We start from the raw sequence: 72,089 nt of genomic DNA, 5'->3' as shown, positions 1-72,089 counted from the left end.
AGACAAAAGTCATTGTTGTACATGAAGCTCCTGCTATTAGCTGCTGTGGGTTGGTAATCTGTGTATATATTGAACCTAATTAGAAGCAGCACACTGTTTCTCTGTAATTTAATCAGCTATTCTGTTGTTGGAAGACAGCAAAGAACCTGTGATTATGGAAAAGAGTTGTGATGAGCCTAGTTAGGCTAAAATCCATGGTCAGGTTGTACTCCTTGACTAGTAGTAGCTGGTGACTGGCAATGTCTCATGCTGCTGATAATATAACAAATACCACTCCTGTCACCTTACAGGCTTCAAACCCACCTTCTATAAACTGTGTGAGATTTAGTAACTGTCCAGTACAGCCTTTGCCAGGTTGAAATCCAGATTGACAAAATGTAAGTAAGGGGTCAACTACAGCTGACAGTCAATTTAAAATCAGTATTTCCACAAATTTGTGAAGGTGACACAGTACTGTGACTGGTCTAAAATTCTTTGGATTATTTGTTTCTTTTCCATGTTTCAGCAAATCTCTTCCACCATATCTTTGGGATTTGGCTTCTGCTGAAAAGATTAAATTTCTTTGTTGTTAAGCCAACATGTTTAATTTGCTCAATTTGAATACACCCAAGCAGCTGATTTTCCATATTTGGTCTGTCTGATAGCCTTCTCTAGTTCTTCCTTGCAGAATGATGTTGTGAGGTCACTACTCTCCTCTTGCTTTTCTTTTTGCAGTTTTTGTTTGTGTTCAATTGTGGGTTGTCTTCACATTCAATGGTAAATGATGTGCTGTTTAATTGGCAGTGATACTATGATGTGCAGTAGTCCTGTTATATCATTGCTTAGGTGTCTTAGAAGTATCCAAGCTTTATTCCTGCCTCTTTTCAAATCCAAGTTTTCTGTTGTTTTTATCTACTTCTCCATTTTTGTCTTCCTTATAGGGGAAATGAGCTTGTTTCTTGCTTTCAAAGTTGCTTCACTGAGGATTATTGTAAAAGAAATTACTGTATTCAGTGAGTAGGGTGGTTTGATCTGATGTGAGCTCGGAATATAAGATGTTCGATAGCCGTGAGGGAAGGAAGCAGTAACAGCAGAATGGGTCGGTCAGGAGAGCTAAGTGACTTTGAACGTGCACTAATCATTGGACGTCACCTAAGTAACAACCACCAGGAACATTTCAATCCTTTTACAGCTACCTAAGTTGACTGTTGGTGACAACACTGGGCTGTGGAAACGTGACGAAACAACCACAGCTAAACCAAGACTAGGTAGATCTCACAGACAAGGTCCATTGAGCTTTGTGGAGGGTGGTTGTAAAAATTGCATGATATCAGTTGAACCAGCACAATGAATGTACATAGGGAGTTAAGAGCAATGGGGTACAATGGCCAAGCAGCTCCTTGGAAGCTACACATTTCTTCATCTTATGCTAAGTGATGCAAAGAGCAATGTCACTAGACAGTGGATGACAGGAAGTGAGTGCTTTGAAGTGATTAATCATGCTGTCATGCTGTATCCAGTGGAAATCTGATGGAAGGGTTTGGATTTGTCAAATTCCTAGATATCATTTACTGCTCTCATGTGCAGTACCAACATAAAGTATGGAAGAGGTGGTGTTGTAATATAGGGGAGTTTTTCTTGGTTAGGATGTCATTTCCTTATTGAATTTTAGAAAACAATGAATGCAGGAGGATATGTGCACATTTTACAGCACTGTGTGCTGTGTATTGCAGAGGAACATTCAAAGATGATGACTTTTTCAATATGATAATGCACCCTCTCATAAAGCAGCATCAGGGAGGCAATGGTTTGTGGAGAATAACATTCCTGGCATTGGCTGGTCTGCCCGTAATCCTGACTAGAACACAATGAAAAACCTTTAGGATGAGGTAGAATGTCTACTTTGCTCCAGACCCCAGGGTCCATCATCATTGCCTTCAGTATTTGAAGAAAAATGTGCTGCCATTCCCCTACAGATATTCAGAAACACCATTGAAAGTGCCCCCAGCAGAGTTCAGTCAGTCATAATGGTGAAGGATGAACACACTCCATAGTAATGTCCACTAACAGATGTCTGAATATTATTGATCAGATAGTGTGTCATGGAGGTTTTGTTCCAGAAAGAAACAGAGGCATGTTGTTACATCAGTGAAATGTTATATGTGGATCTCAGCATGTTAAAATTATTTAGGATAGTATTATAAGCTTATATCTGTAACTGTTTCCCACATAGAACCTAAAAAACTCCTAAAAAGCTCCATGCTATTGCTTTTTGTGTATTACAATATTCAAAATTACCATAACTATTTGAGAAATTGGTGATGTTGAGACGTAACATTTAGGACCTTTCCCCCTTTTTTTTAACTTTGTTACCAGCACTTCCACACTCACATTAATTGATAGAAAAGCTACTATCACACCAACAGCAATCCTAACCATAGCCAAATATGGACAATATTAGTAATACTGTACTTTGGGAACTGTAATCATGAAATAAAGTTGTACAATGTTTTCCTTATGTCTCAAGTAGACACTGTAATTGGTAGGAATGTTTAAAACCATTCTGTTTGCTTAAAATTTATGTATTTCTACAACCATCTTTGGTGATAACATATTTAAAACAAAAGTAATTTTAAAGTAATAAAAATAAAAATGTCCGCCTTAATCAGTACTGGCGATATATAGTTTAAAACAAATGTAATTAAAAAAAACAATTAATGCAATCCAGTTAAAATACAAGTGTAACTATGAAATTAAAAAAACATATACTGTCTGCCAGACTGAGTGAAGATCATTTTAATAATATGAAATAAATTTTTGTTAAAGTTGGAATAACCAACTAAAACGTAATGTGTATTGTTAAAATTATGTACCTAGCTATTTTTATTCTTAATGAGAGTGCTTTATAATGAATTTCATATGTTATGCAAAGTAATGTTATTTTATGATTTATTCAGTGTTATTTAATTTACTATTATCTGCCAAATTCATTGTAATTCTTTAAATTTCTGTTTTTAACAATTACATCATTGTAGCAAAAACTACATAAGGCCATTAAGGAGCCACTGTTGTACACCTAGTTTTGCTTGAACTATTGGTGTGGCACCTGTGCTGATCAGTTATGTGTAATTGATTCTAAATGGCACACACCATGCCAACTTTGTGCAGCTGTACTCTGAAACAGACAAAACTGGAGCTCAAAACAAAGTGTGGCGTGAGGTAATCTGGGCATTAGAACTCGTTTGGTCAGTATTTGTATCTCCAGGACAATGATGAAATTATTGGTTGCTATAGCTACTGCAAGAAGATAAACTCTTCAAAGCTGACAACACAGGTTAAGTATTTGATGCTAGCTAAGAACAGCTCTCTTTTTATTTGGAAACTTCTCAATGTTCACAAAAAAATCTGTACTGTTTGAAGCTAACAACATCGAAGCTTTTTATTTACCCAAGAGACAGTTATCAAGCTACATAAAACATTTTTTGCAGTTACAGAGAAATAACACTTCAGATGTTTAAATACAGTTTATATTGGTTAGTACGCAAGTGCATGGTTTCATGTTAATACAGGGAAATGTACTTGTAAATTAACACCCAACATTTCAGCTCAGTTTACACTTATGCTATCTACAGATTTTATGTATACATTCTTACAAATTATACAGAGAGTAGCTATTTGTTTATTATTTAATTAAAAGGCTGTATGCATTACTATTTAAATATTCGTCAAAGTTTAGTCTTGAGCCAGGATCCTTTTACCTCTTGGAACCTTTTGATTTTCAGTTGCAACACATCATCTGGTAATTTGTTTATAAAAGGTATGCAGAAAGTTTCTCCTGTATTGCTTGCAAGCTACTCCAGGGATTATTCAAATAATTTTTGGTTTTGGTTCTATAGAGTGGACACTCAAACCTGTTTCATGTTCATCTCACTTGATCTCAGTGTCTAGAGTCTAATGAATGTATAGATTAGATTAGATTAGATTAGATTAATACAAGTTCCATGGATCATGAATACGATATTTCGTAATGATGTGGAACGAGTCGAATTTTCCAATACATGACATAATTAGGTTAATTTAACAACATACTTAAGTTAATATAACAACTTTATTTTTTGTGTTTTTTTGTTTTTCTTTATTTTTTTATTTTTATTTTTATTTTTTTAATATTTTTTTTCTTAATTTATATCTAAAAATTCCTCTATGGAGTAGAAGGAGTTGTCATTCAGAAATTCTTTTAATTTCTTCTTAAATACTTGTTGGTTATCTGTCAGACTTTTGATACTATTTGGTAAGTGACCAAAGACTTTAGTGCCAGTATAATTCACCCCTTTCTGTGCCAAAGTTAGATTTAATCTTGAATAGTGAAGATCATCCTTTCTCCTAGTATTGTAGTTATGCACACTGCTATTACTTTTGTATTGGGTTTGGTTGTTAATAACAAATTTCATAAGAGAGTATATATACTGAGAAGCTACTGTGAATATCCCTAGATCCTTAAATAAATGTCTGCAGGATGATCTTGGGTGGACTCCAGCTATTATTCTGATTACACGCTTTTGTGCAATAAATACTTTATTCCTCAGTGATGAATTACCCCAAAATATGATGCCATATGAAAGCAATGAGTGAAAATAGGCGTAGTAAGCTAATTTACTAAGATGTTTATCACCAAAATTTGCAATGACCCTTATTGCATAAGTAGCTGAACTCAAACGTTTCAGCAGATCATCAATGTGTTTATTCCAATTTAATCTCTCATCAATGGACACACCTAAAAATTTGGAATATTCTACCTTAGCTATATGCTTCTGATTAAGGTCTATATTTATTAATGGCGTCATACCATTCACTGTAAGGAACTGTATGTACTGTGTCTTATCAAAATTCAGTGAGAGTCCGTTTACAAGGAACCACTTAGTAATTTTCTGAAAGACAGTATTGACAATTTCATCAGTTAATTCTTGTTTGTCAGGTGTGATTACTATACTTGTATCATCAGCAAAGAGAACTAACTTTGCCTCTTCATGAATATAGAATGGCAAGTCATTAATATATAATAAGAACAACAAAGGACCCAAGACTGACCCTTGTGGAACCCCATTCTTGATAGTTCCCCAGTTTGAGGAATGTGCTGATCTTTGCATGTTATGAGAACTACTTATTTCAACTTTCTGCACTCTTCCAGTTAGGTACGAATTAAACCATTTGTGCACTGTCCCACTCATGCCACAATACTTGAGCTTGTCTAGCAGAATTTCATGATTTACACAATCAAAAGCCTTTGAGAGATCACAAAAAATCCCAATGGGTGGTGTTCGGTTATTCATATCATTCAAAATTTGACTGGTGAAAGCATATATGGCATTTTCTGTTGAAAAACCTTTCTGGAAACCAAACTGACATTTTGTTAGTACTTCATTTTTACAGATATGTGAAGCTACTCTTGAATACATTACTTTCTCAAAAATTTTGGATAAAGCTGTTAGAAGGGAGATTGGACGGTAATTGTTGACATCAGATCTATCCCCCCTTTTTATGCAAAGGTATAACAATAGCATATTTCAGTTTATCAGGGAAAATGCCCTGTTCCAGAGAGCTATTACACAGGTGGCTGAGAATCTTACTTATCTGTTGAGAACAAGTTTTAGTATTATGCTGGAAATGCCATCAATTCCATGTGAGTTTTTGCTTTTAAGCAAGTTTATTACTTTCCTAATTTCAGAGGGAGAAGTGGGTGAGATTTCAATTGTATCAAATTGCATAGGTATGGCCTCTTCCATTAACAGCCTAGCATCTTCTAATGAACACGTGGATCCTACTATATCCACAACATTTAGAAAATGATTATTAAAAATATTTTCAACTTCTGACTTTTTGTTTGTAAAGTTTTCATTCAATTTGATGGTAATACTGTCTTCCTCTGCTCTTGGTTGACCTGTTTCTCGTTTAATAATATTCCAGATTGTTTTAATTTTATTATCAGAGTTGCTGATTTCAGACATGATACACATACTCCTGGATTTTTTGATAACTTTTCTTAATATAACACAGTAGTTTTTATAATGTTTGATAGTTTCTGGGTCACTACTCTTTCTTGCTGTCAGATACATTTCCCTTTTGCGGTTACAAGATATTTTTATACCCTTAGTAAGCCATGGTTTGTTACAAAGTTTCTTACGAGTATATTTAACTATTTTCTTGGGGAAGCAGTTTTCAAATGCATTTACAAAAATGTCATGAAATAAATTATATTTTAAATTGGCATCAGGTTCACAGTACACCTCATCCCAGTCTAACTGCTGTAGGCTTTCCCTAAAATTTGCAATTGTTAAATCGTTGACTGAACGTACTACTTTGGAGGACTGTTTAGTATTGCTGAATGGAGCTATGTCATATATTGTAACTAGCTGTGCACCATGATCAGAAAGACCATTCTCAACAGGCTGAGCATTTATCTGGTTAAACTTATCTTGGTCTATAAAGAAGTTATCTATCAGTGAGCTGCTATCCTTTACCACCCGAGTAGGAAAATCAATAACGGGTGTCAAATTGAAAGAACCAAGTAATTCTTCAAGGTCATTTTTCCTACCAAGAGGGGGGGGGGGGGAGGGAGGGAGAAGAGTTAAAAGGGGGATATCACACTGGGAGGTGAAGTTGACAAACACTGCAAGGGCTGTGTCTTGTGGAGGAGCAGCATCAGTTGTAGTTGGTGAAGCTGTGGGAACAGACAGCTATACATCACCTGTTAATGACCGAGCTGGCTTTACCATATTTAATGGGACTGTTTGTCATTTGCTGTTCAGTAGAACATCCAGTATGTTCTGTCCCCAGCCGAGGACTTTGTGAGGGCATGCGTATTGGGGCTGGAGGGATGCATGGATGGAGTTTTTGCAAAACATAATATAATCACAGGATATGAGATGCTTTTGAAATAAGACTCATGGTAGGGAATACAGTTTTGGCAGAGGAGTATGGATGTATGAAATATGTTCACATACTTGATGACTAGAGCAGAAATTTGTCCTCATTTGGGAGGTTGGAGTTATACGAACTTGGCCAGGTTTGCTGCAGAGAATGTTGGCAATTGATGCGTGTAAGTCTTCTTTGTTGGTGGTTCATTTTCCGAGGAGGATCTATGGTAGTGCTTCTGACCTGGAACTGCGGTGAAACATTAGTGCCACCTTAAGGGCACAGTGCCATTGCTCTGTGGGTGATAGGCATGGTGTGGAACTTTTCAACACCACACAGTTCACAAAGTTTTGAGAGCAATGTGGTTTCACATTGGTGGCTCTGATCAGTCGTTTCAGATGAAGGGCAACCAAAATGAGAAATCCAGGAGTTGATGAAGGTATGGGCAACCAAATCAGCCGTAATATTGGATAAAGGAATGGCCTCAGTCCATCTCATGAATGATTGACAGTATATATCAGAAGTTCTGGAAGGGAGGGAGGGGGCCAATGATGTCAATGTGTGTACGATGAAGTCATTCTTTGGGGATGCTAGACTGTTCTAGAAGTAGCTGTGCATGTGATCCAACTTTACTTCTCCGGAAAGTTACACAGGCCCACACCTAATCATGACAGTCATTCTTAACCCTCAGCCAGATAAATCTTTCAGTAACCAGTTAGTAGTAGCCTTAATGCCTGGATGAGTGAGAGAGTATAAGGAGCTGAAAACTGCTCATTGGAGATGGGATTGTACCACTGGTTGGAGAGTACCTATCAAAGTGTTGCACACAATGGGCCAGGTAATTGGTGTGGCTCAATAGTCACTGCACATTTTGTGTCCTTTAGCATGTCTGCCAATTCAATGTCACTGGTTTGCAGGAGGGCCTGTAATGTCTCTTGCAGCGGTCTCTCCGCAATATTTTCATAAATTTTATAAATTATATAACTCAGTACATATCTCGAAATATCTCTTCTTATCTTACCGATTCCTAAACTTTAATATACGATGATTATCAATGCAAAGTAGTTTCAAGCCCTATTATTCCTTGGAGCGTCCATTTACTCCATGGAATAGCTTCTCTGCTATCTATGTTTTTCTCTTATGAAAAGAATGAAGGATCTTGCCGATTAGCCGTGAAAGAAGGAGGATGTATATGTATGTATTGTTGAGCTAGTCGCCATCCTGATGAGATTCTGTATGAGAAGGAATTTAATACATGAACTAAACTAAAGTAAGTGTGTTCACATATTATTTAACTCATTATTATTGACAGTGTCTGCTTACTACGCTGTGTTGCAGGGGATCAGTGGGGAATGTCTGATTTAAACTGGATGAACCTGCCGTTTTGTGTGCTCAAGATATCCAGTTACTTCAAATAAATAGGCTAACACAGTCTTACCAGTAGATCTCTGGTCTTTCCCATGTGATCACTGAAAGTTAATAATTATTACAAATGTTTTCAGGAGATCGACTGACAATTTTCGTCGCACCGAGACTTCGAAATTGCTTCACTGCCTTACGGAATTTAAGTTAAGTTCAGTTTAATCAGGATAGAACAGTATTGAACTGTGTGAATGTGATAAGCCTGCTTTGTGAATGAAAATTCCCTTAACATACGCATGTTTTTACTATCCTGATCAGTGAAGCTAAATCACGGCGGTGTGAGAGAGGTTTTTAAAATTTTTGAATACAAAAAAAAAAAAAAAAAAAAGTAAAAAAGTAAAAAAAATATTAAAGGCCTGCTCATTCAGTGGGGAACACGATAATGTTAATCCAGGACAGGTAATCAGTGACAACGTTGTCAGAACTGCATATATATATATATATATATATATATATATATATATATATATATATATATATATATATAGCCTACATCTGTTGAATACTGGCTGATAGGTCTATGTGCTGCAGGTGTCAAGGAGGCACATCTTTTCTCAGATTGTGGATGCCGTCTGCGAATGACCAATGGACACTGTCTTTAGTGAACTCACAACCTTTCATGTAATCACGAAAATTCTGATTGCCTCATAGACCACGAGGAGTTCACAGTTTAACATAGACCACTTTCATTGAGCAGAAGAGATTTTTTTTTTTTTTTTTTTTTTTTTTTTTTTTTGAGAAAAATTATTGATGTTCAGTAGTATGGCCAATATGCTGTTGAAAAACTTTGCCTATTGATGTATTATTCACACCAGCAGTGGTGATGATGCAGGCCTCAGGTACAAAGTGTGCCAGTGTGATGATGGCATTGGTGAGAGCAGACTTGAGGGACTTAAATACTTGGATAATGTCATCAGTCCATTGAACATTCCTCATGCTCAAGGTACTTTTACCGATAAGGGCCTTGGTAAGTGGTGGCTACATGGAGCCAGTGTAAAGGAGGTGATGTTGGTAGAAGTTTATAATGCTTAGGAATCTTCACAATTCATGATAGTCTTTTAGTAGAGAGAGGTTCCAGATAAATTTAATATGTGTTGGATGTTGGACAGGTGCCCTTAGTCAATACCATACAGCCAAGAAATGTACATGGTCATGAGATAAATGAGACTTATCATTGTTAATTTCAACAATATTGTTCTGGAGTGTGTCCTGGCAATGTGCCAAATGCTGTTTGTGTTCCTCAGGGAGTGGGAAAAAATCTAGAGATATCCAAACAGGCATATGCGAATGGGAGGTTGAAAGGTTGAACAATAAGGAATCAAACTGTAGCAAAGTCTGGGCAGCATTTTTGAGATCATATGGCATGAAACTGTACTGAATTAGTCCAAAAGGGGTAATTACAGTAGTTTTGGGGATGTTGTCCAGGAAGATGGGAATTTGGTGGTAAATTTCACGGCAATCAAGTATACTGAATACATGCACACCACTGAGCAGTTGGGCAAAGTACTGAATACATAGGATCAAATAATTATCAGTAATAATGAAAGTGTTCAGAAACCTGTAGTCCCCATAGAGATGAAATGAACCACCTTTTTTCTGGATTAGGTGCATGAAGGAAGACCAATTGCTATCTGATAGCCATATAATACCTGTGTCAAGTAGTTCACCAATAGCTGATTTAGCATGGCAGTTTTTTGGGATTGAAGTGTATAATACAATAAAAATATATAATAATAAAAAATAAAGTGTGTGGCCTTTTAGACGTATTGTATTAATGAGATTATTTTTTTGGCACTCAGACAAGCACCATAAGCTGGGCTATGCCTTTAATGGGTAAATAATCCTTTTATACTAGTTTCACATAAATGAAATAGTCTTTCTCTTGTGGTATATTTATGCTTACCAATTAATAATATTATAATACCTTTAACATTCAGACCCTAATTCAACCTGGAAAATTACACAACTTAGTAACAGAGCTAGACCAACAAAAAATTAAGATCTTAGCATTACAAGAAACTAGATTCACGGATGAAAATACAATAGACTATGGAAACTATCGCATCTTCAAGAGCAAGACTGACAAACGAATTGCCAATGGTACGCCACTCCTGGGCATGGCATTTGCGGTGCACAGAAATATATTAGGCTCAATTAGAGAGGTCTCTTCCATAAATAATCGCCTCATGACCATGCGTATCCAGTGCGCCAACAAGAAATACACATTGATAAATGTTCATGCACCCACAAACATAGACAACAAAAAACGCCAACTACAAACTGAAAAATTCTGGACTAAACTTGAAGATGTCATGGCCACAATTCCCCGGGATGATATCAAAATCTTAATGGGAGATTTCAATGCACAAATTGGCAGAGAGAAAGAACACCAAAAAACTGTAGGAAAATATCCAGCACACAGATTCACCAACAGAAACGGACTGAGATTTATTGAACTATGCCAACAAAATAATCTAAAAATAATGTCTACATCTTTGAGAAAAAAACCTAGAAAACAAAAGACCTGGAGGTCCCCCATACAAGAGATCGGCGAATATCAGATTGACCACATTGCCATCTCCTATTTCGTACAGAAAGAGATCCATGATGTCCAAGTCCGCAGAGGGGCGAACATTGACTCAGACCACTACTTAACACGCATTAAAGTGAAATTCACCCCAAAAAAATTCTATCCGAAGAAAACACACATGATGAAATTTGACACACGAACAATCAAAGAAACCAATCTGAAGGAGGAGTGGGAAAAGGAACCAGCTGACTCTTGGGAAAAATTTCGAACAAAAATTACAAAGAAGGCAAAAGAACTGATCCCATTGAAAAAGAACACAAAACACCCCTGGTGGGACTCTGGATGTGAAAAAGCACTGGAAGAAAGAAAGAAAGCCTTTCTGAAGTATAACAGTAAAAAATCCCCAGAAAATCTAGATCACTTCCACAACACCAGAAGACAAGTGGCAAAAACAATCAGACAAGTCAAGAGGAAGTACCTCAAGGAACAGTGTGAGTCTATTGAAGAAAATTTCCATAACTATAATGTACGAGACTTCTATAAGACCTTTGCTGGGAGAATCAATGGATACGGCTCACGAAATCTATGTTTCAGAAAACCAGATGGAAAACTAGCGCTCACAAATCGGGAAAATTGTGAGTAGCTGGCGAGATACTTTTCCGGACTCCTCAATTGCCCTGAACCTTCTTCAAGATTCCCTCAAGAAACTGCTGTCTACACAAATCCAGAATCCCCACCACCTACACTAGAGGAGATCCAAAGACATATTCATAGACTGAAAAACAACAAGGCATCCGGAGAAGATAATATCACGGCAGAACTACTCAACAATCTTGGACCAAATTCCCTCAAAGAACTCACTCAAATCATCACAGACATTTGGCAGACAGAAAAACTACCAGAAGATTGGAAATGCGCCCTAATTCATCCACTGCATAAAAAGGGAGACATGGCAGATATAAACAACTATCGAGGAATCTCCCTTCTCCAAGTCACTTATAAAATCCTCTCAGCTTGTCTTCTTCAACGAACACAAGAACAACTCGAACACAGTATTGGTGAATACCAAGCTGGCTTTTGCCCTCACCGATCCTGTGCAGAACAAATTTTCAATTTGAAGACAACACTAAAATACAAAGCAGTCAGAAACAGTCCGATCATTTGTTCCTTTGTTGATTTCGCAAAGGCTTATGATTCAATCGATAGGCAATCTCTCTTTATTATCCTTGAGGAGCTAGGACTCGATCTGAAAACCCTAAACCTTATCAAAGAAACGCTCACAAACACAACTTCTAAGATAAAATTCCTGGGTGAAATATCAGAGCCCTTCCTGATCAAAACCGGCGTCAGACAAGGTGACGGCTTGTCTCCACTCCTCTTCAACCTTGTCTTAGACAAAGTCATCCGAGAATGGGAAAAAGAACTGAAGAATCAAAATTACTGGAAGCCTATACAACTAGGAAGATTGAAAGATGGTATTAAAATTTCATGCTTGGCATTTGCAGATGACGTGGCCATTCTAGCAGAAAACGAGACCACAGCAATTAAACAGATAGACATTCTCAAAGAATGCGCCGAAAAAGTTGGGCTACAAATTTCCTTCCAAAAAACCAAATTCATCTGCTCAAAATTTGAAACTCAAAAACTGACTACAAAATATGGACAAATTGAGAGATTTCCATTCTTTAAATACTTAGGCGAGGTCCTAGAACCCACAGGGGGAGAGAAAACTGCACAAAAAGTTCAACTGCAAAAACTGAAAAGAGCATACTGGAAAACCCACAACATCTACAATAAAAAGTGTCTCTCCATTCACTCAAAAATACGACACTACAATACAGTAATCAAGCCCGAAGCACTATATGCCAGCGAAACACTCACACTCCATAGAAAAGGCGACCTGGAAGGCATCCTGAAAGAGGAACGCAAAATTATCAGAAAGATTCTTGGCCCAAAAAGAACTGAAGATGGATACAGGTTACAGTCTCGGAAAACTACAGAAAAATTATCTAACCTCGCTGCAGACATCCAGAAAAGAAGACTAAAATTTTACGGTCATATCCACAGACTCCGAACACCCAGACTCTCCCACAAAATTTTAATATACATTGAAAAATTGAAAACCATACCCTGGATAAAAGAAACCAAAACAGATCTAGCAAATGCACAAATAAATTCTTCAGAAGTTATAAACAGAAATGTATACAGGCAAAAAATCAATAGTTGGAAAGTACAACCCGAGAATGAAGTTTGCAAGAGACAGGGGACAAAATGGACAGAGGAAAGAAAGAGAATTCATGGGGAAAGAATGAGAGAAGTTTGGAGAATTAAAAAATTGAATCGGAAAAGCTTTGCGTGATCCGTATGGGTCCAATCACACATAATAATAATAATAATAATATGTCTGATAGCCGTGTCCATCTACAAAATCTTGACCATGTCCATGTTGCATTAATCGAATCTTCGTAAATTTTCCAAAGTACACAGCTGGGCTTCAGTTCTTCTTATTACATTACTACTTGATATAATAACTCATACAATCTTTCAGTTAATAAAATAATACTATATTCTTCTGTTCAATGCACATAGAAAATACATACTTATTCACACCACCCTAAATGTCTACCTCCATTCAGTAGCAGAGTGCAAGTCCTTCCTCCTACTGAGGGACAGGAAAAACATCTTATGTTTTTTAACATTTGACAATCAAAAATACATGACGATAGGCACAGGCCCTATGCTGGGCTACCATTTCACCTTTTCTCTTTACCTTTAAAGAAAATGAAAACATAAAAGTAAGAAATGCAAAAGGTTCATCATAAGTGACAAGCCTTGTATTATATGGGGGATCTTTCCATAGTATTGATTCTGTGAGGAGTACCATTAGTAACTGCAGCTATGCATGCATCACATGAACCTTTGGAAGTAATGTCACTGTTAGTCTGAGGGGGGAGGGCGCACTGGGAGGAACCACCGGGCAGCAAAGTGTCACTGACCTTGGAGTACTGTGCAGGGTTGGTGATGGAGGAGGCATGGACATAGGTGCCAAAGTGTTGTTGGGGTGTGTTGAATGCTAATGGAGAGCTGATGTAGTGTCTGATGAGCTCATGCCAGTTGCACAGATGCTGTGTCAATCAGCTAGTGAAGCATGGCATTGTTCCCATAGAGTGTCAGAAGCAGAGTGTGTGCAAGTTGCATTTGCGTGAGTGTGTGTGTGCGTGTGTGTATGTGTGTCTACTGCTGACAAAGGCTTAATGGCCAAAAGCTATGAGTGTTTGAATCTTTTTATTGTAAATGTCACAACTCAGCATCTCCGCTACATGGTGAATAGCGACTTTCCTTCTGTGGTACTGTACAATGTAACATAGTTAAGTAACAGCTCCAGAATTTCATGTTTCATTGCATCATTTAAAACTATAATTACTGCATCAACACACATAATGCTTACCCATGACTCCTTAAAGTTTCAACAGGAAGTTGTTCAATGTTCTTTATTCTTATACACAATGGATTTAACTCTTGCTTCTGAATGGTGCTTAGCAAACTCTTAACAGAAATTGTTGCACATGCATAAGGGATGTCTGGAAGACCATTTTTGATGTAACATGACGACTCGCGTAGTCCTGAAAATTCCAAAGAAGACAAAGTTCATGTGTGTAGTAGATACACCATATGAGACATTTATAGCTCTTTATATGTAGATAATCCTGTCCAGTTTTTACCTGATTTGTTAGGTCCAAGGAAATCCTTAAAACAGGGCTTTGTAATGTGAGCCAGGGATTTAAATGGAAGATATGGATGCATCAGTATATGTAACAAGGCCCACATTTGGAAAGAGCATCTGCAGTGAGAACACTGCAGTATTGAGGGCCATTCATGTGAATTTCCATTGCAGGCAAATGTAAGGTAGGCAGGTAGTGGCCTAGCTGTTAATTTGATACTGTCCAGCTATGCTTCTGCAAATGAACTATGGCAGTGGCTCCCATTTACCTCAGCAGATTCAGACTTGTGTTGCATAGTGCTCTGACTGACAGGTAAGTGTTTGCCAACACCCTAAAGGTTAAGATAAATTTTCTTAATACTGTACTTGCGATATGCTTACTTAATGAGATAGTAGTTCCTGGATTTACATCATTTTCAGTCAGGAACTGTTGCATATTTACTCCCTGGACCTAAGATTTATCTTAATTTCCATCAAGAACTATAAGCTTTTTGTGTTCATTGAATGTCGTTCATTCAAAAATGAGGGTTACAATTCTGGTGACAAGGAACTTCCAGCTTTGGTTCTCCAAGCACTACCATGGATGCAAAATTTGTTGAACAATTTCCAATCCTGAAATCATCCCAGCCTCATCCTAGAGTAATCTGAGGTCCCCACACCTCCCATCTGACTGTTTCCGCCGACTTTTTCCTTTCATCTCCTCACAATCCATCTTTTATTCTACATATTTGAAAGTTTTACAGTGTGTCGATACATCCTTTAGGAACAATATTTTCATTTCTCCATGTAATTACCATCCCTCTCAACTGCCTTACGCCATCTTGGAACCAGAGCCTGTATACCTGCACGGTAAAATTCTGGAGCAACCTGTTGGAGCCACTGTTTGGCAGCATGCACAAGGGAGTCATCATCTTCAAACCTTGTTCCATGAAGAGAGTCTTTCAGTTTCCCAAAGACATGATAGTCACATGGAGCCAGGTCAGGACTGTAAGGCGGGTGTTTCAGTGTTGTTCATCCGAGTTTTGTGATCGCCTCCATGGTTTTTTGACTGATATGTGGCCGTGCATTGTTGTGCAACAGCAAAACATCCTGCTTTTGCCAATGTGGTCAAACATGACTCAGTTGAGCTTGAAGTTTCTTCAGTGTCGTCACATATGCATTACAATTTATGATGATTCTACTTGGCATGATGTACGCAAGCAAGAGTCCTTCGGAATCAAAAAACACTGTAGCCATAACTTTTCCAGCAGAAGGTGTGGTTGTAATTTTTTTTTCTTGGGTTAATTTGCATGATGCTACTCCATTGATTGCCTCTTCATCTCTGGTGAAAAATGATGGAGCCATGTTTCATCACCTGTCACAATTCTTCCAAGAAATTCATTTCCACCATTCTCGTACTTTCCAAAAGTTCACTGCATACCATTTTTCTTGTTTCTTTGTGAGCCACTGTCAACATCGTGGGAACCCACCTGGCACAAACCTTTTTCAACACCAACGCTTTCAGTATTCTGCAAACACTTCCTTCCCCTATCCCAACATAGTGTGACAATTCGTTCACTGTGATATGTCTGTCAGCAGTCAGCAATTCGTTAACACTCTGCACGTTGTCTGGAGTGTGTGCAGTAGGAGGCATGCCGCTGTGAGGAATATCCTCAGTATTGCCGTGCCTGCTTTCATCACGTAACCTGCTTGCCCACCGACTAACTGTACTGCGATCGACAGCAGCATCTCCATACACCTTTTTCAACCTATTGTCGTTGTTTCCCACTGTCTCATTTTCACAGCACAGGAATTCTATGACAGCATGTTGCTTCTGATGAACGTCAAGTGTAGCAGCCATCATGAAGACATGCTGCGATGGCACCACTCATGGGAACAGGTTGAACTAAGTTTGAGGAAGGATGTATCTACACACTGTAAAACTTTCACACATGCAGAATAAAAACTGCATTTTTACAATAATAGTGTGCATTTCTTTTGGAGTGACCCTCGTACTTGCCCCCTAAAAGGCAAAGGTCCTGAGTCTGAGTCTCAGTCTAGCATACAGTTTTAATCTGCCAGGAAGTTTCATATCACCACACACACACACACTGCTGTAGAATAAAAATTTCATTCTGTAGAATAAAAATTTCATTCTGGAGAAAGAGGATCTGATTACTTTATTATGTAAACACATAAATGTCTTGTCAACGAGACTAAGAATTATTAAATATTTTCTTTGAACTTTAAAGATTAAACCTCGCAGCCCACTCTCCATAAGACCATACTCTCTCTACACCAGTATATACAAAGCCATTGCTACAATAGGAAATTAATAGAGTGTTATAATGAAGTACAATACAACAATTGGTGAACCAGCAAGCCATATGGCAAACACAATGAATACCATCCCTGGAAAACATGGGGATTTTTTACCACTAAGTACACTAGCTCAAATAGTGAGGTAAGTGGTCAAGCAAGAAATGATTCCCTTGCTGTCCATAATTTTAAATTACTCTATCAAAATGTCAGTCACTCCCAAATAAACTAAATGAAATAGAAATAATATTAAATGATGTAAATGATATTTCTGTACTATGCTTTACAGAACACTGGCTCGAACAAGATATGTTAGAGCAAACATACCTTCCTCAGTTCAAACTAGCAAGCATTTTTTGTAGGAAAATATTAGTCATGGGGGTACTTGTATATATGTTAAAGAAAATATTGAATTCAACAGTGTAACTAAATGCCATAAACTGTCCTGTGAAAAAGATATAGAACTCTCTATTGCTGAACTACCAAGGCAAAATACAGTTATTATTTCTGTACACAGGTCACCAGACAAAAACGTGTTTTACAATCACATGAAGGAACTCTAGGAAGAAATTCACTCCCCCAAGAAAAATATAATTATATGTGGTGACTTTAATATTGATAAATTCAGAGATGACATTATAACTTTACTACAATCGTTCAACATCAGTCCAACGGTAACTGAACCAACTTGAGAAACACCTACCTCTGCATCTATTATTGATCAGATCTTGATAAATATGTGCAAATATGCCTATAACACGCTACTTGTAAACATGGGTTTTAGTTATCACTATGCTCAAATTCTTGCAATGAATGTTTCAGGACACCAAATTCCCAGATGAATACAACACACTGTAAGGAATTTCAGTATAAAAAATGTGTAATATCTTTGTTCTCTCCTAGAAGGTGAAAGTTGGAAAGATGTATATGACTGTAATGAGACCAATGAGAAATATGATAAGTTTATGGCTACATTCAAACATTTTTTGAAATGGCTTTTCCCAAGAAAACAACTATGTTGAACTCTACTCAAAAAACAAACAAGTGGATTACAAAACGGGTAATGATATCATGTCAAAATAAAAGGAGATTGTATGAGTACTCCAAGCATAATACCAGTCCTGGCTTTATTGCATATTTCAAAAGATACAAAAGAATACTAACACGAGTTGTTTCAAATGGGGAAAAAAAAATAGAAAATGACAAAATATTGTGTGATTCCAAGAATAAAACTACAGCAATCTGGCAAATTATAAGAAAAGAAATGGATACCAGGCCAGTTAATCACAGTAATATAGGCCTGTTTATGAATAAAAATAAACTAAATGACCCTGAACATGTTTCTAGCACTTTCAACAATTATTTCTCAAATATAGCACAGCAGTTAATAAATACACACCAAGACAAACAGCCAACCAGTCACTCAGATCAAAACATTCATTCAAACACATTATCCCTGCATCCAGCAACACATGAGGAACTGTCAAGAATCCTAAAAGAATTAGCTAATAAATATTCAGTGGGTACTGATGAGAAACCAGATGCTATTATCAAAGCTAGTGCAACATTTATTGTGGAACCACTAACTGACATAGTGGTTTATTTCCAAATGATCTAAAAACTGCAAAAGTAACACCTTTGCATAAGATGGGTGCAAAAAGTGATATTGCTAATTATAGACCAGTTTCAGTTTTGTCAGGCTTCAGCAAAATTATGGAAAAAGTGTTCTTAGAAGATTAACAGTTTTCTTAAATGAAGAGAGGCTGATAAGTGACTCCCAACATAGGTTCAAAGCTGGAAAGTCAACTCAGTAAGCAATTTTTGCCTTTTTAAATGAAGTATTAAGAGCAGTGGATGATAAACAACATGTATCTGGGATATCTCTGGATCTAAGTACAGACTTTGATGTAATTGATCATGGCATTTTGTTGTGTAAATTAAGTAATTATGGAATAAGAGGCCAGTCTGAAAAGTGGATCCAGTCATACCTCAATAATCGTCTGCAGATTACAGAAATAAAATACAAAGATAGTGAAAGAAAAAAAATTTCTAGTTTTTACAGTGATGAGCAGAAAATCAAGTGTGGAGTCCCACAAGGGTCAGTTCTAGGACCTGTCCTATTTCTGCTGTATGCAAATGACTTTGCTAGTAAAATACATGATGGAACCACTGTACTGTTTGCAGATGACACTAATACTCTAATTAAATCACAAAATGAGGAAAATCTGCAGGAGGCTCTAGTATCAATTATGTGTACCTTAACACACTGGTTCAAGACCAATAGGCTCATCATAAAGTCTGAAAAAACTATGTCACTTAACTTTCATACCACACAAAACGTCCATCCTGCAAACCCTGTTTTCACTATCAAAGGAAAAAATGTGTAGGTCAGTCATACAAAATTTCTAGGTGTACATGTTCAGGCAGATCTGAAGTGGGAGGTACACCTAAACAATTTAATTGAGAGACTGAATTCACTAGCATATGCTGTTAGGAACCTCACTCAAAATACAAGCTGCTCATCAGTGCTGACAATTTATCATTGCAGTATGGAGTCACTACTTATGTACGAAATAATTTTTGGGAGAATTCCACAAATACTACAAAAACATTTAAAATACTGAGAAAGATTATCTAGGTGATAAAAAAGCTAAATGTAAGGATTCCTGCAGACCCCTTTTTATAACTCTGAAAATATTGCCACTGCTTTGCTTGTATATATATGAAATACTAATTTTCACAAAAGGGAGCATCTTAAAAAAGGAAAATCTCTTCAGACACAACTATGATATACACACGTATGAAACTAGACAGAAAATGAACCTACACAGGAACACAGTAAATACAAACTTATGCAAAAGAGGAGTGTACCATTCTGGAGCTATGTTATATAACTATATGCCTTCAAAAAATGGTTCAAATGGGTCTGAGCACTATGGGACTCAACTGCTGAGGTCATTAGTCCCCTAGAACTTAGAACTAGTTAAACCTAACTAACCTAAAGACATCACAAACATCCATGCCCGAGGCAGGATTCGAACCTGCGACCGTAGCGGTCTTGCAGTTCCAGACTGCAGCGCCTTTAACCGCACGGCCACTTCGGCCGGCAACTATATGCCTTCTTACCTAAAATGCATACCAATATTAAATGCATTTTAAATAAAGTTAAAACAGTTCTTGCTTGACCACTGCTTCTAGCCTTTGTCTGAGTTTATGGAACAACATAACAAGTAAACCTCATTTACCAAATTTCACTAATTGTCAATTCATAATATAGTTTACATTGTGCTTATCATGTCATCTCACTTAATAACTGCTATTATCACATGTAGAAGCAATGTAGTACACCAACCTACATCATTATGCATTTTTATTATGTCAACAATGTAGTCAAAATGATTACTGTATTGTAAACTCACTAGTTTTACCATTGTCCTATATCACATGTACAAACAATGTACGAAACTGATTCTTGAGCCAATAAATAAAGACATGTGATAGTTGTTACAACAGTCTTTAGCAGTTGTTAAAAAAACAGATGGAACTATGCAATTGATATTGGATGCGCACATTGTCAATAAAATAACTGAACCAGAAACGAACATAGAGGAATGTTAACAAAGTATGCAAGTGCAATGTACATAAACACAATGTATCTAGTGCTGAATATTGGCAAATTGCACCATACAATGATTCAAGAAAATACACAGCAGTTTTATTTGAAGGATGATCATACCAGCTCCAAGTACAACACTTTGGGCTAAATATTTCTGTATCAGTATTCATAAGAGCATTGACTAAGGTGACAGGTAATGAATGAAGTATTAAATAGTTGTTATACATGGATCCTGCAGTAGCAATCCACAACACACAAAGAACACCTCAAAACTTTCAATGAATTTTTCTTTAGTTTAAATTCCTAAGTATTATAATTAAGCTCTCAAAATAACTATTCAGAAGAAACAAAGTAAAGTTTTGGGGCACATTATAAACATAGTAAAAATTAAGGCTGATCTATACAGATTAGATGCAACTAAACTCTGTCTAGGTCCTTCTAAAGAATCCTTAAATCTTATCTACAAATGGTAGGATATTACAGAAAATTACTTCCAAACGCAGTTCTTTATGCATCTAATTTAATGAAACTGCTAAAACAAAACACAGCATGGAACTGGGATATACATTGCAAAGAGGCATTCAACAATATGAAAGAAATTTTAACAAACCCACTTCTACTATTTCACTCAAATTTCATTCTGCCTTTCCATCTAGTAGTGGATGTCATGTATTTCAAGAATACAATACAACAGAACACAGAACAATAGCTTTTGCCAGGAGAATGCCTACAGAACACGTACAGAACTGCAAAATAACACATCAGACTGGGGAAATATAAAGTATGGAGTCCCACAGGGCTCAATTCTTGGGCCATAATTTTCCTGATCTACATTAATGATCTACTAATAACAATTAACAACAGAGCAAAAATAGTAATGTTTGCCGACGATACAAGTATCCCCATAAAAGGACCCAACTCAACAATGCAGGATCCAGCCATGACAGTCTCTACTCAAGTACACAAATGGTTCTCTGCGAATAGCCTAACCTTAAATATTTCAAAAACCAATATGATACAGTTTCTGGCAATAAATAAAAAAATTAAAGCTCCTGAAATACATGTTACAATCACAAAATTAATGAAACCACACATACAAAATTCCTAGGTATCCAGATAGACAGTCACCTAAGATGGAAAGAACAAATTGATCAGCTGGTCAAGAAACTTAGCTCATCATGCTTTGCACTAAGAGCTCTCCATCAGTTAGTAGACAGAGAAAAAATGTTGTTGTCATACTTTGCATATTTCCATTCTGTTCTCTCCTATGGCATAATCTTCTGGGGAAGTGCTGCAGGTGTTGAAAAAGTCTTCAGAATACAAAAACAAGCAGTGAGGCTAATATGTGGGGTCCCTAATGGGACATCTTGCAGAGGTCTCTTCAAATCTCTCAGGATACTTACCTTCACAGATCAGTATATATACTCACTGATGTTATTTGTAGCCAACAACAGGGAACTGTTTCAGAAAAATTGTGACATCCACAACCATGACACAAGACAGGTGAAAAATTTCCATCAAGGCTCTGGATCCCTCACTAAAGTACATAGGGGAGTTACTGAGTCAGGTATAAAGGTCTTCAATAAGCTCCCCATTAATATAAAAAAGGAAATAAATAATGTACAGGTTTTCAAAAGGAAACTAAAATTATTTCTCATCGAACAAACTTTTTATAAAATGAATGAATACTTAGAGTTATGATGTACAAGAGTGTGGGAAACTGCCTAAGAAAAGCACTCCCTTAAAGATAAAGTGTGATGCTGTTACTTGTAGTTTAACTGAAATTGTGGTGATAAAATGTAAATTTATCTGTTTCATTATGAGAAAATGTGAACCCCCATGGATCCCACTCTCTTGAGCATTCACTTAAACCTCTACTTAAGGAATGCAGTTAAAACTTGTATTCATTCAAACCATGAACATGAAGAAAATTTACTTCCTTATGTATGTCAGTAGCATAAAAATTTGCACTGTCACTTATTCTACTATTTTAAACAATCACTTAAACTGTTTTTGGCATAATGCAGGCTTTAATACTGCATGCAAGTAATTGTTCTTGTAAAATAAACCAATGTCTGTGCAATGTGATATATAAATGTTAATGTACTACTGTAATTGCATCAAATGACTTGTCCTATATTACTTGTACACTAGCTGCATAATATGTAATCAACAGGACCAAATAAATAAATAAAAGAAAAGAAAAAGGGATTTTGTGTGTAGTATGGGTGTTTCAGAAATCTAAGTATCTATTAGTAGTAAATAACAAAAAGATTCACACAATTATAGCTTCTGGTCGTTAAGGCCTTTGTCAGCAATAGACACACACACACACACACACACACACACACACACACACACACACACACACGTAAATGCTGGCTGTGGTGGTGAAATGAATGCTGTGTAGTGCTGGAATGGAAACAGGGAGGGGGCTGGATGGGTGAGGACAGTGACTAACAAAGGTTGAGGCCAGGAGGGTTATGGGAACGTAGGATGTGTTGCAGGGAAAGTTCCCACCTGCACAATTGAGAAAAGCTGGTGTTAGTGGGAAGGATCCGAATGGCACAGGCTGTGAAGCAGTCATTGAGATGAGGGATATCATGTTTGGCAGTATGTTCAGCAACAGGGTGGTCCACTTGCTTTTTGGCCACAGTTTGTCGGTGGCCATTCATGCAGACAGACAGCCTGTTGGTTGTCGTGCCTACATAGAATGCATCACAGTGTTTGCAGCTTAGCTTGTAAATCACATGACTGGTTTCACAGGTAATCCTGCCTTTGATGGTATAGGTGATGTTAGTGACCGGCCTAGGTGATGTTAGTGACCAGACTGGAGTAGGTGGTGGTAGGAGGGTGTACGGGACAGGTCTTGCATCTAGGTCTATTACAGGGGTATGAGCCATGAGGTAAGGGGTTGGGAGCAGGTGTTGTGTAAGGATGGACGAGTACAATGTGTAGGTTCGCTGGACGGCAGAATACCACTGTAGAAGGGATAGGAAGGATAGTGGGGGACATTTCTCATTTCAAGGCATGATGAAACCCTGGCAGAGAATGTAATTCAGTTTCTACAGTCCCAGAGGGTACTGAGTTATGAGGAACTGTGGGATTTTGGGAGGTTGTGGGAGACTGGAAAGATAAGCCTATCGCGACTCAGCACCTCCGCTATATGGTGAGCTGCAACTTTCCTTCTCTAATATTGTTACATTACATCCTGAATTTTCCATTGTTTGATTATTATTAGGAAATGAAAGAATAACACACATTGATCACAGTATGTTAACATTTCTATTGAAAAGCAAACTACAAGATAATACACTCACAAGAGGGGCTCTTTTTCTAGAGTGGTTTAGATTTTCTATTACTACAAAAGAGGACAAAGTAACATAGTACCAGATGAACTATGTAGACTAGCTGTAAGCCTCCATTCAAATCAACACATAAAAGAAAGAGGAAACTTGGTAATTTATTTTTTTTAAATTAATAAATACCAGGCAATGTATTTTTTAATTAATAAATACCAATAAGATATGAGAGCTTTCTATCTACAAAAAGAACAAAGACAAGACGTACATTCAAGGGTTCATATTGACAATTTACAACAAAATAATACAAACACTAGTGGGCGGTTGAAACTGTACAAGGGAATCTTATTTCACAGGAAAAACAATGCATATAAATGGTTACTATGTTTACCACAAGGTACCATAAAATCAGTAACTTGGTACATACATACAGTTTATGCACATTTCTGTTAAAAAATACACACATCAAAAAAAGTTTTGCATCACCTCAGTTCTGAGAGTTCCGGAACCTGTACAGAAAATTGGAATAAAGATCAACATAAATATCATTTCCCCCCTTTTCATTGCTCATGAAAACCACACATTGTATGTTGTACCACCATACAGCGTGAGACCTTCAGAGGTGGTGGTCCAGATTGCTGTATACACGGGTACCTCTAATACCCAGTAGCACATCCTCTTGCATCATGCATGCCTGTATTTATTGTGGCATACTATCTACAAGTTCATGAAGGCACTGTTGGTCCAGATTGTCCCACTCCTCAACAGTGATTTGGCGTAGATCCCTCAGAGTGGTTGCTGGGTCACATCATCCATAAACAGCCCTTTTCAATCTGTTGCAGGCATGTTTGATAGGGTTCATGTCTGGAGAACATGCTGGCCATTCTAGTCGAGTGATGTCATTATCCTGAAGGAAGTCATTCACAAGATGTTCACAATGGTGGTGGGAATTATCATCCATGAAGGCGAATGCCTCACCAATATGCTGCTGATATGGTTGCACTATCAGTCGGAGGATGGCATTCACGTATCGTACAGCTGTTATATGCCTTCCATGACCACCAGCAGTGTATGTCGACCCCACATAATGCCACCCCAAAACAGCAGGGAACCACCAACTTACTGCACTCACTGGACAATGTGTCTAAGGTGTTCAACCTGAGCGGGTTGCCTCCAAACACATCTCCGACAATTGTCTGGTTGAAAGAATATGCGACACTCATCGGTGAAGAGAACATGATGACAATCCTGAGCGGTCCATTTGGCATGTTGTTGAGCCCATCTGTAACACACTGCATGGTGTCATGGTTGCAAAGATGGACCTCACCATGGACATCGGGAGTGAAGTTACGCACAGTTTGTCATAACACGACATCCTGTTGCTGCACGAAAAGCATTATTCAACATGGTGGTGTTGCTGTCAGGGTTCCTCCAAGCCATGATCTATAGGTAGCGGTCATCCACTGCAGTAGTAGCCCTTGGGCGGCCTGAGTGAGGCATGTCATTGACAGTTCCTGTCTGTCTGTATCTCCTCTATGTCTGATCAACATCGCTTTGGTTCACTCCAAGGTGCCTCGACACTTCCCTCATTGAGAGTTCTTCCTGGCACAAAGTAACAATGCGGAGGCAATCAAACTATGGTATTGACCATCTAGGCATGGTTGAACTACAGACAACATGAGCCGTGTACCTCCTTCCTGGTGGAATGAGTGGAACTGATCAGCTGTTGGACCCCCTCTGTCTAATTGGCACAGCTCATGCATGGTTGTTTACATCTTTGGGTGGGTTTAGTGACTTCTCTGAAAAGTCAAAGAAATTGTGTCTGTGATAGAATGCCCTCAGTCGATGTCTATCTTCAAGAGTTCTGGGAACTGAGGTGATGCAAAACTTTTTTTGGTGTGTGTATATCATGCATATGAATAAGTATTGCTACTGTAAATATATATAAGTTACCAAGTGAAGGAATCATTAAAATCTTGCGAGATTTGTCAAAAAGTTAAAATGCAAACTACTGGAGTATGCACAATGCTGTAGCCTATTATTCCAAGCAAGCTATGGGAATTATAAGCAGTGGACTTCTGTGGATGTGGAGGAATGTGGTACATCTTTGTTGTGTTGGAATGCTCGTCTAAGTTGGGTAATCTGTATCCACTAAAAAGAGCAAAGCAATGACCAACAGTGTGATAACTACATTAAGAGATTTTTGTTTTGAAAATGTTAGCAAACCTAACAACCTTTTGTCTGACAATGGAACACAGTTCATGGTGAAATGGTTCAAAGGATTTCCAGTTTGCAAAAATATAAATCATATTTTAATTTCTAGATGACATCTGCAAAGCAATGTCACTCAAAGAGTCATGTATGAGATATGCAGGATATGCTGAAACTATTCTGCAAACAGTCATTCATGATAGGCTGAAGTAGTAGCAGAATTTGAAAAGATACTGGGTGAACTACCACACTACACAACAAAAGTCTCTCCAGAAGAAATAGTAGGAGCATGAGTAGAAGGAGAGCAAATTCTGAGGTGGACTGAACAGCTGGAAGAAAATGATAATATCATCACAGTATCATATAATAATGTTAATGAATTTCTAACAAAGGAAGCATTAAAAGTGAGAAAGCCATAAGCAAATTTACCCATTGTATGAGGGACAATTTCTGGTCATTAAAATGCAACTCCAAAAAGCAGTAGTATTAATTGATCCAGTAAGGCATGTATAACATTCAAGACTTTAGACCAATCTTAACTGAGTGAGGGAATAATGAGCTATAAAATCCTGTGTATAAAAGTAGGCTATATTTGAAAATTTCTGACAACTTGTTGGACTCTTGGATAAAGGGTTGCCATTTAACTAATAATAAAAAGAAGGAGTATTATTATTTACATATTATTCTATATCAGTGTACAAAGGAACACTTCAACATAGTGGAGGGATATGCTAGTGAAGTTGCTACTACCATAATACAATAGTAAGCAAGTATTTTATTAGTTGGTGGACAGGCAAAGGGGCACTACTCAATATATACTTATTGTATTGTGTACATCAGTGTTTAGGTTCATATGAAACCTTAACATGCCATATTAGGTTAAGCAGTGAACCAATCTATCTTACTTTAAATTTTTCTAAAATCTTTTTTTTTTTTTTTTTTTTTTTTTTTTTTTACCCAAATGGTGACTATTAGTTTGTTTTTCAAGTGTGGATTGAAGTAATAGCTCTGGGAAAATGGAGGATGTGCACATTGTAAGGTTTTGTACCTGTCATCCCAGCATGAAGAATTTCTAAGGTATAGCTTATTGTGTGAAATGTCTGTTTTCATAATATAAGAGCTGATAGCAGGAATTATCACAGCTGTTATTACTGTGATTAACAAGAAGACTGAATGAAGGCTAAACCTTTCCTTGGACTCTCCTTTATAGATGCCTTACCAGTGGCCACAATATCTAATTTAATGATAAGCCAACAATAAAATTCCAATCTTCTACCTTCATCCCCATCTTGCAGGTGTTGAATCCGCTGTAAATGATAAGGATAGAGACTGTAAATATGTATCACACATAATGTCCACCATGTTCTTGTATGTAGAACAACAATATTCTGTATGTTCTTGTTGAAGGACTGTAATCACCCATCTGAATAATGTCTTCTACTTCATCCATACTTGTTTATCAACAAGTCCAGATGAGATACCATTGCTGGAAACTGCACCAGTCTCATTTAGTTTAGTGAAAGAAAACAATCTTGAATCTAGTAGTCTGCATTTGGGATATTATCTACCGTAATCTCTACAAGCAGCAGCAGCATTTCTGTCATGAAACCAAAACATAAATACCACACTGGAATGTTCAGCATGCGTAAATACATGATGCATGATTAAAAATTATGGTTGACAGATAAACCTGTAGCAAAACAAAAACTTCTCTGTAAAAAACTGTATCTCTGTAGCCAGCAATATCTGAATATTTGTTATATGGAATGGTTCATTTGAATTACTCCTAAAATATTTACTATGCCTTCTGAAACACCCTGTATTTGGAATTCTCCCTCAAAAAAAAACTAGCCTTTCAAGTAAGCAAGGTAATATTGTCATATCACCACAGGATATTGAAAATTGAGTTCTTCTAATGTGCTATGAACAACAGAACATCTTTTGGAAGTCACAGATAATCAAGTTGACATGGCTTAACAGTGTTTAATGTTTATCAAGGTGACATTAAACAACTGTTCAGAGTTCACTTAGCTTTCTAAGATGGCTTCAGTGTCTGAAGGCATTGGAATGCTGAGTCATTTCCTATTTAAGGTCCGTGGTGTTAAATGACATGGTATATTTATTTATTTAGCATCCAATAGATCACACATGTGATATAAGATTTGTCATTTAATTACACGTAACACATAAAAACACATACACATAATAAATTGACAAACATATACAAACAGCAAACAAATTACATACACATAGTACATAAGTAGTGTACAAGAACTTATTACCCAAAAAACAAAAGTACGTGCTCATGATAAACAATTTTACATCATGAACTATGCCTTATACACAAAACGTATTAAGGATATACACAAAACGTATTACGGATATTTAACAGATTTTTCCTAAGTATCATAATTACAAAGTTGAAAACATCATTAAATTAGTTTGAATTTTTAAAAAATAAGTACAGGTTTCAATCCACAGTCTGAGGCAGGTATTCATTTACACTGTAGTAGCATTTTTCCATCAAGTATTTTTTTTCTTCATGCTTGAAATTATTTTTGCATTTCAATTCTTTAATTTGAGATGGAAGTGCATCACAATAGCCATTTTGTCAGAAAATGTGGTCTATTTTCCAGTACATATAATATTCACACATATTTTCACATTTACACCTGAACATCTTAACACATAAAACATAAAGCTCTTTCATTATTTCCCTGCCACACACATTGCAAACAGCTTTTTAAGTCTTTATGTAATCCACAAAAAACAGTCTGCCACTGATCTGGTCTGAACTGAAATGACTTGAACTGAACCTTGTTTGACCTGAACTAACTCAATTGGTGCAAACAAACATAATATAGGACATGTTATTGTTTCTTGAATGTGTCAGAATGTTCCATGAGTCAAGCAATATGAAGGTGATTTCCATTATTTAGATTATACATTAGATTTAGTTTCCTGAACACCTCCTGAAGATATGTATCTGTGTAAAGATTTTTAGTAGTAATAGCTGATAACAAAGGTTACAAACTTTTAAAAACTGAAAACTTCCTGTTTTGAACCAATATTGATTACATATCAATACCAAACAAAAATAAAAATATCAATAAAAAGTACACTTTTCCAGCATTTACAAAAGAATCGTAAAAATAGCAAAAACAATGTACTTTTGTTTTCTAGAGATTTTTCTGCTATTTGTTTGCCAACTAGTTTTGATAGTGTATTCTCGCAGTATGCAAAAATGTCGATACATAAATGAAAATTTATATTTGGGCCAAAAATGTGCCCAACAATTGGATATCTCTGTGAATATTGACAGCTGTGGAATACATAATTATAAATGAAAATGAATCCAACTAACCAAAAATATAGATGGTATTGAATAGTTTGTTAACTGAGAAACAGTTAAGTCAGATTCTCATTTAATACAAATGGGTAGTCATATCTTCGAAACAAACAAGTAATGCAGTCAAAATCAAGAATGCCTGAAAAGAGGGTGAGTCTGAGAATGGCAAAGAAGAGCCAAAAATTACATATTTACATATTTACCATATGCTGGCCAAATATCAGAAAAGGTCAAAAGATTACTACAAAAATATGGCATCCAGTTTATTTCACTTTTTTCAACTAGGACAAAAAGTATTCTTTGTAATGTTAAAGATAATCTAGGTCTCCAAAGGCCGAGTGTGTATCTCATTCTCAACATCCAAGGAGAGACGGGTGGAACTCCTACAACAACCCTGTAAACATCTGTCACCAAGGACTGCCACAAATATAATCATAAAACGGAATATGGTGAGATCACTATTGTGGTGTAAATTCCACGTTTCTGGTACAGCATCATTAAGGAGACTATCAAAAGAAAGATGTCAGAAAACTTAATAAACAAGGATGGCAGTTTCAATTTAAATAACGTTTGGGGTCACACTCAATTTATTAAAATCTCACCAGCTATCACATCCTACATAGTTGTAAAACACTGAGAGAATTTGTATTTCATGAAATATCAGTGTGATCTATGAAAAACAAAAGGGCCTCAAGGAGCATAGTGGGTGATGGAGATGAAACTTGGCTACAAATGGTGGTGTGAGACAAACAATATTTTACAGGTTGGATGGAGTCCAGGCAGCAAGTACACACTACAGAAAAATTCACAGCACCTGAAGAAGGTGGATGGGTTGGTTGTCAACATATTGTGCATGAAAAGGAAACACACAGACACACTATTAATCAATTGTGCCAAGAAAACATTGTATAGTCATTATCAAACAACCTACAAACATACCAACCACACAAACCTAAAATGCTGCTTATAATGGCAGTGATTTCTTTTGAAAAAGATATCAAGGCTATAGACTACTGTTCAAAAAAATTATCACAAAACTTTAATTTTCCAAGTATAATGTTGTGATCCACACAAACAAATACATTACAAAGCTGTATTTATCTTGTTTATCTCTGTGGAGTATCATTTTTGAAAGCCAAACCAAAAGACAGTTAACAAGTTCTTCTCAGTTAAATTAAATAGTATCCTGTAATATGCCACTTTCTGAAACAATTTTTTAAAATATGAGAAGGAATGAATATGTAAATATCCTTTGAGTCATTAATTACAAAGGTAGCTTCAGTGTAATCCTTTCAAGTCATTAAGTGACTTTAATATTCTACTAAGAACAAAAACCATACCCAACAGAATCACTACTATTTAGTGGTCTGATAAATTTGTGTGATCCCTTTAGGGTTGTATTTTTTATAATAATGTCTGCTTTTAGAGTATGCAGTATCTAATGCATCGGTTGTTGTTTGCTTGCTGGTAGGAGAACTGTTTTTTTGCCACTTTGAAGTAGTAAACATTTAGTTTGGTGGAAAATTGTCCCTGTCACTGTCTATTTTTCTGGAGACTACTTTTCATATGAATTGTCATTTCTGTTTGTTCCTTGTCTCATAATGAGCTACAAGTGTTTACTCAGAGTGACTAAATCTTAATCTTATGATTATGTTTAACTGCTGCCTCCCCCACATCCCTCCCCCTTCCCCTCTTTTCCTCTCTCTCTCTCTCACTCTCTCTCTTTCTCTTTCTCTCTCTCTCTCTCTCTCTCTCTCTCTCTCTCTCTCTCTCTCTCTCTCTCTCTCTCTCTCTCTCTTTCTCTCCTTCTTTCAACATTCCCAAACCAATATATATTTTCCTTCTCGAAAAAGTATCCCACTGTTCTAGAACTGAGGATTACTGTTTTGTAATGCAGCTTTTAAGTTTTGGGCACGGCTGCAGGAACTAGTAGTTCAGTGCAGTAGTTGCAGGCAGCCAGTGGGTGCTAATTGTGTTGGCATATCAGATGCAGCAACAAGGTGGATTAGGCTAAGCACCACAATGATACAAAGTGGTGGTAAAATGGATGTCTTGCAGGATGAGCCAAGGAATTTGTGACCACCAGGCCAAGGATTTGTTGTCCCGAGTTCCCAAGCATGACTGGAGCCAGAACATGGGCAGAACAAATGGGCTGCCAACTGGTATAAATAACCATTAATTTAGCAGAGGGATCATCAGTCCAATGAGGCCTGTGGGTGTAAGAGGGCCATGTCAGATGTTTCATTTCTATGGGACAGCACACAGCTGCTACAAGTTTGGGCTTACAACACATCACTAACTTGTGCTGAGTCCTCCTTCCTGAACTTGGTACTTCTCCACCAGTAGGCTGCCTCCTGCCCCCATCCCCTACCCCTCCAGCCAGACACCTGTCCTGGAGGGCAGTGGAATGAGACCAGTGTGGTGTAGCTGCACACCCTTCGGTGCTGGGTGCAGTTGCCTAGGCTCCTTGCACCCACACTCACAGGGCGAGCTCTGCCACTTGAGCCTGGTATCCCCTGCAAGCATCCCAGCAGTTTACAACACTGCTGGCTCCATCCATGAGTGGTTATGTCATGCTAACTGGGCCACATACTGCTGCATAAGCTTCTGGAAACAGCATTACAGGCACCAATGTTACAACTTGGTGGAGGTCAGGTTGCCAAGACCAAGTGTCATCCTCCCCACGTGCTTTGCTGAGGGACGTCTGCCACCTCCACCATGATCTTACAAATGTAGCTGCATTAGTGCTAATAAAATGTTTTTACTTTTGTCACTGTTTGTGTAAGTTACCAATGGCATGCTCCTTCACCTTGACACCCCACCACAACCCATCACTGTGGAGTATTTGTTAAATGGCTGATGACTGTTATATTCAGCTAGTGCGGTGAAGTTTTGACTGCCTGAGCATCATCTGTTCTAGATATATTATTCCATGCAGCTGTTCCTAACACTGTCACCATAACACTCCCTTATGAGATTACTATGGTTATTGAGCATTGCTACTCTTTTGATTTACCTCAGGGTCGAGCTATGCTGTAGCCTGTTCTTCCTTGGCCTTATGCTTGAGCGGCTGCTCATAATTATTACTTACACACTAAAAACAATTAATACTCCTTAAAAGCAATCAGCTTTACCTCCTGAATTACTACACATGATTAAAACCTTATACAAACTCTCAGATCAAGAGGCACACCCCTCGTCCATGATAACACATACTGCAAGACTTGACATTCTTATTTAAACACCCACAGAATGCTTTCTGTGACTACTGTGTAGGTTCTTTAAATGGCCTTTATATATTGAGCTGGTGGGATAAGGATGATGTACTTGCACTCTACTAATATTTGTTAGTTAAAAGTTTTAATATGCAGAAGTCACAAGTTTTCATTCTCCTACCATCCTGAACTTATGAGGACTTCCCGACACTGCCACGCAGGCATTGTTGGGGAGATGAGGTAAATATGAAGCTGTTGATCAAAACTCAAAGGACTAATCTTCAAACAATGTTCCAAAACTACCTCAATGTTTCTTAACCCTCACACACCCATAGCTGCATGTGCTTTTGGATTTAGAATTTCTGGTGTGGCCAAATGTGCATTAGCATAACTACATCAGCTCTGAACAATTCACATTATCTCTCTCCCAAACCACTATATTACCCACAACATACTGGCCTTACCAATTCTATTATGTATTTGGTAAACTACCCATTGTCGCTCCACTAAACTTGCAGTCAAACAAAAACATGAGCAAACATATTTCACTCACCCTATCGTATGTTGAGGAAACTGCAACACTGTAGTAGCTGAGACATTTTCTTTATCCACTGATGACGGTTGTCAATCGCCGTTGTGACACCAAATGATGTGGTCTGGGGATGCAGAATTATTTCAGAGCAGTAGTAGTGATCCATGACATTCATGGAGGGCATGTATCACATATGTCAGACACAGAGCCCAGAGTAATGATGTGTGTGAGTGTAATTAGTTTCTAAACATCAGACCATATACTGTGGGAAAATATTACTCAACAGTTGCTGAGTCTACCTGCTGGAGAGCAGTTGTAATCTCTATGGAGCAAGGAGGAATTAAGGAGCTCTGTACCATGGAAAATTTCTGGCACCAAGGGAGACAAATATGACATACATAAGTGGTTGTTGTTATATACCATACACAGAATTTTGATGAGATGTCTAATATTAGTTGGTTCCCATGTAACATGTAACCTTTTGTGAAAGTTTGAGAGAGAGTACCGAGTTTTTTGAACCAATCTACACTTCATTTAAGTAGAGAAGCAGTGTTTTACTTTATAGATACTTTGCTTATAGAAATCAGCAGAGAGGAAAGAAATTTGATGCTGAGGAAGGACAGGGCACAGCATAGCTGGACCCTGAGGATAATCACAATATTTTCAAAGCTCAATATCTACACCAATCTAATAAGGGTGTGTTAAGGCAGCAGTGTTAGGTGTAGCTGTATGGAGTAATAGGTCTAGAACAGACATTGCTCAGACAGTCAAAACATCACCACACTAGCTAAATACAGCAGTCATCAGATGTTAATAAACACTCCATGTGATGGTGGTATGGTTACAAGTGGAAAATAGCAGATAAAAACAGATTGATAGGAAGAAGTTTCATAATAAGTCAGCTAAGAGAAGATGTGTTGCCATGAGCAACATGGAGCATAAACAACGTTGATGCACTTGGGCGAAGAGCATCTGCCTATACCAATAAAACACATAGCTGCACGCAACCCACTAAATGCTGCATGTAACCAGTGATGTCCAGCCGGCATACAACCATTGAAAACTGATCCAATGCCAGCACATGGTCTACGTCTCCATGATGCCGGCATGCAGTCTACACCAGGGCATCATCATCACTCAATTGTAGCCAACCAGACCATCGCCAGCATGCAGTGTGACTATGGTGAGCTATACCATCATTTCACTTCCAAATTATTTTGTGGGTGTAGTGCAGTGGTTTGGTAACATTTGTGAGTTTATCTCAGTGACAACAAGGCAAATGTTGACAGAAGTTAGTAAGTAAATGTTATTTTAAAAACTCAATGATAAGTTTTCACACTTAGGGTATCAGATTAAAGACACTCATGCAAGCAATGGAAAACCAAAACATATTAAAGACACTCATGAAGCATTAGAGGCACATCTAGGGCATAAAGTAGATCAAAGACACAACTTATTAAGAAGAGAAATACACATCAAAGCCTTGAAAGAATGTGACTTTGTTCAGGAAGAGAAACATGAACATATTAAAGAATTCGATACAGACATAGAAAGTTTATGTAACTTTGCAGAAACAGAGCGTAAGTTGGTAAAGGATCAGATGTCACATGTGCAAACAAACATAGAAAATTGAGAACAGAGAAACAACAACAAAGATTCAGTGTATTCACACAAGACACATTCAAGTTTGAAGGAAAAAATAGTAGCATTGTTAGATCAGAAATTTCAGGAGATTTCACACATTTTAGGAAACTGGCACCTTTCTGGGGAGGTAGTCACTAACAACACCAATGAATTCCAAAGACTATGGGACAAATTGGCAAAAACTAGAATGGAATTAATAGAGAGTTAAAGGTAAATATTTCAAAGCAACAACATTATTAGAGGAATTACTGTTGGGAAGGATGAATTTTTATAAGCATTTTCCAAAGTTTAAACCAGATGGGGAAGTACATCCAATGTACTCACTGCAAGTGTTTTCTAGGTCATTACCGCAAAAGTGAGAGGACTCCTGAAATGTTGATATGTGTTGGAGAGTAAGGAAAGTGAGACTCAAGTGGAGACTGTGTATACTGAAATCTGTAGGATTAGATTCAATTATGTTAATTCATCAAGGGCTGGACACTTTTGGGTATGAAAATATGTCCAACATATAGTAAAATTAAACTGCTTTAAAAGCTTAAGGGAAAGAAATACTGTACGTACTACGTACATTTGAAAGTTCCCAAAATATGAAAGACAACAATCAATTGATATTGTATAAGTTATACCTGATAATACCTAAATGCTTACATGACCTCATGGCTGCTGATTTCATTGACCAGTCAGCAACAAGTAGAGGGGAGTAACTCATATATTTGTACTAGTTGAGTGTTGGTCTAAGTATGTTAAACTCTATCCTATTAAACATGCCAACAAAGAGAAGGTGATTAGACATCTACAGGAATATTTCTCAGAGATAGTAAATCCATGTAGATTGTTGACAGACATGGCCCAAAGTTTGTGACTAAAGCCTTTAAAGATTTTTTAGCATGGGAAAATGTTAGACACATTGCTATCTCAAAATACCAGCCACAAAGTAACCCTAGTGAATCTTATCATGAACGAAATCAGTAGGTACATAGGACATACTATTCAAACAGATACACAACTTGGGCACAGTAAAAACCAGAATTCCAAGTATTACTTAATAAACTTCCATATTATCTACTGGTTTATCTCCCATTGAAATATTGCAAGGTAAATTCATAGTTGAGCCACTGTTAAAGTTATTTAAGTGGCTCGACTATGATAACAACATACTTGGAGACAACTTAGATGATTTTGTAGAAGAAAATTTACAATGAGCAGCAGATAAACAGCTGTGCAAATGAAGAAGCTATGACACCTACCTTTGATGTGGATGACTTGGCACTAATTAAGGAAGTACACCATAGCTCATATTTACAAAAAGAAACACACAAGTTTTTGCCTCAATATGGTGGTTCTTACAAATTTTTAAATATACCACATTTTCTTGGTCAATTCAGTGACTGATCAAGAAAAGGGATTATACAGTACTGATATGTTAAAGCAGTATTATACACCATTAAATTAATAACAACAAATATCGTTCTTAATGGAGAAAGTGAGTAAACAAATACTGTCAACTGTTGTTTAATCAGCCGTTAAGTATTCCTTTAGTTTAGGGTTGCTGACCAAAGAGGCAGGTTACTTACCATCATGTGGTAAAAGCAAGGGCTGGGTTTGTACGTGAATTTTTTTAAAGGAAGATTAATCATGGGTAGTGGTATAACCTTGATCAAGTATTGACCAATGAATAGACTGACTACAGAAATTATACTGACTGTTAATGATGACTTATGTGAATCTACTTGCATATTCCAATGAATTTCATAGAGATTTGTTAGGACCAGTTTTCGGGGTTTCTGTGATGGTGAAGCTTCAGTGAGTCCATTCTGCAGGGAGTGCTGAACAACCTCTCCCTCCAGTGCCACTGTGAAGTGCCTTAACAGATGGGGGTACCTGGTGTGGTTGGTGGTAAGGGAATTCATTTATGGGTATTGTCTTGTTTTCTTCTTTGATCCTAACATACCTGTCTCTCTCTTTCCTTTTCTTATTTCTCCATTAGGAGTATCAAATCTATCTTCCCTCTGTCCATATGCAAATTTCTTATTGCAGGAGCGCCCCCCCCCCTTTTTTACTGTCTATATACACTCCTGGAAATTGAAATAAGAACACCGTGAATTCATTGTCTCAGGAAGGGGAAACTTTATTGACACATTCCTGGGGTCAGATACATCACATGATCACACTGACATAACCACAGGCACATACACACAGGCAACAGAGCATGCACAATGTCGGCACTAGTACAGTGTATATCCACCTTTCGCAGCAATGCAGGCTGCTATTCTCCCATGGAGACGATCGTAGAGATGCTGGATGTAGTCCTGTGGAACGGCTTGCCATGCCATTTCCACCTGGCGCCTCAGTTGGACCAGCGTTCGTGCTGGACGTGCAGACCGCGTGAGACGACGCTTCATCCAGTCCCAAACATGCTCAATGGGGGACAGATCCGGAGATCTTGCTGGCCAGGGTAGTTGACTTACACCTCCTAGAGCACGTTGGGTGGCACGGGATACATGCGGACGTGCATTGTCCTGTTGGAACAGCAAGTTCCCTTGCCGGTCTAGGAATGGTAGAACGATGGGTTCGATGACGGTTTGGATGTACCGTGCACTATTCAGTGTCCCCTCGACGATCACCAGTGGTGTACGGCCAGTGTAGGAGATCGCTCCCCACACCATGATGCCGGGTGTTGGCCCTGTGTGCCTCGGTCGTATGCAGTCCTGATTGTGGCGCTCACCTGCACGGCGCCAAACACGCATACGACCATCATTGGCACCAAGGCAGAAGCGACTCTCAACGCTGAAGAAGACAAGTCTCCATTCGTCCCTCCATTCACGCCTGTCGCGACACCAATGGAGGCGGGCTGCACGATGTTGGGGCGTGAGCGGAAGACGGCCTAACGGTGTGCGGGACCGTAGCCCAGCTTCATGGAGACGGTTGCGAATGGTCCTCGCTGATACCCCAGGAGCAACAGTGTCCCTAATTTGCTGGGAAGTGGCGGTGCGGTCCCCTACGGCACTGCGTAGGATCCTACGGTCTTGGCGTGCATCCGTGCGTCGCTGCGGTCTGGTCCCAGGTCGACGGGCACGTGCACCTTCCGCCGACCACTGGCGACAACATCGATGTACTGTGGAGACCTCACGCCCCACGTGTTGAGCAATTCGGCGGTACGTCCACCCGGCCTCCCGCATGCCCACTATACGCCCTCGCTCAAAGTCCGTCAACTGCACATACGGTTCACGTCCACGCTGTCGCGGCATGTTACCAGTGTTAAAGACTGCAATGGAGCTCCGTATGCCACGGCAAACTGGCTGACACTGACGGCGGCGGTGCACAAATGCTGCGCAGCTAGCGCCATTCGACGGCCAACACCGCGGTTCCTGGTGTGTCCGCTGTGCCGTGCGTGTGATCATTGCTTGTACAGCCCTCTCGCAGTGTCCGGAGCAAGTATGGTGGGTCTGACACACCGGTGACAATGTGTTCTTTTTTCCATTTCCAGGAGTGTAGTTGAATTTACAACCTACAACAACAGAATTGCACTGGGGGGGGGGGGGGGGGGTATTTCATGTATGGCAATGGATGACTCTCTTGACATGGTACAAGACGTGTAATGTCATGATTATTGAGGACATAATTGATGATTACTTTTTTTAACTCTTTTAGTAATTTGATGCACTGGTCATGGTTTTTTTTAGCTATTTGTATGTAGTACACATCACACACCCATACCCACACACACACACACATTTAGGGATATTCCTTTGCTAGGCTTGTCACTGTTTCAAAGAGAGGGAGGAATATGGAAGGGTGTCCTACCAAAAAGCTTGGTATGGAAATGACAAGCAAATGCTAAAAAGGAAAAGGAGTTTTAGAGGAAGGAAAATAAAGAGGAGACCTTCTGGTGGAAAAGAAGGAGATAGCTGGAGTTTCATGGATGGTGTAGCCTTTAAGATGAGGCAAAGTGAAAGGGCAGAAGTACTGAAGCACTCAATAAAGCAGTAGAAAAGAAGGGTGAAGTACTTCAAATTGGGAGTTATGGGTAAGTAATACCAAAAGAAGGGAGCTTACACCAGATTTGGATTAACCCAAGGAAGGGAGAACCCAAACCACTTTATGGGTAAGTAATCCCCAAAGAAGGGAGCTTATGCCAGATTTGGGTGGACCCATGGAAGAGAGGGCCTCAACCACTTTAGAAGAATGAGAGGTACATCACACCAACCAAGCCTACAAAATAAGAGGAAAAGAGTACTGAATCCCTGGAAAGATATCCTTCAAAGAGGGAGTAGTGCTTAAAAATAAAAATTCATGAAGAAAAGGAATAAGGACCCTGCTTAAGAGAGAATCTCCACCAAATTGGATAATATGGTTCAAATGGCTCTGAGCACTATGGGACTCAACTTCTGAGGTCATTAGTCCCCTAGAACTTAGAACTAGTTAAACCTAACTAACCTAAGGACATCACAAACATCCATGCCCGAGGCAGGATTCGAACCTGCGACCGTAGCAGTCTTGCGGTTCCAGACTGCAGCGCCTTTAACCGCACGGCCACTTCGGCCGGCAATTGGATAATAAACCGAGAAAATAAAAATTAGCTAACTCTATAGTTTACTACAAGTGTTTGAGTCTCTTTGTAATCTGATGTTTGATCTAAAAATTTTGTAACAATTGCTTCCTCCAAAGGTAAGAATACAAATTAATGGAATCAATGGTTAAGGAGATGAAAGTGCTCTCAAAAATGGCATGTAATTACAGTTCACTCTCTGTCACTCTGCTAGCCAAAATAGAGGAGCTATTAAATATAAAATACACAACTTCATGAAACTTCTAATTAGAGGATATGTAATGAGATTGTTAAATGTATGATCACATCTTTTCCCTTAGTGGAGGGACATGTAGTGACCCATGCCATTCATGAAAGAGCATGTATCACGTATGTCAAATATAGAGCTCAGGGTAAATATGTGTGTGATTGCAATTAGTTTGTAAGCATCAGGCCATATACAGTTGCAGAGTCTACCAGCTGGAGAGCAGTTGTAACCTCCATGGAAAAAGAAGGAATGAAGGAGCTCTGGTAATGTGGAAGATTTACAGCACCAAGGAAGAAGGATATGATGTATATAAGTGATTGATGTTATATAATATTCACAGAATTTTATGAGACGTCTTTGTGACAGTAATATTAGTTCATTCTCATGTAACATGTAACCTTCTGTGAAAGTTTGTGACAGTATACAGAGTTAATTGGAACCAGTTTACACTTCATGTAAGTACAGAAGCGGTGTTTTGCTTTATAGTCACTTCACTTATGGAAATCTGCACAGAAAATAGAAGTTTAATGCTAAGGAAGAACAGGGCACAGCATAGCTCGACCCTGAGGTAAATCAAAAGAGTTGCAATGCTCAATAACCATAGTAATCTCACAAGGGAGTGTTAAGGTGGCGGTGTTAAGTATAGCTGCATGGAATAATAGATCTAGAGCAGATGTTGCTCAGACAGTGAAAACTTCACCGCACTAGCTGAATATAACAGTCATCCGCCATTTAACAAATACTCCACAGTGATGGGTTGTGGTGGGGTGTCAAGGTGAAGGAGCATGCCATTGGTAACTTACACAAACAGTGACAAAAGTAAAAACATTTTATTAGCACTAATGCAGCTACATTTGTAAGATCATGGTGGAGGTGGCAGACGTCCCTCAGCAAAGCACGTGGGGAGGATGACACTTGGTCTTGGCAACCTGACCTCCACCAAGTTGCAACATTGGTGCCTGTAATGCTGTTTCCAGAAGCTTATGCAGCAGTATGTGGCCCAGTTAGCATGACATAACCACTCATGGATGGAGCCAGCAGTGTTGTAAACTGCTGGGATGCTTGCAGGGGATACCAGGCTCAAGTGGCAGAGCTCGCCCTGTGAGTGTGGGTGCAAGGAGCCTAGGCAACTGCACCCAGCACCGAAGGGTGTGCAGCTACACCACACTGGTCTCATTCCACTGCCCTCCAGGACAGGTGTCTGGCTGGAGGGGTAGGGGATGGGGGCAGGAGGCAGCCTACTGGTGGAGAAGTACCAAGTTCAGGAAGGAGGACTCAGCACAAGTTAGTGATGTGTTGTAAGCCCAAACTTGTAGCAGCTGTGTGCTGTCCCATAGAAATGAAACATCTGACATGGCCCTCTTACACCCACAGGCCTCATTGGACTGATGATCCCTCTGCTAAATTAATGGTTATTTATACCAGTTGGCAGCCCATTTGTTCTGCCCATGTTCTGGCTCCAGTCATGCTTGGGAACTCGGGACAACAAATCCTTGGCCTGATGGTCACAAATTCCTTGGCTCATCCTGCAAGACATCCATTTTACCACCACTTTGTATCATTGTGGTGCTTAGCCTAATCCACCTTGTTGCTGCATCTGATATGCCAACACAATTAGCACCCACTGGCTGCCTGCAACAACTGCACTGAACTACTAGTTCCTGCAGCCGTGCCCAAAACTTAAAAGCTGCATTACAAAACAGTAATCCTCAGTTCTAGAACAGTGGGATACCTTTTTCAAGAAGGAAAATATATATTGGTTTGGGAATGTTGAAAGAAGGAGAGAAAGAGAGAGAGAGAGAGGGGGGCTGGCAGGGGGGGGGGAGGGGGGGAGAGGGGGAGAGGGGGAGAGGGGGAGAGAGAGAGAGAGAGAGAGAGAGAGAGAGAGAGAGAGAGAGAGAGAGAGAGAGAGAGAGAGAGAGAGAGAGAGAGAGGGATTAGATTAGATTAGATTAGTTTTTCGATCCATAGATCCGTGCTGAGGAGATCCTCGTGGATGTGGAACATGTCCATTTATTTATTTATTTTTTTTAAGCTGAAATAACAATACTAATAGTATGAATATATACATCATTTGTTTCTATTGAAAAATTCATTAATGGAGTAGATGGAGTAGGCCACTAGTAAGTCTTTCAGGCTCCTTTTAAACTGATCTTTATTTGTAACTAAATTATTTATGTTTACTGGTAAATTATTGAAGATGAGTGTTCCTGAGTAGTGGACCCCTTTTTGAACTAAAGTAAGTGCTTTTAAGTCCTTGTGCAGATCATTTTTGTTCCTGGTATTGTATGTATGAACTGAGCTGTTTGTTGGAAAAGAGATATATTATTTAGGACAAATTTCATTAATGAATAAATATACTGAGAGGCAGTAGTTAGTATACCCAGTTCTTTGAAGAGGTTTCTACAGGACGTCCGTGAATTTACTCCACAAATAATACATATTACACGCTTTTGGACTCTGAAAACTTTTGTTTGACTTGGAGAGTTACCCCAAAATATTATACCATATGACATTATGGAATGAAAGTAGGCAAAGTATGCAAGCTTTTTCATTTTTATGTCGCCTATGTCTGCTAACACTCGAATTGCAAATACAGATTTGTTAAGGTGTTTCTGCAGTTCTGTGATGTGCTCTTCCCAACTGAATTTATTATCAAGTTGTAATCTCAGGAATTTAAGACTGTCAACATCTTCTATCTGCTCTTCATCGTATTTTATGCATATGCTGCGTGGAAACCTCTTACAGGTTCTGAATTGCATATAGTGAGTCTTTTCGAAGTTTAATGTCAGTGAGTTGGCTTTAAACCATTTATTAATATCCATGAAAATATCATTAGCAGATCTTTCTAGAACTACACTTGACATACCATTTATTGCAATACTTGTGTCATCTGCAAACAAAATGAACTCTGCTTCCGGCAGTGTAACTGATGAGAGATCATTAATGTACACAAGAGAGAGAGAGAGAGAGAGAGGAACAGGTGGGAAGGGAGGGATGTGGGGAACACAGCAGTTAAACATAATCATAAGATTAAGATTTTGTCACTCTGAGTAAACACTTGTGGCTCATTATGAGACAAGGAACAAACAGAAATGACAATTCAAATGAAAAGTAGTCCCCAGAAAAAAAACAGTGACAGAGACAATTTTCCACCAAACTAAATGTTTACTACTTCAAAGTGGCAAAAAAACAGTTCTCCTACCAGCAAGCAGACAACAACAGATGCATTAGATACTGTATACTCTAAAAGCAGACATTATTATAAAAAATACAACCCTAAAGAGATCACACAAATTTATCAGACCACTAAATGGTAGTGATTCTGTTGGGTATGGTTTTTGTTCTTAGTAGAATATTAAAGTCACTTAATGACTTGAAAGGATTACACTGAAGCTACCTTTGTAATTAATGACACAAGGGATATTTCCTGACAGACTTCAATGTGCTGAAGCAGCACTGAACTGTATAACTGGAGACTGGGAAACCACTGCTAAAAACATGCTGTACATATTCATTCCATCTCATATTTTAAAAAAGTGTTTCAGAAAGTGGCATGTTACAGGATACTATCTAATTTAACTGAGAAGAACTTGTTAACTGTCTTTTGGTTTGGCTTTCAAAAATGATACTCCAAAGAGATAAACAAGAAGAATACAGCCTTGTAATGTATTTGTTTGTGTGGATCACAACATTCTACTTGCAAAACTAAAGTTTTGTGGTAATGTTTTTGAACAGTAGTCTATAGCCTTGATCTCTTTTTTTCAAAAGAAACCACTGCCATTATAAGCAGCATTGTAGTTTTGTTTGGTTGGTATGTTTTGTAGGTTGTTTGATAATGACTATACAATGTTTTCTTGGCACAATTGATTAATAATGTGTCTGTGGGTTTCCATTTCATGCACAATATGTTGACAACCAACCCATCCACCTTCTTCAGGTGCTGTGAATTTTTCTGTAGTGTGTACTTGCTGCCTGGACTCCAACCAACCTGTAAAATATTGTTTGTCTCACACCACCATTTGTAGCCAAGTTTCATCTCCGTCACCCACTATGCTCCTTGATGCCCTTTTGTTTTTCATAGCTCACACTGATATTTCATGAAATACAAATTCTCTCAATGTTTTACAACTATGTAGGATGTGATAGCTGGTGAGGTTTTAACAAAATTGAGTGTGACCCCAAACATTGTTTAAATTGAAACTGCCATCCTTGTTTATTAAGTTTTCTGACATCTTTCTTTTGATAGTCTCCTTAATTATGCTGTACCAGAAACTTGGAATTTACACTACAATACTGATTTCACCATATTTCATTTTAAGATTATGCTTGTGGCAGTTCTTGGTGATAGCTGTTTACAGGGTTGTTGTAGGAGTTCCACCTATCTCTCCTTGGCTGTTGAGAATGTGATACACACCCAGCCTTTGGAGACCTACATTATCTTTAACATTACAAAGACTGGAAAACTATGGCCTGGTGAGATGAGTTCCAGTTGCAGTTAGTAAGAGTTGATGGTAGGGTATGAGTGTGGACAGACACCACATGTCGATTGACCCAGCTTGTCAACAAGGCACTTTGCAATCTGGTAATGGCTCCATAATGTTGTGGGCTGTTTTTGCATGGAATGGATTATGTCTCTGGTCCAACTGAACCAATCACTGACTGGAAATGATTATGTTCAGCTACTTAGAGATAATTTGCAGCCGTTCATTAGCTTCAAGTTCCCAAACAATCATGGAATTTTTGTGGATGACAATGTGCTTTGTCACCAGGCCACAATCATTCACAATGGGTTTGAAGAGCATTCTGGATAATTCAAGTGAATGATTTGTCCACTCCGATTGCCCGACATGAATCCCATCAAACATTCATGGGACATAATTGACAGGTCAATTGATGCACAAAATCCAGCACCAGCAACACTCTTGCAATTAGGGATGACTATGGAGGGAGCATGGCATTTCTGCAGGGGCTTTCCAACAGCTTTTTGAGTCCCTGCTCCATTGGCTTGCTGCACTACACTGGGCAAAAGAAGACCCAACACAAAGTTAGGAGGTGTCTCATGACTTCTATCACCTCTATGTATATACAATTATAGAGCCAAAGGACTAAACCTGTAGAGCAAAATTCACAGCTTCTGAATCCTGCAGTTTCTGACCATCCTCACCTTCTTGTTGCCCAAAGTTGATTTATTATTTTTTGTAGTAAGTCACTGATTTGGGCAGCTGGTCACATATTTACAGCACTTGCCATGCTAAGATAGTGACACTGCAGTGAGAGATGGCAGCAGTTGGATTTAAATAACCAGTTTTATTAATACTCATCTTTTTTGTTGCTCTTTTTTGTTGCAAGTTGATGGCTTGATATCCATTTCCTTTCTTTGGATTAGTTTTTTGTGATCATCTAGACAATGTCTGGGTTGGTTCTATGAAAACTGTGTGTGCACTGGTGAAGTTTCTGGAGAATTACGCAAATATTTTGAGTCATTTCACTTCACAATGGAAATCAATATAACATACATAACTTGTACTCCATCCTTGCACTTCAATCTCATACAACCAACTGAATTAAAAAACAGAGATTTACCTCTAACAATGTGTAGCAAAGAAATTAATGTCACATTTTGATCTATTTAACGAAAATCATCTTTGAAACCTGTGTTTCATAAATAAAATAGAAACAATTGTTTATCATTTTTGAGAAGTCCATTATCATTGTTGTAATTAGATTAAGTGTTTATAAAAGTTGACATTTAAACATTTTCGAATAGATATTTAGTAGTGGATATTTGGTTTTTATGTTTTCAATATGGTACTGGTCATTTCATATGGACAGTTAGTATATTTATCTCATCATGACCAGTTTTATTACAAGTTCAAGGCACATACAGGGGATAGGCAAAATAATGTGAACAGTGGCAGTAATGGGGTGAATGGGGTGGTTGTATTTGATGGTCAACAATGCAGGAATGGCACATGTCGCGCTGGACTGTGCATGTTCAGTAAGGACAAGGCATCAGTGCTGGTTGTTTATGAGTAGTGTACACTTTGCATTTGCATTCAGAGCCTGAGGTGAAAGTGAAATGAAAGATGTAACAGAGCTCCAAAGAGGGCAGACTGTGGGGGCCTGATTAGCTGGAGCATCAGTAACGAGAAAGTCAGCTTATTGAATGTTTCAAGAGCAACTGTTCCAACAGCCAGGACAGCCCACACAAAACATGGAAAGACATCACCATGTAAATGTAATAGTGGTGACAATTCAGAATTAAATGACAGCAATCATCATACACTAACATGAATTGTTTCAAAACAGTGCAAAACTACAGTGACTAAAGTGACTGCAGAGCTCAATAGCCATCTTTGAGACCCCATATCTATTGACACTACCCACCGAGGACTCCATAAAATGAATATTCATGGATGAGGTGCTATACCAAAACAGTTAGTGTTGAGAACCAAAACAAAGAAGAAAAAAAATGGTTTCAGGAGCATAAATCCTGGATGTTTAATCAGTGGAAACATGTCATATGGTATGACAAATCAATGATTTCGTTATTTCCAACATCAGGCTGGAGAATGCCAAAAGAAGCCTAAAATCCTGCTTGATTCCAACAGTTAAGTATGGAGGTCGAAGTGTGATGGTGTGGACAGACGTATCACGATATTCTGCTGGCCCCATCATTGCTCTCAAAGGCCATGTTACAGCCAATGATTATGAGAACATTTTAGGTGATCAATTGCACCCCAAGATTCAAGTGTTGTTCGCCAACAATGATGCCACATTTCATGATGATAATGCACCAATTCACACAGCCAGGACAGTACCATCATGATACGAGCAGCATGCAACTGAACTGCAGTGTCTTCCCTGTTCCACACAGTCCCCAGACTTGAATGTTATTGAACCCTTGTGGGCAGTATTGGAGTGCAGACCCTGGAGCAGGTTTCCACCTCTCTCGTCACTACAAGAGTTAGAAGAAGTTTTGGTCGAAGAGTGGCATAATATTCCATTGGAGACTATACAATCATTATATGCAACTATTCCAAGAAGAATCATAGCTGTATTCTGGGAAAATAGGGGTCCAACCCCTTATTAGTGAACCATTCCCAAGTAAGTGCAGGTGTTCACAATATTTTGCCTAGCGCCTGCAGTACATAACGGGACAAAAACTGTAAATATTGTACATTGTTGTCCGTGTGTGCTGAGTTCTGTTGCAGACCAGTTTGAGGTGGAGGCCCAGGGCAGGATCTATCGGAGAGGGGAGGTAATGTATAGTCACCACCAATTTTGGGTGTTTTAGACGTTATTGCAGAAACTAGCAGTTCAACCATAGCAGTTGAAGGCAGCCAGTTGGTGCTAAGGTGGCAGTGTGCCATATACAGCAATGAGACTTTTTATATAGCATAAAGCAGACTTGGCAGCAGTTAAAAGGCTCTTGTAGAGCACCCAAAGTCATTTCCACACAACCAGGCCACAGATTTGTTATCCCGAGCATGACTCGAAACAGTACATTGACACAAGTGGGCTGCCAACCAGAAAACATAAGCATTAATTTTAGCAGAGGGATCAGCAGTCCAGCACCATCTACATGGATGGGGGGACAACACCAGATATTTGAATGCTATGGGAAAACACACACTTACTACAGGTTTGGACCTCCACCACAACATCATCTGTTGATGCCAAGTCCTCCTCCTCAGACTTCGAACTTCTCCAACAGTCAGCTAACTCCTGGCCAACCCCTACAGCAGCCAGACAATTGCCTGGAGGAAAGTGGAATTAGACTGGAGTGGTGCAGCCACCCACCCTTCCATGCTGTTATGGATGCCTCAACGCTATGTGCCAACACTTGCAGGAGTGAGATCCACCAGCAAAGGCTGGCATCACCTGGAATTAACCCTCAGTGCCATTGATTTCATCTGCTAGTGTCCAAGCACATTAACTGAGGTGCACACTACTGCATAAGCTCGGAAGTTAGCATTCCTGGGCACCAACATCATGCCTCTGTAGCTGTCAGATCACCACCAATACAAGCCATCCTCACCGCGTGCTGTGAGAGGTGTGGTCGCTGCCTCCACAGAGGTGCTACACATGTAGATGCATGAATGCTAACAAAATGTTTTGACTTTTGATTCTGTTGGTCTAATTATCAATGGCCTGCTCCCTAACCTCAACACACTACCAAGACCCAAACCCACACACGGGTGGTCCTAAATGACTGGAACACTTAGGTAGTTTTCTGTGTTAAGTGTTCCAGTTTTCAGATCTGTGAGTTGTGCCTCTTGAAAATAAATATATGCTATCCTTTCTGTCTTATGGATAACTATTCATCAAAGCAGACAATTTACCTGTTAAGAAGTTACTGTCTAGACATAGTCGATCTATATATTAGTGGCATCCCAATGAAACAAGGGAAAATTATGAAAAGGACAGATTGCTGCTCACCATATAGAGGAGATTCTGAGTTGCAGATGGGCACAACAAAAAGATTGCCAAACATGTGAACTTTTGGTCAAAGGCTCACATGTTTGGCAATCTTTCTATATGTGGTGTCTGTTCTATCAGACATGTCCAAAAGATCAGACCCCACATATATATCTAGGGCGAGATGGCCCAAGCATCCCTTCAGTGCAGATGCACAAACGTGCCTCAGCTCTTACAGGAATCAGCAAATTGCTGTGAGTAACTAGGATAATGGGCAGAGGAACTATGCAGCAAAGTCTGAATAAGCGACTACAAGGGTAGCGGAGTACGTGTGGAGTGCACATGTGGGTTTTTTAGGTTAGAGAATTCCCTCCCTAGGCCCAACTAGACACCTACCGGTACGTGACAAGGTAGCAGTAGGCAAAACACAACAGGGAATGACAATGTTAATGTGGTAATGACAATATTAATGTGGTAATAGTAAACTGCAGGAGCATCTATAGAAAGGTCCCAGAACTGCTCTCATTAATAAATGGTCACAATGCCCACATAGTACCAGGAACACAAAGTTAGAGGGTAGCGGAGTACGTGTGGAGTGCACATGTGGGTTTTTTAGGCTAGAGAATTCCCTCCCTATGCCCGACAAGACGCCTCCTGAGAGGCGGCAAGGTAGGGGAAGGCAAAATGCAACAGGGAATAACAATATTAATGTGCTCATAGTAAACTGCAGGAGCGTCTATAGAAAGGTCCCAGAACTGCTCTCATTAATAAACGGTCACAATGCCCACATAGTACTAGGGACAGAAAGTTGGCTGAAACCAGAAGTAAACAGTAATGAAATTCTGAACTCAGATTGGACTGTATACCGCAGAGACAGGCTGGACAGTGAAGGGGGAGGCGTGTTTATAGTGATAAAAAGTGCAATAGTATCGAAGGAAATTGATGGAGATCCGAAATGTGAAATAATTTGGGTGAAGGTCAAGGTTGAAGCAAGCTCAAACATGGTAATTGGATGTCTATATAGGCCCCCTGGCTCAGCAGCTGTTGTGGCAGAACACCTGAAGGAAAATTTGGAAAATATTTTGAGTAGATTTCCCGACCATGTTATAGTTTTGGGTGGAGATTTTAATTTACCAGGTATAGAATCGGAGACTCAAACATTTATAATGGGTGGCAGGGACAAAGAATCCAGTGAAATTTTTTTAAGTGCATTATGTGAAAACTACCTTGAGCATTTAAACAGGGATCCAACTCATGGCAATAACATATTAGACCTTCTATTGACAAACAGACCCGAACTATTTGAAACAGTTAACGCAGAACAGGGAATCTGTGATCATAAAGCGAATACAACATTGGTGATTTCAGCCATAAATAGAAATATTAAAAAAGGTAGGAAGATTTTTCTGTTTAAAAAAAGTGACAAAAAGCAGATTTCAGACTACTTGATGGCTCAACATAAAAGTTTTATCTCAAGTAAAGATAGTGTTGAGGATCAGCGTGCAAAGTTCAAAACCATCGTACAATATGCATTAGATGAGTATGTGCCAAGCAAGATCATAAGGGATGGAAAAAGAGCCACCATGGTACAATAACCGAACTAGAAAACTGTTACGGAAGCAAAGGGAACTTCACAGCAAACATAAACATAGCTAAAGGCTTGCAGACAAACAAAACTTACACAAAGCAAAATGTAGTGTGAGGAGTGCTATGTGGGAGGCATTCAACGAATTCGAAAGTAAAGTTCTATGTACTAACTTGGCAGAAAATCCTAAGAAATTTTGGTCTTATGTCAAAGCAGTAGGTGGATCAAAACAAAATGCCCAGACACTCTGTGACCAAAATGGTACTGAAACAGAGGATGACAGACTAAAGGCTGAAATACTAAATGTCTTTTTCCAAAGCTGTTTCACTGAGGAAGACTGTACTGTAGTTCCTCCTCTAGATTGTTACACAGATGGCAAAATGGTAGATATCGAAATAGATGACAGAGATTAGAAAAACAATTAAAATCACTCAAAAGAGGAAAGGCCGCTGCACCTGATGGGATACCAGTTCGATTTTACACAGAGTACATGGAGGAACTTGCCCCCCTTCTTGTAGTGGTGTACTGTAGGTCTCTAGAAGATCATAGCATTCCAATAGATTGGAAAAGAGCACAGTTCATCTCCATTTTCAAGAAGGGACGTTGAACAGATGTGCAGAACTATAGACCTATATCTCTAACATTGGTCAGCTGTAGAATTTTGGAACACATATAATGTTCAAGTATAATGACTTTTCTGGAGACTAGAAATCTACTCTGTAGGAATCAGCATGGGTTTCGGAAAAGACGATCGTGTGAAACCCAGCTCGCACTATTCATCCACGAGACTCAGAGGGCCATAGACACGGGTTCCCAGGTAGATGCCGTGTTTTTTGACTTCCGCAAGGCATTCGATACATTTCCCCACAGTTGTTTAATGAACAAAGTAAGAGCATATGGGCTATCAGACCAATTGTGTGATTGGATTGAAAAAGTTCCTAGATAACAGAATGCAGCATGTCATTCTTAATGGAGAGAAGTCTTCCAAAGTTAGAGTGATTTCAGGTGTGCCACAGGGGAGTGTCATAGGACCGTTGCTATACACAATATATATACATGACTCGTGGATAACATCGGAAGTTCACTGAGGCTTTTTGCGGATGATGCTGTGGTATATCGATAGGTTGTAACAATGGAAAATTGTACTGAATTGCAGGAGGATCTGCAACAAATTGACGCAAGGTGCAGTAAATGGCAATTGAATCTCAATGTAGACAAGTGTAATGTGCTGTGAATACATATAAGGAAAGATACTTTATCATTTAGCTACAATATAGCAGGTCAGCACCTGGAAGTAGTTAATTCCATATATTATCTGGGAGGAGGCATTAGGAGTGATTTAAAATGGAATGACCATATTAAATTAATTGTCAGTAAAGCATATGCCAGACTGAGATTCGCTGGAAGAAACCTAAGGAAATGAGTCCAAAAACAAAGGAAGTAGGTTACAGTACACTTGTTTGCCCACTGCCTGAATACTGCTCACCGGTGTTGGATCCGTACCAGATAGGGTTGGTAGAAGAAATAGAGAAGATCCAATGGAGAACAGCGATCTTCATCACAGGATCATTTAGTAATCTCGAAAGCATTACGGAGATGATAGATAAACTCCAGTGGAAGACTCTGCAGGAGAGACATTCAGTAGCTTGGTACTGGCTTTTGTTGACATTTCGAGAACATACCTTCACCTAGGAGTCAAGCAATATATTGCTCCCTCCTACATATGCATCGCAAAGAGACCATGAGGATAAAATCAGAGAGATTAGAGCCCACAGAGAGGTATACTGACAGTCTTTCTTTCCACAAACAGTATGAGACTGGAATAGAAGGGAGAACTGATAGAGGTACTCAAGGTACCCTCCGCAACACACCATCAAATGGCTTGCAGAGTATGGATGTAGATGTAGATGTAGATGTTAGTTGGAAATTTGAATTGGTCAGTGACAAGGTCCAGATGACTGATGTGGTCAAGGAGACTGTTTCTGTGAAACAGAAGAATCCAGGTTCATATCCGGGCCTGGCACAAATTTTCAACCTTCCACACTGGTCTATTTCATTGACCACTAGGAGCTAATTGCTTGATTGATTGATTTCTTTATTAATCCATGTAACAATTTACATTGTGTGGATTTTGTCAGCAAAATCATATACAATACAATATACCTACAATTATACACATAAAATTAGTATTTACACACATTTTTGAGGTATCTTAAATTAGTTTTATATCCTTGTGTAAATTGTAATTTTCTTATAGTACTGTACAATTTTTGATTTCATATTATAATTATTTCCTCATGTATTACAATGCAGGCTACTTTAATTACACTTCATGTTTTAATTCAGATAGTCCGTTACTGCGTAATAACTTTTATTTAATAAAAAAAAATTTAGTTTTGTTTTGAACTGTCCGATTGTGTCAATATCTTTTATTTTTTGGGGTAATTTATTATACAATTTAACAGCATTGTACAACAAGCTCTGCTGAGTTTTAACTTTATTTTTCCTCTCTAGATGCAGATTGTATTGGTTTCTAGTTTCATAGCTGTGTACTAAAGAATTTTTCATATAGCAGTCAATATTTTTTTTTTTTTTACATACATAACACTTTGAAAAATGTATTCACAGGGGACAGTTAGGATTTCCAGCTTTTGGAAATGTTCAAGGCAGTGAGCCCTACTGCCACTCTTGGTTATTATACGAATTACTCTTTTCTGTAATTTGAAAACTATTTGAATATTTTTACTGTTGACTCCCCAAAATATTATTCCATAGGTAATAACAGAGTGGATATAAGAAAAATATACAGATCTGACACATGTAGTATCACAAACTGCAGTGAGAATTCTCAGAGCATAGCATGCTGTAGCAATTCTGTTACTAAGTATTTTAATATGTTCTTTCCACTTTAACTGACTGTCAACATACATACCAAGAAATTTTGTGTAGTCTACACATTCTATAGTTTCATTGTTTAACTTAAAGTTGTTATAGTGTGGTTTTTTGCAGATATAGAAGTTAACAGCATTTGTTTTTTTTAAGATTTAGAGTTCGTTTATTATTGGATGCCCACTCATGTACCCTTTTTAGTGTTTGTTCGGCTTTTTCTTTTAGTGAATCTGGTGATTTGTCACTGATTAGAACATTTGAGTCATCTGCAAACAATATTGTTTGTCCATGCTTGATGCTCTGTGGGAAGTCGTTTATGTAAATGAGGAATAGTACTGGGCCAAGGACACTATCCTGTGGGACACATATATTTACATAATTTGGGTCTGAAGTATACTTTACAATATAGTTTGAGCAACTTGAAATATGTGAGATTTCAGTTATCTGTCTTCTATTTTTTAGATATGACTGGAACCACTTTTTCACATCTACATCTACATCTACATTCATACTCCGCAAGCCACCCAACGGTGTGTGGCGGAGGGCACTTTACGTGCCACTGTCATTACCTCCCTTTCCTGTTCCAGTCGCGTATGGTTTGCGGGAAGAACGACTGTCTGAAAGCCTCCGTGCGCGCTCTAATCTCTCTAATTTTACATTCGTGATCTCCTCGGGAGGTATAAGTAGGGGGAAGCAATATACTCGATACCTCATCCAGAAACGCACCCTCTCGAAACCTGGCGAGCAAGCTACACCGCGATGCAGAGCGCCTCTCTTGCAGAGTCTGCCAATTGAGTTTATTAAACATCTCCGTAACGCTATCACGGTTACCAAATAACCCTGTGACGAAACGCGCCGCTCTTCTTTGGATCTTCTCTATCTCCTCCGTCAATCCGATCTGATACGGATCCCAAACTGATGAGCAATACTCAAGTATAGGTCGAACGAGTGTTTTGTAAGCCACTTCCTTTGTTGATGGACTACATTTTCTAAGCACTCTCCCAATGAATCTCAACCTGGTACCCGCCTTACCAACAATTAATTTTATATGATCATTCCACTTCAAATCGTTCCGCACGCATACTCCCAGATATTTTACAGAAGTAACTGCTACCAGTGTTTGTTCCGCTATCATATAATCATACAATAAAGGATCCTTCTTTCTATGTATTCGCAATACATTACATTTGTCTATGTTAAGGGACAGTTGCCACTCCCTGCACCAAGTGCCTATCCGCTGCAGATCTTCCTGCATTTCGCTACAATTTTCTAATGCTGCAACTTCTCTGTATACTACAGCATCATCCGCGAAAACCCACATGGAACTTCCGACACTATCTACTAGGTCATTTATATATATTGTGAAAAGCAATGGTCCCATAACACTCCCCTGTGGCACGCCAGAGGTTACTTTAACGTCTGTAGACGTAGACGTCTCTCCATTGATAACAACATGCTGTGTTCTGTTTGCTAAAAACTCTTCAATCCAGCCACACAGCTGGTCTGATATTCCGTAGGCTCTTACTTTGTTTATCAGGCGACAGTGCGGAACTGTATCGAACGCCTTCCGGAAGTCAAGAAAAATAGCATCTACCTGGGAACCTGTATCTAATATTTTCTGGGTCTCATGAACAAATAATGCGAGTTGGGTCTCACACGATCGCTGTTTCCGGAATCCATGTTGATTCCTACATAGTAGATTCTGGGTTTCCAAAAACGACATGATACTTGAGCAAAAAACATGTTCTAAAATTCTACAACAGATCGACGTCAGAGATATAGGTCTATAGTTTTGCGCATCTGCTCGACGACCCTTCTTGAAGACTGGGACTACCTGTGCTCTTTTCCAATCATTTGGAACCCTCCGTTCCTCTAGAGACTTGCGGTACACGGCTGTTAGAAGGGGGGCAAGTTCTTTCGCGTACTCTGTGTAGAATCGAATTGGTATCCCGTCAGGTCCAGTGGACTTTCCTCTGTTGAGTGATTCCAGTTGCTTTTCTATTCCTTGGACACTTATTTCGATGTCAGCCATTTTTTCGTTTGTGCGAGTATTTAGAGAAGGAACTGCAGTGCGGTCTTCCTCTGTGAAACAGCTTTGGAAAAAGGTGTTTAGTATTTCAGCTTTACGCGTGTCATCCTCTGTTTCAATGCCATCATCATCCCAGAGTGTCTGGATATGCTGTTTCGAGCCACTTACTGATTTAGCATAAGACCAGAACTTCCTAGGATTTTCTGTCAAGTCGGTACATAGAATTTTACTTTAGAATTCACTGAACACTTCTCGCATAGCCCTCCTTACGCTAACTTTGACATCGCTTAGCTTCTGTTTGTCTGAGAGGTTTTGGCTGTGTTTAAACTTGGAGTGAAGCTCTCTTTGCTTTCGCACTAGTTTCCTAACTTTGTTGTTGTACCACGGTGGGTTTTTCCCATCCCTCGCAGTTTTACTCGGCACGTACCTGTCTAAAACGCATTTTACGATTGCCTTGAACTTTTTCCATAAACACTCAACATTGTCAGTGTCGGAACAGAAATTTTCGTTTTGATCTGTTAGGTAGTCTGAAATCTGCCTTCTATTACTCTTGCTAAACAGATAAACCTTCCTCCCTTTTTTTATATTCCTATTAACTTCCATATTCAGGGATGCTGCAACAGCCTTATGATCACTGATTCCCTGTTCTGCACGTACAGAGTCGAAAAGTTCGGGTCTGTTTGTTATCAGTAGGTCCAAGATGTTATCTCCACGAGTCAGTTCTCTGTTTAATTGCTGGAGGTAATTTTCGGATAGTGCACTCAGTATAATGTCACTCGATGCTCTGTCCCTACCACCCGTCCTAAACATCTGAGTGTCCCAGTCTATATCTGGTAAATTGAAATCTCCACCTAAGACTATAACATGCTGAGAAAATTTATGTGAAATGTATTCCAAATTTTCTCTCAGTTGTTCTGCCACTAACGCTGCTGAGTCGGGAGGTCGGTAAAAGGAGCCAATTATTAACCCAGCTCGGTTGTTGAGTGTAACCTCCCCTTATTCCAAGTTCATCTAACTTATTTAACAATATGTTGTGGTCTACTGTATCAAACGCTTTAGTTAGATCAAGAAATATACCTGTTGTGTAGTTCCCTTTATCTAATGCTTCTAGAATGTGTTTTGTGAGGTGTGCTGTTGCTGATTCTGTGCTTTTCCCTGATTGAAATCCAAACTGGTCAATAGACAGTAAGTTGTATTTATTTAAATAATTCATTAGCCTATCTTTCATAATAGTTTCTAATATTTTTGCAAAGCATGATAGTAGAGAAATTGGCCTATAATTTTCAATTATTCCTGCATCACCTTTTTTGAAGAGAGGTAGTAATTTCGCATATTTTAAATAGCCTGGAAAGTAGCCCTGCTTGAAAGATTAATTTATAATATCAACTAATGGTGGAAGTAGGCTCTTGATACAGTCATTAATTATAAAAATTGGGACTTCATCCAGACCAGACGAGTTTTTGTTTTTCAGTTTGCTGACTGCTTTATAGACTTCTTCCTGTGTTTTAGGGAATAACACCATTGAGTGTGATACACCATTATTTGGCTTTTTGACCTGAGGGGCTGTTAGAAAATTTTCCTGTAATTTTATTCCTATGCTACTAAAATAATCATTTATATAGTTTGCCAAATATATTGGGTATTTTATTAGAGTCCCTTCCTCTTTGATTTTCAAGATTGACAGATTCATTTTCCTGGTACCAGTTTCCTGCTTCACAATCTTCCATACTGCCTTATTTTTGTTTTCAGCAGAGTGCACTATTTTGGAGTTATGAGCTCTCTTTGCTGTAAGCAATATTTTCCTATATGTTTTCCTATATCTTTTATAAAAGAGTGAGAAAGCAGGATTAGTTTGGCTGTGTTTAATGGAGCTCAGGTACTTTAGTGTTTCAGATGATTTTTTGATTCCTTTTGTGACCCACTTGCTTTTTCCTGCTGTTGATAATGGACTTAATACTTTAGGAAATGTTTCTTCAAAATTTAATTTAAAAAATGTCATGAAATTTTTGAATTTTTCATTTGCATCTACCTCTGAGTATACTGAGTCCCATGTTTGTCCTGCCATCTGTTTGGCAAACTCATGTCTATTTTTTTTTAGAAAAAATTCGGATGTAAATATGCATTTTCTTTGTTTCTTCTGGAGCCACTTTTATATTAATGATTTGAGCTGAGTGATCAGATAATCCTAGCTCTGCTACCACCACCTCACAGTTTTCTTTGCCTAAATCTGTTAATACCTGATCAACAGCTGTCTTTGAGTATTTTGGTATTCTGGTTGCACTGTTAACCATTGGAACTAAATTGAAACTTTGAGCAAGACTTTGTAATGAGTCCCATGTAGAATCAGGATTCAGTTTATCCACATTTAGGTCTCCACATATGAAAATGTGGTTCTTTGGACTGGATATCTTGTCAAGAACATGATTAAGTTTGGAGAAAAAGCTATTGAAGTCTCCACTAGGAGATCTGTATATACATAAGATAATCAAATTCCTACACCTGTATTGGTCCCTGATTTTAACGGCTGCCAGTTCAAAATGTTGCTCTTCACTGATTACACATAAATCGCTTCTGGTCTTATACTGATAATTTTGTTTTAGATAAATACAACACCCTCGACACTTCATAGAAGTCCTACAGTATGCACATGCTAAATTATAAGACTGCAAGACTAACTGATTAATTTCAGCCTCATTGCACCAATGCTCAAGACTAACGTCATTATTTCCTATAGATCAATCTACTCTATAGTAGTTGTAGTGTAGTACTGAATCAAAAGCTTTACAACAGTCATAAATATAGTGTCCACATCATTCTCTATATATTTACTTCCTAGGATATCATTTATGAAGAGGTGTTTGTTTTCAAAAGATTGAGTGGAATGGATGTGTCTTTTTGACTTAGGTAGCTCATTTGTATGAAGTCAGAGAATGTTCTATAATTTTGTTGCATTCTCAATTATGTTGTATGCCTATGCCATTCGTTTCATTTAGATTGAAATGTATCTAATTTTTACACAATGATCATTACCCATACTTTCCTATGTGTGTATCTGTACTTTTGTAAATGTAAATTTTTCATGTAATAGGATATATTTTTCATGTACATAACTTAGTTGTAATTACACTTAGTAGTTATGCAAAGTTTCTAGTGGAGGAGAATTATTATACAAACAAACCTGTGAATAATGATTCACCGTGTAATGAAAAATTCAGAGCTCCTTCCCCCTTAGGCTTTTTTGGCGTCTTCATTGGTGATGCTTTTTTCTTTGGTGTTACAGTTTCCCCTGACCGATGAGGACTATTCTCATCAGTATTAGCACTGGTTGCAAGGAATTCAAATTCCACAGCCTTTAAAATGTCATTATTCATTCCAGTAACTGCATCATTTTCAACCTGGTGGGAATAGGTATATTTTCAAAAAATAACCATGATAACATCCACACAAGATTAAACAGAGTTGTCACACTGGTTATGAAGAGTGGACTGCTGGAGTAATATCATTTGTTCCCTAAAACAGTTTTTCAATTTGACTTCTCCCTAAGGTACAGAAAATGTGTGTGTGTGTGTGTGTTTGTGTGTGTATGTGTGTGTGTGTGTGTGTGTGATTTCACTATTTAACTTCACAATCTATGCACATCAACATTTAGCAAGGACAAGTTTCCATTGCACCAATACATCACTCAGTCAGACTATGTAACATCTTTTTCTCTCCCTATACCCCTCCTACTTCTGGCACTGTGTACTGTGTGTCATTTGTTTATGAAAGAACTAGGTGCAATAGACATTCCTTACATCTACACACCACTTCCTGCTATTGAAGCTCTGTAATTGGCATTTGTTATCCCATCAAAGGGGGAGCCAAATGTGAAAGCAGCCTCAGCATTTACCAATCACTACACAGCATTCTACATGGGTGTGACTGCAAAAAAATTATCCACTCATGTTTATGTTGTAACTTCATTATAAACAGACACAAAAAATTTTGGTTCTAAGCAGCAATGTTCTCAACTAGTCTATGATTTCTTGTATAGCGAGCCTGAAAGATTGATACTACCAGAAATTAATGATAGTGCTGACTTTTCATTTTGTTTCATTTTGCAGCAAAAGACCTTTAGTTATTTGTCAGGGCTAGTAGAAACCCTAGTGTAACAAGATATTGAATTTAATTGATGAAAGGAGAAAATCTAAAAATGCAGTAAATGAAGCAGACAAAAAGGAATACAAACATCTCAAAAATGAGATTGACAAAAAGTGCGAAATAGCTGAGTAAGGATGGCTAGAGGATAAATGTAAGGATGTAGGGGCATGTATCACTAAGGGTAAGATGATATTGCTGACAGGAAAATTAAAGATACCTTTGGAGAAAAAGAGAACCACTTGTGTGAATATCAAGAGCTCAAGTGGAAAACCAGTTCTAAGCAAAGAAGGGAAAGCAGAAAGGTGGAAGGAGTATATAGAGGGTCTATACAAGGGCGAAGTACTTGAAGACAATATTATGGAAAAGGAAGAGGATGTAGATGAAGATGAAATGGGAGATATGATACTGTGAAGAGTTTGACAGAGCACTGAAAGACCTGAGTCGAAACAAAGCCCCCGGAGTAGACATCATTCCATTTGAACTACTGACAGCCTTGGGAGAGCCAGACCTGACAAAAGTCTACCATCTGGTGAGTAAGATGTATGACACAGGCAAAATATCCTCAGACTTCAAGAAGAATATAATAATTCCAATCCCAAAGAAAGCAGGTGTTGACAGATGTGAAAATTACTGAACTATCAGCTTAATAAGCCAAGGCTGCAAAATATCAACAGGAGTTCTTTACGGACGAAGGGAAAAACTGGTAGAAGCTGACCTCAGGGAAGATCAGTTCAGATTCCGTAGAAATGTTGGAACATGTGAGGCAATACTGACCCTACGACTTATCTTAGAAAATAGATTAATGAAAGGCAAACCTATGTTTCCAGCGTTTGTAGACTTAGATAAAGCTTTTTTTTGTCAAGATAGACTGGAATACTCTCTTTTAAATTCTGAAGGTGGCAGGTGTCAAATACAGGGAGCAAAGGGCTATCTACAATTTGTACAGAAACCAAGTGGCAATTGTAAGAGTCAAGGGGCATGAAAGGGAAGCAGTGGTTGGGAAGGGAGTGAGACAGAGTTGTAGCCTATCCCCAATGTTATTCAATCTGTATGTTAAGCAAGCAGTAAAGGAAACAAAAGAAAAATTTGGAGAGCTTCTGTAAAGTTTGGAAGGTAGGAGACAAGGCATTGGCAGAAGTAGAGCTGTGAGGACGGGGCGTGTGTCGTGCTTGGGTAGCTTGGTTTGTAGAGCACTTGCTTGCGAAAGGCAAAGGTCCTGAGTTTGAGTCTCAGTCTGGCACACAGTTTTAATCTGCCAGGAAGTTTCATATCAGTGCACACTCCGCTGCAGAGTGAAAATCTCATTCTGGAAACATCCCCCAGGCTGTGGCTAAGTCATGTCTCTGCAATATCCTTTCTTTCAGGAGTGCTAGTTCTGCATGGTTCACGGGAGAAAAAAAATGGTTCAAATGGCTCTGAGCACTATGGGACTTAAAATCTGTGGTAATCAGTCCCCTAGAACTTAGAACTACTTAAACCTAACTAACCTAAGGACATCACACACATCCATGCCCGAGGCAGGATTTGAACCTGCGACCGTAGCAGTCACGCGGTTCCGGATCACGGGAGAGCTTCTGTAAAGTTTGGAAGGTAGGAGATGAGGTACTGGCAGAAGTAAAGCTGTGAGGATGGGGCGTGAGTTGTGCTTGGGTAGCTCAGTTGGTAGAGCACTTGCCCGCAAAAGGCAAAGATCCCGAGTTCAAATCTCGGTCCGGCACACAGTTTTAATCTGCCAGGAAGTTTCATATCAGCGCACACTGTGCTGCAGAGTGAAAATCTCATTCTGAAAATAGAGACTCATTGATTACTTCACTGTAGTCACAAAAAAATCTTTCTGAACCATGTTACTTGAAATATCATCAAAAAAAAAAAAAAAAAAAAAAAAAAAAAAAAAAAAAAAAGCATCAGTCATATCAGATCAGCATCTACTGCACATGATGGTATCACAGTCCAAATGATGAAGCTAATTATTGACTGCCTTCTGCCCCCTATAAAAGATATCTTCAATCACTCTTCAACCACAAGTGTTTTCTAGAGATCTGAAAACAGAGACTAGTTAAGCCACTACCTAAAAAGGATGCTGCCACAGCACCGTCTGATCACTGATCTATGTGCATTTTTCCTGCACTGTCCAAGGCCTAGAATATATTGTCTATCACCAGCTAACAAACTATCTAACCACAAACCTACTAGCCAATATAAATCAGGTTTCTGAAAACATTGCAGCACAGCTTCTGTCTTAATAAAGGTAACATATGACTTGAAGCTTGCCATAGGTGGAAAAAAGGCAGCCATCATGTGCTTCTTAGACTTCAGCAAAGCCTTTGACACTGTCAACTTTGACATTTTATTTGCCAAACTTAGCAGCGTAAATTTTTTGCCAAGTGCAGTGCAACAGTTTTGCTCATACCTGATGTCTCACCAGCAGTGTGTCATAGCCAGCATCATAAAGTCACAGTGGGGGCAGATAGTAACAGGTGCCACCCAAGGTTCAGTATAAGTTCCTAAACTCTTTTCATTGTATGTTAGTGATGTCTCATCTGTTTTGTCCTGCTGCAAATACCACATGTATCCTCATGCCCTCCAGTTGTATCTAATTGAAAAACCAATAATCCCGGAGACAGATATCAAGGATATGAATATCAACCTGGCTGCAACTATCAGAATGAACACAGAATATGGGCTTAAAGCTCAACTGATCCAGAACTCAAGCAATACTGATTGTTCCATTCTAGTCTCATTAGCCCAAATTATTAGGATCCCTACCATCTTTCACCCTAACTAGAACAAACATCAACTTCTCTCCTTCAGCTATGAGTGTAGGAGTAATAATAGATAAAAATCTAAATTGGACTGAGCATATAACTGCAATGCACAAGAAGTCATCAGCATCTCTCCATGCCCTACAAAATATAAAAAGCTCTTTCCTCTTGACCTGAAACAAACTTGTGCAAACATTTATACTTCCAGTTGCAGATTACAAGAAAATTATTCTGCAAGACCTTCTTCAGGAATGCTCATGGAGCCTGGAACTGGGTATGAATACATGTATTCATTATGTCTGTAATGGTCAACTCTTTGATCATATTTCACCATCATATTCAGAGCTTATGTGGCTGATGCACCAAGTGCAGAGATTTCATAACCTCTATCTTCTCTGCTGTTTTATCAACATACACTGTCACCACATTTCTCCCCAACCTTAAAAATCGTGTTGTGCACATGGCAGAATCACTTGTTCTCATCAGCATAAAACTCTTTCTGTCCCATTCCATTGTTCAGCCACTTTCTCAAAGTCCTTCTCAATATCAGGAATCTGACTGTGAAATTACTTTCCACATTATATTAAAAAACTGAATAACATCTCCAACTTTAGTAGACAGTTAATGACACATCTACTAAAGCAACAATAATTATTACCATTATCCTTGTACACAATCATCACCCTCTTAGAACTTTCTTTTGAGGCAGACCTTCTTCATTTCCCTTTATTCACAGCCAGTGCAGGCTCCTTAAATTTCCTTTTCTCAGTACTTGCTATATCAGAAAACATCTAATTTGTACACCTATAAATTCTTTTTATATCTGCCACTGCTCTTATTGTTATTATTGCCAATATTATTGTTATTATTATTATTATTGTTATTATCACTATTCATGGTAGCAGCAGCAATTGTACAAGTACTGCCAGTATTAATTTTATAAGTCCATCCTACCTGCAGCCAAAGGTTCCACCACTCTTATGAATTGCATTGACTACCTGCAGAAAGTCTTCACCAATTATCTGACACCTTCACCTAAACTCTGCCGCAATGATCCCATCCCAGAAGTCCAACACAAACTCCAGTCCTTACTTAAAGTCTTAGGTCCTTCCCAGAACATCTCCCCTGTATCCACTTCCTCCTCATCCCTATGATACCCTGCAAACCCATCTTCTACATGCACCCCAAAATTCAAAAATAGCAATCCTGGACACCCCATTGTGGCTGGTTATTATGCCCCCACTGAAAGAATTTTGGCTGTCATGGACCAACACCTCCAACCAATTGCTAATAATCTAGCCTCCCATGTCAAATACACCAATCACTTCCTTCACCAACTCTCCCACATCTGTACTCCTTTACCTTCTGTTTCCCTAGTCATCACTGTTAATGTCACCCTGCCTATACACCAACACTCCTCATGCCCATGGTCTTATGACATATATATGCGTTTGTGTGCTTGAAGTATGAAGAGGCATACCTGTTTTATAAAAACAAAGTCCTAATTCACTGCAGCCATAGTGGCATCATAAAATGTTAAATGCATAATCAGCACCAGCATCGTCAAGTATATATAAATAACATCATATGCACGAGTCATGTTGTCAATAGCACTACTGTTCAAAACAAGCTGCCATACAGTAGCCACAAAATGTTTGTGTTGTAAGTTCACCAGTTGTTGCTAATGTAGACATACACTAGTTTTCAAGATTAACTGAACAGCGTAAAATAAAGGGGGATACAATAGTTGAAGTCTGTAATGAGCTTACAACATATAAGGCAATACAGTAATAAAAAGAGATGAAATAGAACACGACAAAAGTCAGATTGTCAAAAAGAGGAAGAGTTAAGAGATAGTAGTTGGCATATGATCAAGTCATAGTATGAAGGCTTTCACGACTGGACAAAGATTATCTCTGCATATCATGTGCAACTCTGGTCACGCCCACTTTCTACGATATATAAGTCAGTCGGCAAGACTCACCGGAGGAGAAACACACCTCTGAAGATGTCCAGTGCAGCTCTGGATGAAACATTAGGAGCTGAAGTGTTTCATGGACCACGACCTTACATCCCGGAAGGTTTACCAGAAGATATATGCTCAAGTGCCAATATTCTAGATAATGACGTAAGTAATAAAAACCTTTGATTGTTCACGGAATAACATTAAAAAAAAAAACTAACTATAAAACAAATTGCTAAAGAAACCACAATGAAAGAAAACATAGTGCTGCACATAATCAGCACCCTCTGTTAGTGCTAACGCCAGAATTATGCATAGGCAAGAAGTGGTTGGAGGAACATGACCGCCAGAGGGCCCCTCCTACCCTGCGGCATTCTGTTGCAAGCAAAGAATGATGAAATTCCATAACAGTGCATGACCAACATTATCTAGTTAATGCAGTATATGAAATGAACAGAGAAGGAACAAGAAAATACTAGAGTCATGCGTAAAATGTACAAAAAATGACATAAATAAGTGAGGCACTCAATACTAATTGAAACTATCAATAAACTATACATAACAGAGGTGTGTAGTGATTAAAGTAAAACATTGTCAAACAAAGCAAAGTAGGCATTGGGCACAAAGTCACTTTCTTTCTTTCTTTTTTTGCTTTATGAATTTCAAGCTCCTCTAACAAATTAAGAGCATGGCCTTTCTCCACTCTGTGGAGAATACACATACAATTCTCAGTGCTCCCTATGGAGTGACTAGTTTCAGTTAATCCTGTCACAAAGCAGTTTTGTTCTGTGGCTGTGAGTGTTCTTTATACCTTAATTTCAAATCATACTTAAAGTGCACAAACACATATATATGTCAGTAGTACTTTTCATTATGGCATATTTATTGGTTTCAAGCTGTAGATAATCTGCAAGTGTATTTATGTTTTTTTCCCATTTTTGCTTCAGATCTGATGATGGTCATTATAGACCAAAACCGGTAATTTGTTAACAAAAGGTTTGTGACCATAGACATAAATTAAAGGAAACTATCACTAACAAATCTAGCAGGTTGCCTCTAGATTGCTTCGATGTCTTCTTTCAATCTGATCTAGTGCAGATCCCAAACATTGAAGCAACATCCTATATGTGGTCTCCTTTACAGATTAACCACACTTTCCTTAAATTCTTCCAATAAACCAAAATTGACCATTTGTGCTCCCAATCAAAATCCTCACTTGCTCATTCCATTTCAGATCACTTCACATCATTATGCCCAGGTATTTAAATGACATGAGTGCATCACACAGGACGCTACTAATGCTGTATCTGAATGTTACAGGTTTGTTTTTCCTACTCATCCACATTAACTTACATTTTTCTACATTAAGACCAGTTGCCATACATCACATCAACTAGAAACTTTGTCTAGGGCATCTCGTATCAACCTATGGTCACTTATCTTTTACACCTCCTGTACACAACATCAGCATCAGTGAACAACTGCAGATTGCTGCCCATCCTGTCTGCCAGATCATTTACGTATATAGAAAATAGCAAGGACCCTATCACACTTCCCTGGGGCCGATGAACACTCGCCATTAAGTACAACATACTGGATTCTATTATTTAAGAAGTCTTTGAGCCAGTCTCATATCTGGGAGCCTAGTCCATATGAATGTACCTTCGTTAACAGTCTGCAGTGGGATACTCTGATGAATATTTTTCGGAAATCTAGAAATATGGAATCATCCTATTGCCCTTCATCCATAGTTTACAGTAGGTCATGTGAGAAAAGAGCAAGTAGGGTTTCACATGAGCAATGCTTTCTAAAGGCATGCTGATTTGTGGACATGAGATTTTTGGTGTCTAGGAAATTTATCACACATGAACTCAGAATATGCTCTAGAAATCTGCAGAAAACTGATATTAAGGATATTGGTCTGTAATTCTGCATGTCTGTTCTTTTACCCTTCTTAAATTCAGGAGTCACCTGTGCCTTTTTGCAGTCACTTGGGACTTTTTGCTGATTAAGAGATTTATGATAATTGTGAACTAAGGAAGGGGCCAATGACATATAGTACTCTTTGTAAAACCGAATTGGGGTTCCATCCGGACTTGGTGACTTATTTGTCTTCAACTTGTTCAGTTGTTTTTCTACTTGAGGGATGCTTTTTAGTACAATTTCCATACAGGGCTCTGTGTGGTGGTCAAACAATGGTATGACTGTATGATTTTCCCATGTGAACGATTTCTTAAATGTGGTATTTAAAACTTCAGCCTTACTTTTGCTGTGTTCTGCTGCCAAATCATACTGGCCAACAAGTGACTGAATGGAAGTCTTAGACCCAATTAGTGCATTTCAATTAATACATGGCTCACTGTTGATAAACTTTCCTCCTTCAATCTATGATAAACAACTTGTCAGTGTACATATTATGAAATTATAATGTAAAGATTCTCTCAAATATTCCCCAAACTACACATAACTGTTATCATTAATCTTAAAACACACACTCTCAATAGTTTTACTACATTCATTCACATAATCTTCAGACATGCTATTTTCGAAGCTCAAATCATCAGTATTGCGTTCTTTAAATCTTAAATATTTATTTATATTTTTGGTTCTCTCCCATCATAAACTTCAGTAAGTTCACTAGGATACAGAAATTCTCTTTCAAGTGCTGTTTCAAATTGACCCAAATCTTAAACTTATACTGGCATTTGGAACTCCAGTCTACATCTTCCTGTTGGAAATGTTTAAGAATAAAGTTAATTTTAATGATTTCTGCCCAATCTTTGAGTAACACTTCTGGTTTTAACTTTAGAAATTCGTTCGAGTGTACTTCAATATCATTTAAAGAATTGGTGATTGTGCTAGTAAATTCAACATTTTCTTGTACCTTTGTTTCATCGAGTTTTGGTAGGTGCTTCTCCAAATTAGTCACAGTGTTTGGGATTTGGGGCACTGTTGTGACTCGCCAATCTTTCAAAGTGCCGCTGCGCAGTTATGCACGTCCTCTACATGCGGCGCTGTCTGCCAGCCATGCAGCAGCCGCGCTACATAAGCGGCCAGCCAGCCAGTGGCCACTAGACTTGGACTCAGTGCTGAGTTGACTGTTACAGTGTACTCACATCTTACTTTGTTTACTTGATCTGTGACTTACATGTATTGCGTCATCCTAGAAATATATTTGTTCAACTTGACGTTATAACAATTGGTGACGAGGTAGTGAATTTTTCTTTTTCATCATTGACCCGCAGGTTTCCATGGCTACTTTAGAGCAACTATTGCAAGGTCTCATTGAACAGCAAATGCTTCTCACATCTGCGATTCGTGATTTTGTCGTGGCATCCAATGTGGGGCGTCTCACGATGTTGTCTCTTCCTCCTTTTCCTCCTAACGACGAGACGGCGGAAGAATGGTCTGATTACGAAAAACGTCTTCGACAGCACTTCTTGGCATTTCATGTCACGGACGACCAAACATGTAAGTCTCTGTTCCTTTCATGGATTTTACCTCAACTGTATCGGTTGTTGTCGCAATTGGCTCCTTTGAAAGATCCTGCGTCTTTGTCCTTTCCTGAAATGTGCTCACTTCTGTCCGCATATTTTCAAAAGCATATGCATGTGGTAGCCTCTTGTGTTGCCTTTTATTGTTGTCAAAAACAACCAAATCAATCCTATCGCGCTTTGACTGCTGAACTTCACGGCCTCAGTCGAAAGTGTCAACTTGTTACTGACATTCACAAAGAATCCCACGCCGATTCCATGGTACGGGATGCTATTATCCAGTCGGCGCCCAACAAAGAAGTTAGACAATGTGCCCTTCAGTTGGCAAATCTGACTCTAGATGAAGTCCTCTCCATCGCTCAGTCTTTTAAAATTTCTCGCGCTGCTGGAGCGCAAATAGAGGCATGGGGTGACGTCGGGGAAGTACAACCTCTGTGCACTGTTGACGAAGTGTGCGGCGTTTCCCCGCCGGCCAATGTGGCCGCAGTATGCTCCCAAGCACAGCCTCGGCCTAGCCATAAACAAACCTCTAAGAAACTGCAGCGAAACCCACGGCAATTTCCTTGATGTCCGTGGTGTTTTACGAAACATTCACGGGAGTATTGTTCCCAATGTTGGGCCGTGCGTTACACATGCAAAAGGAATGGTCATGTGTTATCCATTTGCAAATCCGACCACATACCTGACATTGATGAACGTGATGCTGATTCTGCTTCTGTGATGTCTGTCAATGGTACTTCTTCCCTTCAGGGAAGTTATTCCTCAATGTCAAAATCCTTGGTCAGGATGTTCGCATGCAGGTGGATACTGGTGCTGCTGCAACTACCATCAATTTTCAGACTATCTTCAGTCGGGTTCTCCAATCCTATCACTGATAGAGGTACTCAGGGTACTCTCCGCCACACACTGTCAGGTGGCTTGCGGAGTATGGATGTAGATGTAGATGTAGATGTCACTAGGCAATTACGGACGTACAATAAACAGAAGATTTCTCTCTTGGGACAATTTAACACTGAGCTATCTTACAAATCCGTTGTTTGCACTGTTCCCATATTTGTGGCCGACCATAGTAGCATGGAGAATCTTTTTGGTTTCGATGCCTTTGGCGTTTTTGGGTTCTCCATAGATGACTCTGTCAATATCGTCTCTGATGGTATTCCTTATGCTCAATTGGATTCCTCGTCGACGACATTTTTGCCCCTTTTTTCTCCTGGGTTAGGCCGTGCAAAGGACTTTGAAGCTCATATCATGCTCAAACCCACTGCTCGGCCTAAGTTTTTTTGGACTCGGCCCATTCCTGTGGCCCTGCGTGATTGGGTCAAATGGGAGCTGGATCATCTCACTGCTTCAGGGCTCTTGCTTCCTGTCACTTCCAGTGAGTGGTCCTCTCCTGTCGTTGTCGTTGCTAAGCCCAATGGTGATATTCATCTCTGTGGTGATTTCAAAGCCACTGTAAATGCTCAATGCCTCATCGACACTTACCCTATGCCCCAACCTGAAGAACTGTTCACTAAACTTGCTGGAGGAGAGTATTTTTCTAAACTTTACCTGTCAGAAGCTTATCATCAACTTCCTCTCGATGCTGCTTCCCTGCAGTCCCTGCTCCTTAACACACCTTTCAGCCTCTATCAATAACAACGACTGCCATTCGGGGTTGCCAGCTGCCCTGCTCTCTTTCAGTGATACTTGGAACAATTATTGCTCCCTGTCCCTGGGTGTATAAATTACATGGACGACATAGTTGTCACTGGCTTCACCACTGAAGAACATCTTCAGAATCTCTGCTCACTTTTTCATGTCTTACAGACTGCCAGTCTTAAGTGTAATCTTCAGAAATCACAATTTTTTCAGGCATCTATCACGTACTTGGGGTTTCAACTCTCTTGGGATGGTATTCGTCTGCTTCAGCAAACTGTCGCTGCGATCGATGCCCTTCCTCGCCTTACATCTGTTAATGAACTGCAGGCCTTCTTGGGGAAAATAGCATACTATCATAGGTTTTTACCATCCGTGGCTTTGGTGGCTCAGCCATTGCATCATCCGTTACATAAAAACGTGCCCTTTGACTGGTCCGCGTCATGCGATGTGGCTTTCCAGAAATTGAAGATTATGCTGAAACAGGTCCTGTGCCTGGCTACTTATCGACCTGGCCAACATATTGTTCTTGCCATGGATGCCTCTCAATATGGGATTGGTGCAGTCCTTGAGCACCGTTTTTCTGACGGTTCTGAACAACCCATTTTTTATGCCTCCAAAATGCTCACGGATGTCCAACGAAAATATTCTCAAATTGAAAAATAAGCTTTTGCCATTATTTATGCTCCTCGTAAGTTTGGTGTTTTTCTCTATGGATCCAAATTTCATCTTGTTATGGACCATAAACTACTTGTTTTCTTGTTTCATCCGTCAACGTCACTTCCTGACAAGGCTGCACACCGCCTCCAGCGTTGGGCTCTTTACTTGTCTCGTTTCAATTATGAGATTCATTTCCGGCCAACGGCTCAACATGCGAATGCTGATGCACTGTCTCGCCTTCCCATGGGTCCTGATCTGGCATTCAATAGGGACGAACTTTTGTGTTTCCACCTGGATGTTGCCGAGTAGCGGGTTGTGGACAGGTTCCCCATCACCAGGGAACGGCTGGCGGCTGCTATGAGTTCTGATCATACCCTCTCCCGGGTTTTACACTGTATTCAGAATGGTTGGCCAGATCATCTGTCCGCTAAGACTACTGATCCGTTGCGGAACTACTACACTTTGCGTTACTGCCTCATGGCTAGGGATGGTGTTATCCTCCTTTCCATCGACAATGCTTCGCTGCGTGTTGTGGTACCTGCATCTTTGCATGCTTCGGTCTTGCGCCTCCTTCACCAAGGGCACTGGGGTGTCTCTCGCACAAAATCTCCGGCACGCCGCCATGTGTACTGGCCCGACATCAATTCTGAAATCGCACACATGGTCCCTGCCTGCGGCCCTTGTGCATCACAGGCCGCCACCACAAAGTCATCTTTGTCACCATGGCCTTCACCTGAGGAGCCCTGGGAGCATATTCATGCTGACTTCGCGGGACCTTTTTTAGGTACTTATTGGCTTCTCATTATCGATGCCTACTCTAACTTTCCTTTCATTGTCCGTTGCACGTTGCCTACCACCGAGGCAACCACCAATGCTGTAGCTCGCATTTTCTCTTTGAAGGCCTTCCCTCTACTCTTGTTACTGATAATGGTCCACAATTTGCCTCTTCCAATTTTGCAGATTTTTGTGCCCGTCACGGCATCATGCACGTCACCGCCCCTCCATTCCATCCACAGTCAAGCGGTGAGGCTGAATGACTGGTCTGCACATTTAAGGCTCAGATGAGGAAACTCATGACTACTTCTTCTGCTGCTGATGATGCACTTCGCCAATTACTGGCTTCTTACCATTTCACCCCCATGGGCGACCACAGCCAGGCTGAGCTCTTACATGGCTGACAGCCCCACATGCTACTTCATCTCCTGCGACCTTCCACCTCACGGCAGCGGGTGCCTTCGCTTGGCTGGTTCACCGCCGGCGACCTTGTATGGGTACGGGGATATGGCAGGTGGCCAAAATGGAGTCCTGGCTGCATCTTACAACACCATGGCTGATGCCTGTATGAAATCCAGATGGACACGGGTGTTGTGGTGTGTCATTTGGACCAGCCTCGGCCTCATGTGCCGGCAACGCCTGTTCCGAATGCTGCTACACCACCTTCGGCTCTACCTGATGCTCGGGATACTGGAATCTCTCATTACTCACAACGCAGCCCTCTCACCATCATATCGGTGCCAGCACAAGAACTGACGCCACCAGGAGATGTGCCCGTGCAGGAACCAGATGAGCATATTCTGTCGGAGCAACTCTACTCGCCTCCTTCTCCTACGGACACCGATGCATCGCCCATGTGTCCTGTTATAACAACCGGACTTGCCGCAATGGGCACATTGGGGCATGAGGCCCCAGCAGATTCAACCCCCACATCTGCTGTCATCTCAACCCGTTATAATCGGGGACACTTCCGTCCGTACGGGAAGCCTCCTCCTGGAGACTTTACGGCTAGTCAAGCAACACCTATGGGTGTTAGCAATCTACAAGCCACCTCCATCAAGACCAGTGCAAAAAATTCAAAGGGGGGAAAAGTGTTGTAACTTGCCAATCTTTTAAAGTGCCACCGGGCAGTTACGCGCGTCCTCTAAATGCGGCGCTCTCTGCCAGCCATGCAGCAGCCACACCATCTAAGCGGCCAGCCAGCCAGCAGCCGCTAGAGTTGGACTCAGTGCTGATTTGACTGTTACAGTGTACACACATTTTACTTTGTTTACTTGATCTGTGACTTACATGTATTGTGTCATCCTAGAAATATGTTTGTTCAACTTGACGTTACAACAGGCACTTCTTACTTCATTGGAATCTCTGTTTTGTTCTAATTTTTCTATGCACTCCTGAGTGTCTGAGATTTGATTATATAGCATCAGGTTCATCATGTACCTCTTTTAAACAGATCATTCTGTTTATTTTCTACTGGATTAGACTGTTTATTAACTTCAGCATGTAAAATTTTAGGTAATTTTAAAGTTAGTGTTTCTAAATTAGAAAGTATATCTACCTTTTCAGTTATCTCCTACCACTGACTTTTTAATTTTGATAAATTAGTATTTAGTTCTTTAAAACTATTAGATAATTCCTCTTTGCTGGTTTTGATTCTACTTTATATCCTGTGATTTTGGTTTGAAACAAACACAAAGCACCAGTTGAAATAGCTACAACACTTCTCAAACAGATTACTGTATAAACACAATTTCTGCTTGCGGCTGTTACAACTCACCTAATTAGTTGTACTATGGCCCACAATGTGTTGCTGATGCACTGCACATAGGCAAAGCAATGTGTTGATCAGCCACTCTGCAGTTGTCACATTGTTAACTGACCAGCTGCTAACCTGTGAAATTATCCCGTGCTGTTATTGCATTGGTCGGCTGCTAAGAGTCATTCTCAGAAGTTGTGGCCACCCTCATAGTCCCAGAATCAGCATGCCAAACTCTTTCATTTTGCTGACATAATATTTCTTTAGTTACATGTCAACAGTTATTTCAGAATGTAAATATTTCTTGTCATTGACCTGAGTGCTATGGTTAATCTCATTTACTTCTTCTGTTGTGATAATTCAAATTTATTTGGTTCTTATCTAATCACTGAATTATTTCTTCTTGTAATTACATTGGGCTACACTACAGCATGTACTTGCGTATCTCTTT

Source organism: Schistocerca nitens, chromosome 1 (genome assembly GCF_023898315.1).
Source record: "Schistocerca nitens isolate TAMUIC-IGC-003100 chromosome 1, iqSchNite1.1, whole genome shotgun sequence".
Taxonomy (NCBI): domain Eukaryota; kingdom Metazoa; phylum Arthropoda; class Insecta; order Orthoptera; family Acrididae; genus Schistocerca; species Schistocerca nitens.
The sequence above is the reverse complement of the archived record's forward strand: the minus strand, read 5'-3'. Positions refer to the sequence as shown.